We start from the raw sequence: 72089 nt of genomic DNA on the forward strand, positions 1-72089 counted from the left end.
TAGGGCTTATTCAGGTTTTCTACTTCTTCAGTCATATTTGGCAAATTGTATCTTTGCCCATTCATCTAAGTTGTTGCATTTATTGACATAAAATTATTCATAATATTCATTTATTATCCTTATGATGTCTGTAGCATCTGTAGTGTGTCACTGATATTCAGTATTTATGTCTTCTTTTTTTCTTAATGAATCTTTCTAGAGGTTTATAAATTTTGTTGAAAATTTCCAACTAGCTTTTGGTTTCAATGATTTTCTGTATTATTTTTGTTTTAGATGTCATTCATTTCTCTTTTATCTTTTTTATTTTCTCTCTTCTACTTATTTTAGGTTTGTTCTTGTTTTCCTGCATTTTAAGGTAGAATCTCAGATTATTGATTTTAGACCTTTATTCTTTTCTAATATTAACACTTTGCGCCTTACATTTCCTTTGAGATACTATTTTAACTGCATCTCATAAATTTTGATATGTGTTTTCATTTTCATTCAGTTCAAAATATTTTTTTTAATTCCCTTATGATTTCTTCTTTGGCCCATGTGTTGTTCAGAAGTGTGCTATTTGATTCCTAAATATTTAGAGAGTTCCCAAATAGCTGTTATTGATTTCTAATTTAATTTCACTATGGTCAGAGGACAAACCCTATGAATTAAATTTGTTAGAACTTGTTTTATGACTAACATATGGTCTCCCTTGGTTAATGTTCCAGGTGAACTTTTTAAAAATGTATATTCTGCTGTTGCTGGGTAGAGTATTCTGTGAATGCCAGTTAGGTACAGTTGATTAATGGTATCATTTAAATCTTCAATATCCTTGCTGATTTTGCCTTCTTTCTTTATTGATTATAAATAAGAAGTGTTGAATACTCCAACTATAACTGAGGATTTTTAAATGTCCTTTCAGTTCCATCAGGTTGGGTTTGTATTTTTTAATTTCACGTATACTTTTATCTAATTTTCACAAAATACCCATGATATATGTAGATTATTTTTATTTACAAGAGAGTAAACTTTCACTCGCAGATTAAATGATTTTCCCAATTCCACACAAATGATTCACTTCAGAGAATTTAAGTGACCTCTGACTCATTCTGTCAGGTTTTGCTTCATGTATTTTGAAGCTCTGTTACATTTAGGCTTGTCATATCTCCCCAATAAATTAAATACTTTATCATTATGAAAGTTTCCTCCTTATTCCCAGTAATATTCCTTTTTATATTGCATACTTTACTTGATATTAATATAATCACTCCAACTTTGTTATAATTTATGTTTGCAATAGTATATCTTTTCCATCCTTTTAGTTTTAACTATCTTGTCCATATATTTGAAGTGGTTTGCTCATACAGTATGTGATAGAATCTTACTATTTATCTAGTCTGTCAATCTCTGACTTGTAATTGGACTCTTTAGATCATTTACATTTAATATAATTATCAGGATGGTTGAGTTTAAATCTACCACTTACTATTGGGTTTTGCTTTATCTCATCTTTTCTTGTTACTTTTTTCTTCTTTTCCTGCTTCTTTTGAGTTAATTAGTACTGCTTAATATTCCATTTTGTCTCCACTGTTGGTGAGATATATTTTCATTTACTATTTTATTTTAGTGATTGCTCTATACTTTACAATATGCATTTTAACTCATAATTTATATTCAAATAGTATTATACCATTTCATGTATAACATAAAATCCTTGACGCTATGGACTTCCCACTGCTCCCATTCTGTCTTTCAAGCTATTGTCATACATTTTGTTTCTACACATTTGATAAGTCTCAAAAATACATTGCTATTATTTTTGCTTTATACAGTCAATTAACTTTTAAAGAAATTTTAAAATAAGGAAACAAATCTTTTCCATTTGTCCACATATTTACCATTTCTGGTATTTCAGATTTATATCTGCTGTCATTTTGCTTTTGCCTGAATAATTTCATTTAACATTTCTTTTAGTATGTATATACTATGGCAACAAACTTCTTCCAGTTTTGTTTGTCTGATAATGTTTTTATTTCATCTTTGTTTTTGAAAGCTATTTCCACTGGATATTGAATTCCAAGTTGACTTTTCTCTTTGAGCACTCTGAAGGTGTTATTTCATTGTCTTCTGGCTTCCTAAATTTCTGAGGTGGAGCCTGTAGTCATTTTAATGTTTATTTCTCTGTACTTAATGTGTGTTTTTCTCTGACTGCCTAAAGATTCTCTTTTCAACTCTGGTTTTCAGTAGTTTGATTATTGTGTGACTTGATTTTTTTTTTCATGAGTTTTTAAGCTTCTCAGATTTATGAAATACAGTATTCACTGAATTTTGAAGTGTTTCAGCCATTATTTCTTCAAATGTTTTTCTGCCCCTTCTTCTTTCCTTTCCTCTTTATGGTAGATCATTTGATATTATCTCACTGATCACCGAGCCTCTTTTCATCTATTTTTTTTCAACCTTTTTTCTCTCTGTGGATCATCTTGGATCAATTTAATTGCCATGTTTACAGGTTCACTAATCCTTTCTTCTGCAGTGCCTAATCTGATGTTAATCTTATCCAATGAAATCTTCAGTTCATATATTGCAGGTGGTTCTTTTTCTTTCATTTTTCTTCTGATTATTTTTATGTTTTCCTTTAAATGCTTACACATAATGATAAAATCTATCTTAACAGCATATCTGCTAATTCCATTATTTTGTCATTTCACTGTTTCTCTTAACTGATTCTTCTCCTTGTTGTATTTTTTTCTTGCTTTTAATCATGGCCAGTAATTTTTTTTATTTGATGCCGACATTGATATTGTTACATTATTAGTGTCTGTCTTGTGTTGTCTTTCTTTAAAGAGCATTGGGCTTTGTTTTTGGCAGGCAGTGAAATTAATTGTTCCGTCGGTTTGATTCCCCTTCAAGACCTGTCTTTAAGCTTTACTAGAGAGAGGCAAGAGCTGTGCTATCCAATATGGTAGTCACTAACTATATGTGGCTATTAAAATATGACTAATCTAAATTAAGATGTGCTATAGGTATAAAATATACAATAGATTTTGAAAACTGAGTATCAGGAAAAGAATGCAAACTTCCTCATTAATAAGTTTTATATTGATTACATGTTGCACTGATAATAGTTTGGATATATAGGATTAAGTAAAATATATTAATTTTACCTACTTCTTTTTCCTTTTTACTGTGGTTACTAGGCATTTTAAATTACATATGTGGCTTGCATTATATTTCTATTGGACAGTGCTGATCTAGAACAGAGGTCAGCAAACTACAGCTCACAGGCTGGCCACTTGTTTTTTCTTAATAAAGTTTTATTGGAACACAGCCACATCCATTCAGTTAATATTGTCTATGGCTGCTTGCACACTACAATGGCAGAACTGAGTATCTGTGATGAAGACCATATGACCTACAAGCCAAAAAGAATCGCTATCTGTAAATTAAGAAAAGCTTTCAACCCCTGGTCCAGAGTATCTCACTCAAAGGAGAGTTCAGACCTATTACTAACATATGATTACTTTAGGATCTCCACTGAATGTTCCAAGGATGAGCAAGGACTCTTCCCTTTGGCCAACCAAACTTTCTCCCAGTCCATGTGTTCTCTGAGATTTATTCACCTTACAACTCACCAGTCTTTTCTGTCCAGCCTTGTGGAGTGTCATGCTATACACTTGTGTCCTGGTACTCAGCAAAGACTCAAGAGATTCCTATACATATTTCTGGGGCAGTTTTTCTGCATAGCTCCCTCTTCCCAGAACTCTGTCTCACTACCTCTAACCATCTCAGCCTCCTCAAACCCTGACCTCCATCTTATCAACTCAGCAAGTCTGCCAAAATCTGTTTGGATCCCCCCTTCCTGAGTCCACAGTCTAGAAATTGCTTCCAGGAAGAAAGCCAGGGGAATTACTGAGCTCACTTGTTTGTATGTCTTCATTCAGTAATCATTGCCCTATGAAGACTATTGTCCGATGTCTGAAAGTCATTGTTTCATATTTTATTCAGCTTTCTGATTATTTATGGTAGGCATTTAAGTTTTGTCCTTGTTGCCCCATCATGCCTAGAAAGAGAAATCTCCTCTACTTATCTTTTGATAGGTAGAACTTTCTAGATAGTGCAGTCTGGGTCTTCAGATTTTCCAAAGGAGGTTTTCTGAGTTGTGTGGAGATAGAGAGGTAAGTGTATGTTTGCCTAAATAGTTGATGACACACTATATTATTGCTGACCTGGGTTTTTTATGTCCAGGTTATGACAGAAAGGACAGAGATGACTTTATAGGAGAAGCTGAAAGCAGGCTAATCTTGGACTGTGAATTTCTGAATTCATTTGTGCATTTATGTCAGAGGTACATCAAACATACCAGCAGGCCCATAAAGGATGTGCTCTGACTCTTTTAAAAGTATATGAAAAGCTTAAGAAATGATTACCATTAGCTCCAGATGCAATATTAAGTTACACAGATAGACCCATCCATCTCCAGAAAATTGTCATTAAAAGAAAGAAATGATCCAAAATATAGACAGGTGATAGATATAGGTAGATAGGCAGAAAGAGAAAGAGAGAGAGAGAGAAAGATTCCGGAAAAGTTTTTTTATATTAATGATATTCTGTGTTAAGGGATGGAAACACCAAGTAGTTGACAAAACAACAAACAAAACAAAACTTCATTCATTTTCAGCACCTGCTTACAAAATTTTCAGAAGAATGTGAGGAAAGAATCCATTCATTGAAAACAGGATGAGAAATGATAGTTTAGCCCAAGGGAAGGGAAGTGACCGGGCGAGGAAAGCCATAACATTAAATATGTGAGTCAAAAATAGATTCAAGAATCAGATAAAGACGAAGGAGTTTAGAGCAATGAAAGGAGAAAAAGGAGAAGAGAGTGAAGATGAAAAAGAAAAGGATTCAGCGCATGATAGTGCCAGGCTCATAGCTGATGCTAAATGAATGGATGGATGGATGAGTGGATGGATGGATATAATAGAAAATATATGTGGTGGCTGAGGGTAAGAATTTGACCTTGCTGTGGACAAAAGAAGGAATCTAGTGACAATAGAGGGAATTGTAGTGATGGATTTTGTAGGATGGCAATTTGTAACTACTTTAAGTGCAAGTAAGTTTTCTTCTAGCTAACTCATGCTCAAAACTTCAGATCAAAGGTCACTTCTTTAAAGAGGTCTTCTCTGATCACTAACCTAAATGAACTCACCTGTTGTGTTGTTTTTTTCCTCTCATGGCACCCTATGTTTTTGCTTTATAATACTGATCAAGTTTGTAAATAAGTGTTTTTTGGTATTTGTTTAACATTTGTTCTTCCACTGAACTGTAGGCTCCAGGAGGGAAAGGATTATATGTTATGCCTTTATTGCTAACCATTGTGTCCTCAGGACCCAGTGTAAAGCTTGGCACATAGCAAGCTCTCAATAAATATTTACTGATTAAATGCACAAATAAGTGTGTGAATCCACGAGTCAGTGAGGTTGGAACATGTGTAAATGCACAACTGTGAGGCCAATGCAGTCTCTGGAGGACTGAAGCCTATTCATCCAAGGAGTGGGTGTAGTGCAATATAAAATGCCCCAGAATTAGAGTCAGAAAAGTCTGAATTTAACACCTGCCTCTGCTATTTACTTGCTGTGTTAACTAGGGCAAGATAATTTATCCAAACTTCTGTGTTCTGATCTCTTAATGAGGATAATATACTTCACATGGTTGTTAGGAAGATTGAATGAAGAAAATGTTCGAACTTTTCAAATGTTTTCTCCTGAGACGCTGCCCCAACCGGGGCTGTCGGAAAGAGAAGGGCAGTTTCACATCTCTGTTGAACTAAAGGCACCATTCAAAACAAAAGCTACTTCTTTAAAATAGGTTTTATCTTGAAAGTTCATGTAAATTGCATTTTATACTATACTATAATATATACTTATATTGTTTCAATATTTAAATTATGTTTTCAATTGTTCCCTGGTTACCTTAAGCAAAAAAAAAAAAAAAAAAAAAAAATTTAGGTACTTTTTTTCCATAAAATAATTGAATAAAATTGATGCTCAATAAAAAAGCATCATAATATCCTTTGGTTTTCCATATTTTTATGAAAGGTATGGATTTCTGTGAAATGGCCTGCCACATGATAGTAGGTCTTCCATAATAATGTGCTGAATCTGAATCTGTCCACCAGATGAGCATAATGATTGAAACAGGCAAAACAGGTAATATGAGAAGGATTCCTTCCATAGGAGAAGTGCCAAGGCACTTCCTAGTCTGGAGAAGAATCAAAAGATACAAGTCAGAAGCAATCTGGAACTTTATTTGAATCTAACTAATCCAAAGGAAGTGATCATTGCTATAAAAAAATGTAGGATTTATTTAATAGATAGTTGTATGTTTATTATAAATAATTGTGGTTATTTATAATAAAGTGTTATTATATATAATAGTGTTAATTACAAAATAATGTATTGGATTATTTATAGAGGGAAAAAGGTAATTATCAAAGATTACTTTTATCTTTGGTTTTTTTTCTTTAGAACCTAATGTATTAAAAAAAAAAAAAAAAAAAACACCAAACCTTCCCTCTCTACATTAGCATTCAGAAATTGCTTCTGAGTCTGAATTAGCCACCAACATACACCCTACACATGCAGCCGTGGCTCAATTTTCGTTTCCAAGGCTTTGACCAATGACAACATCAAACACCATGCCACTAAAGCAAACCCCCCTATGAACTAATGTGGTCTGTAAAGTTTGGACAACGATACTCACCTCATGGGCTGGTTACAGCGCTAAATGCAGCGTTGCACACGAGCAGCTGTGGTGCAGTGCCTGGTACACAGCAACCAGGACCACCCAAGTCCTAGACTTCATTCGCGGCTCTGTCATCAACACCCACTCGTTATGGGCTGAATTGTGTCCTTTACACAATGCATTATGTTGAAGTCCTAACCCCCAGTACCTCAGAATGTGACCATATTTGCAGACAGGGTCTTTACCAAATGAGTTAAAATGAAGGTGGGCCCGAATCCAATATGACTGGTGTCACTATAAGAAGTGGAAATTTGGGGGCACCTGGGTGGCTCAGTCGGTTAAGTGTCGACTTCGGCTCAGATCATGATCTCATGGTTCATGAGTTCAAGCCCCACGTCAGGCTCCACACGGACAGTACAGAGCCTGCTTGAGATTCTCTCTCTCCCTCTCTCTCTCTCTGCCCATCGCCCACTTGCACGCACATGCTCTCTCTCTCAAAATAATAAATAAAATTTAAAAAAAAGGAAGAAGAGGAAATTTGGATACAGACTAGCATAGAAGGAAGATGATGTGCAGACACAGGGAGAGACGGCCACCCACAGGCCAAGGAGAGAGGCCTGGAACAGATCCTTTCCTCGCGGCCCTAACAAGGAACCAGTTTGGCTGACCCCTTGATCGTAGATTTCTAGTGTCTATATCTGTGAGAAAACAAATTTCTGTTGTTTAAAACAGTCCGTGGCAGTCCTAGTAAGCTAATATACCACTAGAATAAAAGCTCCATGAGGACAGACATCCTTCTCGGGTTCTATGTTGTACCCCGAGTACCCTTAATAAATAGTTGTTGAAACATTACATAAATGTTCAGTCCTGTACTTGGCACAAGATATACAGCAAATATTGTTAAGACTGAATACATTACTTTAGTTTCCAAATATCAAATCAGGATATCATTTAAGAAAAAAAATAGTTATGTAAATGTATTTATGTAAGTGTTGTAAAACTTTAAATAGTAAATCACACTTCACAAACACCTTAATTGAAAAGGGCAAAATGTCATGATATTCAGGCCGGTCTTGGAAAATCCAGCTTCGGTAGAATAAATCGTCAACGGTTTGATGTCTCTACTCGTTGGCCTAAATTTAAGCACTGTTTCATTCAGCTCTTGCTTGTCTTTCCAACCTGCTCCCCAAGTCCACAGGACCCCCTTGCTGGAACCACAGTGGCCTGTGCTTCACTTCTGGTTACACCATCCTTCTAGGCTGGGCTGGTCTCACACGAAGCCCCTTCCCTGACTCTCTGAAGTCAAAGTGATACCACTCTCACTTTTTTTTAATTATTATTATTTTTTAATGTTTATTTATCTTTGAGAGAGAGCCAGAGCGTGAGTGGGGGAGGGGCAGAGAGCAAGGGAGACAGAATCCGAAGCAGGCTCCAGGCACAAAGCTGCCCGCACAGAGCCCAACACAGGCCTCGAACCCACAAACCGTTAGATCATGACCTGAGCCGAGGTCGGACGCTTAACCGACTGAGCCACCCAGGCGCCCCTGGACTACTTTTTAAAAAATATATCACTTAACTTCCTCATACCAATAGCTTTTTTTGTATAAAGAACTGCATCTGGTTTCCATTTCGAACTAAAGTTTCTGAGGACAGGAACCTTGAAAAATACTTAAGTCTACCCCCATCTAAGTAGGGGTCTAGCAAAATATTGGAAATACATTTTTAATCGAGTCACTGGAAGGAGGCATATCAGCATTCGCACCCAACCACAGCCTTGACGCTATGAGGAGCCAGAGAAGGCACTGGCAAATCCAAATCTCTTCTGACAACTTGGGTACAAATCCTACCACGAGTGGGAAATAGAGAAGAGTCATGACATAGTTAGCAGTGGTGCTGGACACCCTAAAAGTAAGTATAGCGTCTCCATTGAAATCAATCTAAAAAACATCCAATTTTTTCATAATGCCTTTTAAATTTATGCTGGGACTCTCCTTTCCAAGGATTCTTACTATTCTTTCCCTTGGGTGTTTTTTGTTCGAATAGTCACTTACCTCTGATAAATCAGCAGCAGGGTGTGGAAATTCGTTAGATCTCTGCCTCTGTGGGCTTTGGCAAACAGCTAGAGTGTGTTTGTGTAATCACAGGTAAAAGAAATGCTGTCCAGAATTAATTAATTGTTGTTGTTGTTGTTGTTGTTGTTGTTGTTGTTTAATGTCCGTGATTTTTCTGATTCCCTTGATACAAAACATGCACCAGTATAAGGAAGTCTTTTCTCTTGATTTAAAGCAAAGCCTTTAGGAAAAATGAGTGTGATATTCCTCAAGTTGCTTCCTGATCACTTGGTGTCACCTTCATAGGACTTTTAAATGTCCTGTTATGTTTCTTTTCTTTTTTCTTTCTTTTTCTCTTTCTTTCTTTCTTTCTTTCCTTCTTTTCATTTAATTGGATTCAGGCAATAATGGTAAATACAGATAACTGGAAGAGGGTCCTAACCTCACAGATAAGCATGGATGTCACGGTCTTAGACTACTTTCGTAACCATTCTTCATTTAATCCCCTGTCTAACTTTCTCTCCATTTTTATGCGATATAAAGAGGACATTTTGAATGGAAATTTTAATTACAATATTTTAAATATACTAATATTTACAATATTTTAAATATAATATTTAATTATAATATTTCCCTGAAAAATTAGGCTGTAATAACAAATACTGTCTTAGCAAAGCTTATATTTCAGGAATGTAACTCAGAGACACTAAAGCAAGTAATATGTAATAAGGTATAAAATATAAAAATGCAAATCAATACTATATAAATCAGAGTATAGGCATTCTTACATAGACAAATAAGTTCTAATGAGAAAAAAAAGTCATTTATATTGTCAAGGCAATTAGTTGTTGGAATAATATAGAATTGTCTGTTAAGTATAGTGTTGTAACAGGAGCTGTGAAAAGCTAAAGCCCTTAACAACTACTGGCGTTCAAGCCAACTAGAAATAGAAATTGCACAGGGAATCTGAAGGGGGGTGGGATAATTCTAGAGTCTAAAAACAATTTTTGAAACATTTTTGGAATATCTCTTTCTTAGATTCAAAAGAAAAATTTATTTATTTATTTATTTATTTTTAACGTTTATTTATTTTTGAGACAGAGAGAGACAGAGCATGAATGGGGAAGGGTCAGAGAGAGAGGGAGACACAGAATCTGAAACAGGCTCCAGGCTCTGAGCGGTCAGCACAGAAACCGACGCGGGGCTTGAACTCACAGACTTCGAGATCATGACCTGAGCCGAAGTCGGACACTTAACCGACTGAGCCACCCAGGCGCCCCTCAAAAGAAAAATTTAAATTATACTCCTTTAAAAAAAAAACTAATAATACAAGAAAAGTTTTCTTTAGAATAAGCTAAACAAAGTTGGCTTCCCTTCCCTAGTTTTTAAAGACCATGGAATAGGTTATCTAGACTTGAAATAACATCATCAGCAGTGCTATTAGGGAGGGCATCAGACATAGCAGTCACTGTGTCTGAATCAGACAATGCATCTTCTTTAGGTCCGTCTGTACCAAATGGCTTAGATTCAATTACCTGGGCTTTTTTTTTTTTTTTTTTTTTTTTAAGGATCTAAGTGTACTTTTGCTTGGAATACAGAAGTAAAGGGAAATGCATTAAGAAACGTGACAACTGTTGTCATCCAAATGGCACTACTCATTTGCTAGCACTTATATCTAATCAAAACCGCAAAGTCCCGAGGACTGGACTTTTGGCCAAGTACTTTCAAAGGCAACAGAACAGGGAACACCTTGAGATATTTGAGGGGAGGGCAGGCAAGCACATTGAGATTCTGCCAAATCATCTCTCCTGAGACATGGTAATGAATCCTCATCAACACCTTTCCTGCCGGCACTCCTGGGTGGCTCAGATGGTTGAGCATCCAAATCTTGATTCTGGCTCCTAAGGTTGTGGGATCGAGCCCTGCATTGGGCTCCATACTGAGTGTGGAGCTGCTTAGGATTCTCTCTCTTTCTCCCTCTGCCCCTGTTACTCTCCCTCCAAAATAAAAATTAAAAAAAAAATTTTTTTTGTAAAGACCTTTCCTGTCTCCTCCTGAATCTTCTTGGGATCTTCTTTAAGATGTCCTCATCTTCTGGGGCACCTGGGTGGCTCAGTTGGTTGAGCGTCTGACTCTCGATTTCAGCTCAGGTCATGACATCACTGTTTGTAGGTTTGAGCTCTGTGTCAGGCATGGAATTCTCTCTCCCCCCTTTTCTCCCTCTACCCCACTTGTGTGCACTCTCTCTCTCTCTCTCTCTCTCTCAAAATAAATAAAATAATAAAAAAAAAAGATGACCTCATCTTCTTAGCATTAAGAAAGAAAACTATAGTCGAGAAATTTTCCAAATAAGCAAACATGGAAAGGAGAGAAATTTGTGTGAATCTGGGGTGAATCTTAACTTTTCAGACATCTATAAAGTATTAGGAGAAAGGAGTTTAGGAATATACCATCACCAATTTCTGATTCTTTTGAGTCTCTGTTTTTCTTATGTGCAATACAGAAAAGGAAATGAGTTATATAGATTACTGTGGAGCAAAAGTTGAATTCAATCAATTTGAAAGTGTTTTCCTCCATTTTTTAGAAAGTGAATTTTCTCTTCTGTATAGATACTACTACTGGGCAGAACTATATATTCAGTGGTACTGATGACTTTTTTATGGGGCTATTCTAAACATTTTTTTACTGTTTCTCCAAACCACAAGACAGGTGCTGGATTCCAGAGTGTTTAATAGCTAATAGAGCCATTTGCAACAATACTAAGCAAAATTGAAATGTAAGTCTAAATAGTTCACACAAAATTATTGACAGGCCAAAATGTTCTTTAAAATTTAATAAGCTGAAGATTTTACTGATATGAGTATAAATACAGTATATATTGAGATTTTTCTTCCTATCATAACAGAATAATTTTTAAATAGGCAAAGATCACCAAAAAAAAAGTCCTGTACATAAATTCAAAGTTGCCCATATTTTTTCTTTCAAATTTTCTGGAAATACAGTGTCTTCAAGACAAGGTAGGGGGAGACCCACCTTGAATGTACATGACACGTATTTTAAAGGTATTCACGATAGAAGAAAGCACAAATCAATGGATAAAAATGCAATATATGGCATACATCCTTTGGTATAAGAACACTTATAAAAATAGAAATTTAAAATTAACTAACTGAGGGAAGAGAAACATGCCTATGAGCTGCGAGGGGGTGGGGATGGGGCGGGGGACAGAGTCAGGGAGACAAACAGGATGCTGGGAGGTGAGAAATAAGGGTGGGGAGTAGTGGGCAATCTCAAGAGGAACTAACAAGGTCTGTTGCTTATAGTTACCCAGAAAACTTTAAGAACAATAACAGACAAACAATTGTAGCTTAGAAAGAAATCTGAGAGGAGCTAGAACCCCAGTAGCTGAAACGACACAGTGCCCCCTGTGATAACGGTGCTTCGGGAAGCTGAAGGTAGCCTCCCACATAGTCACATCCAGTACAACTGCTGACGCTTCTGTTTCCCGCTGAATCAACAGATCCTGGCAAAGACCATGGGGAGAGGGTGAGTGGACCTTGTGCTCCAGGAAGTATGTTTCTATCTCTTGAGAAATAGGAACTTGGGCTCTACTCAGTCCAGTGTGCTGGGTTTTCTATTTTTGTTTTTGTGTTTAACTTTTACTCTTTGGAGTGTTTTTTTTTTTTTTTAAGTAAATACATACTATTTTGAGTAAGAATTCCAGTTCCAAGAGCCTGCACAGGTCCAGCTCTTCAACCAACAGCTAAAAAGTTAGAGTCAATAAAAAGGAGCTGTTGACCCTCTCCCACTACCCTCACCCCCTAAGAGCCCCTCCCTTCTCACCCCACCCTCCTGCAAAATTCACAAGCACAGAACCACACCTCTGGATCCAGGGCACTTACAAGGGCTCTTCCTGCTAAATTGTGCTTGAGGGCCTACATTTAATCATACACAACTTGCCCATTTCTTTCTCAGCTAATTTGAAAAGCACGCTTCTTTCTTATCACAGGAGAAGTATATGCTCATTAAAGAAAAAAAAAAAAAGCATTGAAAGGCAAAGAAAAAAATATCACCCTACTCCCTATCATTTTGACAGGACCATTATTATGATTTCAATATTGTCTTCGGATTGCAAATCTTTTTGAATTACGAGGGTGATAAAGAACTCCCTACTGTTTGTATGATCCTACCGTATGCTGACTTCTCCCCACAATGTATCAGCAAACTTCTAAAGCATCGGTAAATGTGGACTGGCTTGCCAGCTTGAAAGGCTAAGGAACAAAAGGCTTAAGTCTTCCTCCCTGGGCAAGTACTAACGAAATCCGTGGAACTGTGCCTTGACACCGAGGGAAGTGCTTCAGACTTTGGGGTTTGGGGTATAGACGTGCAACACACTTGGAGTGAGCAGAAAAAGAAAGGTGGCGAGGTCACTTCTCTAGAACGTAACTCACACACCCTCTCTGGTAGCTTGGCTACTCCCACACCCACTCAAACCTACAGTAAATGTTCAACCCGTACTTACTGAACTAACTTAAATCCAGGACTTAAATGCCAAGAATTTTTCCCTGAGAGGAGAGTGCTGGAAACATAAAGAGCCAGGCTCATTCCAAAAACAGCTGAAAAATGGCAAGTAGTTTATTTTACTTTGTGGATCCCCCATTCATTACTCACTCTGCCTCCCAACAAGGAGAAATCTAGGTGGTCCCCAGATTAGAAATAAGTTACATTTGGGGCACCGGGTGGCTCAGTCGGTTAAACATCTGACTCTTGATTTTGGCTCAGGTCATGATCTCATGGTTCATGAGATCAAGCCCCATGTTGGGCTCTGTGCTGACAACACAGAGTCTGCTTGGGATTCTCTCTCTTCCTCGCTCTCTGCCCCTCCCCCAACTCATATGTGCACACACTCCCTCTCTCTCTCTCAAATAATAATTAAATAAACTTAAAAAAAGAAATAAATTACATTCTACATCTTTATATGTGTAGGTCATTGATTTGGAAATTGCAATTCATTTCCTTTGAAATAATATAATAAATAATATTTAAAATCCCTGACAAGCCTTTCCAAAGGGAGATTTGAACCCTCAATGAAGCAGAAATAGTACATTTGCAATAAAAAGTAGAAAATAAAGCTACTGACATATTTTACTAGTACAATAACCAATAAATAGCCCAATATGAATGATTATTTTTAATTCAAATAATCACGATTGAAGGAAAGCAAATTTAACTATAGAATAAGCAGGCTATATCTAACCATTCTCTCTTGATTGCTGTAATTCAACCAGTTTCTTAAAGTCCTTTTCTCAAGGAATGAAGATGTGGCCTGAGGGCCTAGGTCTTACTCTTGACCCTGAGTCTGGCCATCATTCTGAGTAATTTCAGGCTTCATGAACCTGCTCAATACCGCAGTCATTCTTTCCCTTGATCAAACCACCCCTTCTCATCTCTCCTCCCAAGGATACACCCTGAGCCATGTCATCTCTGGTACTGTGCCACTTTGAAATGTTAAAGCCAGGCGCACCTGGGTGGCTCAGTCGGTTAAGCATCCAACTTCAGCTCAGGTCATGATCTCGCAGTTCACAACATCGAGCCCAGTGTCAGGTTCTGTGCTGACAGCTCAGAGCCTGGAGCCTTCTTTGAATTCTGTGTCTTCCTCTCTCTCTGCCCCTCTCCCGCTCATTCTCTCTCTCTCTCTCTCTCTCTCTCTCTCTCTCTCTCTCTCTTTCTCTCTCTCTCAAATAAAACAATTAAAAAAATTAAATATTAAGGCCACATGTCCCCACTTTCTGCTCATCTCCTAATCTTTCAGGTCATTCACTATGTTAATCCCAATATGCCCTATCTTCAACCTATTTGAAATGTCCAGTTCACTTATCCTTTGGCTATCTCTCTAGTGTTCTCTTCTGTTTTAGCTCAACTTAGATCCCAAGATCCAACATTTCAACTATTTTTGTGTCACTGTCTTTCAATTGCATTGTCCTGTCAAACATAATGCAGGACAATTCCAACTGCCCACCTGTAGTAGAAATGCTGAGAACTCCTGGAAGGATCAGGAGTTGGGGGAGGGAGGAGATCATACATCCAGTTTCATATTTATTATAACTCTTAGTCACTTAACTCTACCCCAATGCTTCCTTCCTGGCAAACCAAAATTGAATGAATGGATGGATCGATGGATCAATGGATAGATAATATTGATGGAACTTGTAGAGAAGCCAAAGAGAATCTCTGGACCCTTTATAAAGTTTTTGAGATGGGTGACCCTTAGTCTAGCATTTCTAATTTTCTTTCAAAACATACGGTTTTGAAATCCTGAGAAAGAACAAAGTTAGAGGCATCACAATTCCTGATTTCAAACTATAGTACAAAGTTATAGTAATCAAAATACTATGGTTCTGGAATAAAAGGGATACACAGAGCAACAGCCCAGAAAGAAACCCACACGTATACAGTCAACTAATATTTGACAAAGGAGCCACGAATACTCAGTGGGGAAAGGATAGTCTCTATAATAAAAACAATGTTGGGAAAGCTGGATGTTCACATGCAAAAGAATGAAATTGGACCCCTATCTCAGCACCACTCATAAAAATTAACTTGAAATGGATCAAAACCTTAAATGTAAGGGCCGCCTGGGTGGCTCAGTTAGTTAAGTGTCTGACTTTGGCTCAGGTCGTGATCTAGAGTTTGTAAGTTGGGGCCCCAATGCTCCCTGCTGTAGGTGAAGAGCCCACTTGGGATCTTCTGTCTCCCTCTCTCTCTGCCCCTGCCCCACACTCTCTCCCTCTCTCTCTGAAAAATAAATAAGCATTTAACAGAAAAAACAAAACCTCAAATGTAAGACTAGAAACTGTTAAGCTACTAGAAGCAAACGTTGGAGAAAAGCTCCTTGACCTTAGTCGTGGCAACAATTTTTTTGGATATGACACCAAAAGCACAAGCAACAAAAGCAAAAATCAACAAATGGGACTGCATCAAACTAGAAAGCTTCTTCACAGCAAAAGAAACAATCAGCAAAATGAAAAGGCAATCTACAAAATGGCAGAAAATATTTGCAAACCATCTACTCATGAGGGGTTAATATCCAAAATGTATTAGAAACGCAGATAACTCAATAACAAAACAAACAAACAAAAAAACATCCAATTTTTAAAAAGTGGGCACAGGCACCTGGGGGCTCAGTCGGTTAAGCATCTGACTCTTGGTTCCTCCTCAGGTCATGATCTCCTGGTCTGTGAGATGGAGCCCCACATTGGGCTCCATGCTGACAGCTGAGCCTGCTTTGGATTCTCTCTCTCTCTTTTTCTCTCTCTCCCTCTCCCTCCCTCCCTCCCTCAAAATAAATAAACTTAAAAAATGGGCAAAGGACTTGACTCGAATAAACATTGTTCTAAAGAAGACATCCAAATGGCCAAGAGGTATGTGAAAAGGTGCTCAACATCACTAATCATCAGAGAAATGCAAATCAAAACCTTAACAAGATATCACCTTACCCCTGTCAGAATGGCTATTATAAAAAAGACAAGAGACAAGAAGTATTGGTGAGGGTGTGAAGAAAAGGGAACCCTCCACACTGTCGGTGGGAATGTAAATTGATATAACCACTACGGAAAACAGTATGGTGGTTCCTCAAAAAGTTTACAACAGAACTACCATATGATCCAGCAATCCCACTTCTAGATGTATATCCAAAGGAAATGAAATCGTTATCTCAAAGAGATATCTGTCCTCCCCTGTTCATTGCAGCATTATTTACAATAGCCAAGATATTAAAACAACCAAAGTGTCCAGTGATGGATGAATGGGTAAAGAAAATGTGACTACATTTTCCAGCTCACATTTTCCAGCCATTAAAAAAGAAGGAAATACTTGGGGCGCCTAGGTGGCTCAGTCAGTTAAGCGTCCAACTGTGGCTCTGGTCACCATCTCGCGGTTTGTGGGTTCGGCCCCGAGTTGGGCTCTATGCTGACAGCTCCTGGAGCCTGGAGCCTGCTTTGGATTCTGTGTCTCCCTCTCTCTCTGCCTCTCCCCTGCTCACACTCTGTGTTTGTGTCTCTCTCTCTCAAAAATAAACTTTTAAGAAAAAAAAAAAAAGGAAATCTTACCTCTAGCAACAACATGCATGGACCTTGAGGACATCATGCTAAGTGAAATAAGTCAGACAGAGAAAGACAAATATTGTATGATCTCACTTACACGTGGAATCTAAAAAAGTCAAACTCATAGAAACAGGCAGTAGAATGGTGGTTTCCAGGGATTGGGGGGAAATGCAGAGATATTGGTCAAAGGGTACAAACTTCCAGCTACAAGATGAATACAGTCTGGGGATCTAATGTACAGCATGGTGAGTATAGTTAACAATTTTGTATTGTATACTTGAGAGTTGTTAAGAGAGTTTTATATGTTGTCACCACACACACACACACACACACACACACACACACACTACTAATTATGTGAGGGGATGGAAATATCCACTGATCTTATTGTGGCAATCATTTGCAACATATACATGTATCTAACCATCATGTTGCACACCTTAAACTTACATATGTTATAGGCCAATAATATCTCAATAAAGCTAGCAGTGGAGGGGGGGAGAGAAAAAAAAACTATATGGTTTTGTTATCCTTTAAGGCAGATGTAGCTATGTTGCTCATAATTTCTTAAGCACACGACACTTTTCTGCCTTCATAACTTTGTCAAATGAAAAGGAAAAACTTTCCTGGGGGAAAGAATGGAAAAGCTCAGAAAGAGAGTGGGAGAAGGAGATAGAATCTCAAGAATATGTCTTTGTGGAGCAGAAAGGGACCTCCTAAAACGGAACTGAGGTTTGTAGTGGCTTGTGTCCACTACGCTCTGAACCCATTCCTAAATACTGGTGCTTGTCTAGTTGTCAGCCCCGAATCAACAAATACTTTTGGAACACCTCTATTTATCAGACACTGTTGTAGGAGCTTGGGAAATAGAAGTGAAGGATACAATGTCCCTGCTCTCATGGAGCCTAGGTTCTAATGGGGGAAAAAAGGTACCAAAAAATAAAAAATAAAAACGAACAAGAACCACTAGAGAGAGATTGGGGAAGGGAGGGATATTTTAGATTGTGTGGTCAAGGAAGTCATCTCTGAAGATGTAATATTTGAGCTGAAAACTAATGATGAAAAAAGAGTTATCCGTATGGAAATCTGAAACCTTGATTTCCTCTCATGATTACAAGATAGCTGCCATAGCTTCAAGAATCATATCCTCACATAATTCCCAAAGCAGGTGTGGGGGTTTATCCTTGCAAGAGTTTCCTTTAATCAGAATGAAAAATAAGCCCCAGCACACCTCCCTTCAGGTCTTACTGGCCACAACTAGGTCATATATCTACTCTCCAGCCAGTCACTGGCAAAAGAGATTGGGGCTTCAGTGACTGGTTGGGAGCAAGAAGGCTGGGGCCAGGGAGGGGTGTCCTTCCCTCAGAATGTGCCGCCTCAAACCTAAACCAGACCAGCCTCCTGTCCTCAAAGAACAAGAGTGGGGCAGCTACCACAGGACCAAGCTTGAGATACTTCATTTATGCGGGATGTTTTGAACGCCTGAGCATGTGCAGGCACTGTGCTAATGTTAAGGATGAAAAGAAGACCTAGGCACTACTTTTACCATCTCGCTCTACTGCTCACATTCAGGGAGGGGGAACTCCCTCCTCCCTCCTTTTCACTATCTCAAAGGTACAGTTCATGGCCACTACTACCCTGAAGCCCGCCACTTTTCTCTCATCTCTTTAGCTCTGAATGGCTTCATCTTCCCAAGTCACAGCTGACATTTATTCACTTTACAAATATTCATTGAACAGGTGGGCCACATGGATACGATTTTACCAAAAAGACAATGTCCATGACCTCACAGAATTTCTATGTCAGTGCCACCGAAAGAGAGTTAAATTATAAGAAAGAGTTACAAGAGGTGAAGCATGGGTGCTATCAGAGCACCAAGAAGGAAGAAGCACCTCCACTCATCCAAAGGTGGGGTGAGGGAAGGTGGTAAGAGACGACATATTTTGTTGAAAATGTCATTAAGTCAATAATTAAAGGATGGATAGAATGTAGAAAAATGAGCGGAGGTCAGGAGTTGGGGGAGAGAGAAAGGAAGGAAGCCCACCTAGAAAAATTAGCATGTGCAAAGGGCCAGAGATGGGGAGAGTGAGTTGGAGGGTAAAAAAGGAGGAAAAGTTCAGTGTTGCTGGAGGGAAGAGTTGGGGTGGGGAATAACTAGGAAGAGATGAGTCTATAAAGATAGATGGAGTCCAGGTCAGCACGAGTAGTAAACCCTTGGACTTTATCCGGAGGGAATGTAACGAAGAGATGGACACGTTTAGGTTTGCATTTTAGAAAAAGCATTCTTATTGCTTTGCTCCAAACCCTTCCCCACACTTCAGCCCCACTACAAACGGGATGACCAACAAGACACAGTGGCAATAGGCTGGACCAGAGTGGTGGTCAAGGAGTGGGGAGTGACTGAGGAGGTCCAGGGTTGAGTGAATGACAGGGCTCTAACCCACAAAGGGAAGGGAGGAGTCAAGGATGACTTCGGGCAATATCTGGACAGGTGGCAGTCTCCTTCACTGGATCCTTCATTTTTGTACAAGTTGTGTTTCAGCTGTCTCCCCCAGGGCACTGAACACAGTATGTTCATTAATTGAACTTTTTTATGACTTTTCTCCTCCCTCCCCCACCTTCATATTGAAGCCACTCCCTACTTATCTTGGATCACACTTTTCTCAGACCTATTTCAGTCCTCTCCTTTGGGTCCACACCCACACGAACCACGTAAAGAACACGGTTTATGTGCTTCAGGTTTTCACCACTTTGTCCTTTGAGCAAAGCCTGTATTCTTTGAGCCCCTGCGATGAGCCAGACGCTGAAATACAAAGCGATTTCATGGGTCATCACTAATACGGTTTTCCAGCCAATACAAATCTAAGCCATCCAATCAAACATTTAATGATGTCAATGATCAATGAATTGCAATTAGTAATTGACGTGAACCCAACTTATTTTCTTACATTTGTCCTTTATTTATTAAAAAAAAAAAACCCTCCTCATTCCCTTACATGTAAAGATTAATCTTGAGGCACCTGGGTGGCTCAGTCGGTTAAGTATGGGACTCTTGATTTCCTTCCGTTCTCAGGTCACGACCTCATGGTTGGTGAGATGGAGCCCAACCTCAGGGTCTCCAAGGTGACAGCAGGGGAGCCTGCTTAGGATTCTCTCCCTACCTCTTTCTCTGCGCCTCCCCCAGTCGGGCGTGGGCGCTTGCTCTCTCAAAAAGTATTTTAAAAAATAAACATAAAATAAAATAAATAAATAATTAAACTTATGGGACAGCAGGATGGCACACGAACCAGGGTCAGTTCTGGGTGTTCTCCACGTGGTCTCTTAGGTGCATTTTTTTTATAACATGCAATTTCACTACTTGAGGTTACCCGGTACTAATTTTATAATACTGCGTAGCTGCATGATGGGGCTCGGTAAATACTGTATCTCTAAGTTTTAAGTAGTACCATGCCTGGATGAAGCATCAAAGTGAGAATGGTGAACTTAAAGGGCCTTTAAAACATCTTGAAGCAATAACAAGCCATACACTGAAGCAGGGCGTTTTTAAACATTACACGGGACTAAAACAATTGAACCAATTTGTCCTTTGTTCTTTTTATTGCATTCTTTATTACATTAATACTGTTTAAAAGAAATTCAAAACGCATTAAACTCGGGGACTAAGCTGCACCAAGTTCTCCCAGGGGCCTGGCTAGGACAGAAAGCAGCGTTTCCGCCGCCGCGCACCAAGCTCGCTCGCACTGGGTCCCAGGGAAGCTACGTGAAATAAAAGGTCGCCGGGCCGAGCCCTCGGCTGGCCCCGAGTTCTCCCTCCGGGCGGGAGGATCCGGACCGGAGTTTGCCAAGTTTTCAGGCAGGCCTGGCTGAGCAAATACCGCTGCTACCGGTTGCCTTTTCGCTCCAGTGGCAGGCCCGGCCCGTGGGAAGTTTGCCTCAGGGGTCTCCGGGCCTTCAAAGAAGTCCTAGGGGGCGGGGGATGCCACCCGGGCCGCCCCTCCCCGGGGCGGGCGACGAGGGGACCAGGCAACCCGGGTACAAAGAAAGAGCGCTCTAACAGTGTGTCGAATGACCTTGGAAACTCGGGACCATGTTAGGATTTAAGTCATCCCCACTGCCCTCCCCTTCCCCGCCGCTCTTCGGCCCCGAATCCGCCCAGAACCCCCCCACCCCCACCCCCGCGCTCCTTCACCACCGGTGCCTTTTTCTGCTTTTTCTTTAAGAGAGTTGCACGCACTCGACCCAGGAGGGGCCGCGCTGGCCGTGGGGCCCAGCCCTTCCCGCCGCGCCCGGGGCCGCCCTTCCCGCCGGAGCCGGCTGATTGATGGCCCGGCCACCCGGGTTCCCCGCCTCGGCTGGCCCGCGCGCCCGGCTGTGTGTTTTGGAAGCGGCGCAGCGGGCTGCAGCCCGGTGACGCCCGGAGCGGGCAGCGCCGCCCTTCCTTCCCCCCGGGCTGGGGCGGCGGCGAGGCGGCGGGTCCCTGGCGGGCGGGGAACCGAGGGCGCAGGGCGCAGGGAGGGGGCGCGGGCGGGGACTCCGGGGCGGGGGCGGGGGCGCGGGGCCGGGCCGGGCGGGGGGCGGGGAGCGGGGGGACAGAGGGCGGAGGCTCCGGGGCGGGGGCCGCGCCGCTCACGCCCAGCCCCTCGGCCGCGCCGCGCCTCGCCGGACAGGTTGGGCCGGCGGGGCGGCGCCCGGCTCGGGGGAATAATGAGTGTCTGTCAGGCCGTCCCCGGGTGACTGGGCGGGGCGGGGCGGAGGCGGCGCGGGAGGCGGGGGTGGCGGGGGAAGGGCGCAGGGCGGGGTGCGTGTTTGCGCGAGTGACTCGGCCGACCCCTCCGGCGGCTGCCTCCACCCAAGTGGGTGGGGACCCGCCCAGCCCGGGCGGCCGCGGCGGCTCCCTCTCCCCTCCCTGACCCTCCCACCCCGGGTCCCAGCCTCTACTTACCCCGCCAGCCCCGGGAGGCTCGCAGAGCGAGCGGCGCCGGCGTCATGTGACTGCCCGGAGTTGGTGCCAGGAGCCAGAGGGGAGCCAGGAGCGGAGCCGCGCGGAGCCGGGGCCCGAGCCGGAGCGCAGCGCGAGCGCCTGCCGCACGCGCGCCCGTCCCCGTCCCCGTCCCCGTGCCCTGCGGCCGCCACCGCCACAGCCGCCCGGGCTGGCACGCTGACATTACTGCATTCGCGGGGCTCAAGGCAGATCGGATTCGGGCCTTTATTTCTCGTCTGCAGCGCTCAGCACCGCGCCTCGAAAAGTAAGTCCCCTCTCCCTCACCTTTCCTCGCCCCGACTCCTGCTGTCGCCCGTTTGGGTTCGTCCGGTCTCGTTTTTTCCCTGGGGGGGGGGGGCCCGCAGTGAATGGGCTGGGGGGTGCAGCGCGGGGGTGGGGGCGCCTGTGGGCTTGGGAAAGTGCAACAGCTCCTCGAAGCCGGGGGTGGGGACGGAGGGAGAGGCGAGGGGAGGGGAGGGGGGACCCCGGGTTCAGCGGTTTAAAGTGTGGGATTCGAGGGAGCCACCGTGCGGATCCCGCGGTGTGGGGGACCGAGACCCGCGGCGCCCGCCGCGGCCCCGGCGAGGGCGCGGGCGGGGGCTCACCTGTGTGGTCCCCCGGCTGCCGCCCGCCCGCCCGCTCGCGATTCCCTCCAAAGCCTCAGAAATCTCAGTGCTCTCCGCGTGTGGCAACGTTGTTTGGAGAAAGGTAGCGCGGAGGCCGCGCACTCCTGCTCCTCCCCCTCCGGGTCCCCCACCCCCCGCTCCCATGCCCTCCCCACCCCGCCCCCCGCCGCCCCCCTCTTCGGACGGGGCGCGCGACCGCTCGCCCGCCGGAGCAAAACTTGGAGCAGCCTCCCGGGGCCTCTGGGAAGAAACTTGGGGCCATTGGGACTGAAGGCAGCATCCCATTCTCGATCCTGGAGCCCAAGAGCTGCCAGGGCGTCTGGATCCTCGGGGGCAGGAGAAAAGCGCTGGCCGGGTTTGGAGAGTCCTCCTCGGGGGCACAGAGAGAACCTGCCGCAGTGCCTGGAGCAAGGATTGCAGCGAGGCTGGAGGCGGAGAGCGCCTTAGGCAACTGCCTGCAGCGTTAGGGACTCAAGCCGTGTGGGGACGGAGACTGATCCCTGGACCTGGACCCTTGGGATTTACTTAACATTTCAGAGTGGCTTTCTTGGAGATGGCAGATAATACTTGGAATTGCCATAGCTTCTTTGGCAGATATCAGGGAGAATCTTCTGCTTTAAATCTTACAGCAAAACACAGTAATAATAGATGGAGAACATGTAAACTGGACTTATTTTTAATAAGTCAGGTTAAACGGAAATTGGAAATTGCACACCTTCTTGGATTTCACTAAAATAAACATTTTATACTGGATTTTTTACTAGCTCAGAATGTATTTTTTCACTAGCATCACCTAAGATACTCTAAATATATTGATTAAATTCTCACGAGAGTCTGGTATTTGGGGAGAAGTGTATTAATGGTATTCTGATTTCATTTACATTTAGTATCTAATTATTAGGCAAAATCTAGTAGGGGAACAGGGCAGTTGTTCATTATAGGTTTTTCCACTGGACACTTTTGTACCTTTTTTTTTTTTTTTTTTTTTTTTTTTAGTGTTTTCTGTATGAATTTGAGCAGCATTTTTATAAGAAATCCATCTGGATGATAATCCACCTAACCGGAGGGAAGACTTGCTTTTAGAGAACAAAACAATCTGATCACATTAACATCTCCAAAATTTGGCAAATTACTGTTTTTTTAAAGAGAGAGTGGACAAATGAGTTTCTCCTGGCTTGAATCATGGAGTATGTTAGTTGACTTGAGCCTGTTAACAGAAATCTGAAATGAGATGTTTGATTAAACTCCCTAGAGAAACTGATATCTCAATTTCTACAGTCAGTGGGGTCTGCAGCAGAAGTATTAGAAGAAAACAGCCTAATGTACTATTGTAGGTTCAGTAAAGATAGACTTTAAGGAACAGTTGGCTTTCATGAAGGAGAATGCAAGTGTAAAAATCTTAGTGTGAATAACAAAGCAAAGTAGCTGCTAAGACCACAAAATCTTGTCAGATATAAAACATGCTATTGTTTTTTCACTGCAAAGTTTCTAAATTAAAACCCAATCTTCTGGTTGCTATGGGCACGGTGATGCCTTTTTTTTTTCTTTCTTTCTTTTTTTTACCTGTAGTTTTGTCTACACACAGATTCTTAAGTCTCTGATAATGGAAACCTGAGTTGAACAGCCCTGGCTAAGTAACAGAATAGACATAATAATGGGGACAAGACTATGAATGGATTTTGCTACCTTAAATATACCTAAAGGAAAGTAGACATTTTAGGATATCTTATAAAAATCGATACTCTGTTGTATAGATTGTGTAACACTTTGGGGTTAAATGAAATGTCAGGAGCAGAATCATATTCTCAAAAGGTGAATTTCTTTCAGTGTGTGTACATGGAGAACAGATGTGCAGCTGTGTGCAGATAGGTTTCTAACTATGCAGTTGAAAAAGATGGTAAAATTTTGGGGTGATTTTAGATATCCCACTGTGTCTAGGAATTTCGTTCCGTAGCTAAGGGACACTTAAAACTGGTTCAATTTTCAGTTATGTGGGATAACCCAGTTGTCATCTGAATTCTTAATAGTGCTCTCTTCATTTTCCTCATGATGCTGAGACTGAACAGTAATCATTACCCCAACCCAGAATTTGATCATGGCTAGGGACCAGCCATTGGGATGGGGGAGAAAGAGACAAAAGAAATTGGAAGGGAGGCTGGTGTTAATTAGGAAGGTCTCTGCTGCCTGAATATGATAAAATCACATGTTCACTTATGATGTTTACTATATGTGGAAGCTCCTATTTGTAAATAGGGCAGGTCCCCTGTATAAAGCTGGTGTTATTATTCACACCCATAGAACAAACACCTCCACCCCCCTGTTGTTGTCTTAAAAAACTCCAGCTGCTCATGAATATAGGGTCAGGGAGGGCCGGCTAAATGTTTCTCTGTGCTTGCTCTCCAGTACAGCCAGCAGAGCTGTTTCCTGTTCTTTGTTTCAAGGCTGGGGTTTGCGTCATACATTCCAAGTGGCATATGTGTGCTCTTTCCTGTTTCAGGCTGTTTTCTGGTAGATCAGTAGCCCAGACCAGGCCGTGGTCCCTGCCCCTAAACTCCCGATCCCCACCCAGGGAGTTACCATGTCTCTACACACTTATGATTGCTTAAGATCCCTGTGTTATGTCATAATGAGGAGTCAGTTAACCTTTTTACATATACCCTTTGCTCCAGTGTGTTTCTATGAGTGAATAAATACTTGTACCTTTTTACATTTATCATGGCCAGATTGCAATTTGGAGACGTTTGTGTACAGATCCGCCAGAAATCTGAAGGAGGTTGCATTTGTTTTTCATTTCTTGTTTTGAGGTGGGAGGCTGTTTGTTTGGAGATGGGCATTTTGCCCTGAAGCTGTCAATTTTGGAGGGGGAATTACCACCTAAGAGTTTAGACGACCTAGCTGTTCTCTGAAGGATGTGGCCCACCCTTGTTCGCAAGGGAACACTGGAGCTCTAGGCAGAGGAGGCTTCACTGGATGGAGAGTCCAAGCTGTTTTGGCAGACTAGGCTTTTAGAAAAAGTGTTGAAACAAAACATAAGATATATTGAGAAAGTCCCAGGATCATTTCTTTTAAAGACAAAGCTATAAGCGCTAGGATAATTTTCCTAAGGACAAAGATGTATTCTACATCTGATCTCCGGCCTGTTTGAAGAATAAAAAGCCCAGAGAAAGGGAGAACTGGAAATGAGAAATTCATTTTAATGATAGTTTGGAAAAGTTTAATCTTATATTTTGAAAACAGAAGGAAAACACTCTTGTTTTTACTGTTTTACAACGCCAACTTTCTCATAATCCCACTTTTTTTTTTTTTTTTTTGTATATTCTGTCAGTTGCGGGAGAACACATTTCTGGGTTAACTCTTCAAAACCTACTAAATTTTTCTGTGGGTTCTTCAGAAACTAAGTTTTAAAGAAGTAGTTGGATAAGAAAACTAACCTGCAGGTTTCTTTTTAAACTTACTTTTGGGTTTTCTTATAACATCTAAAGGAATTATCTACAATGTTCTCTGATGGAATTAATTCAGAATTGCTAAGGCAGCAAATCAGACCCTATCCTCCCCAAAACTGATGTTAATAGTACTTTGGTTTTTAACTTCACATGCCACTGCATTCTTTCTTTATGTATGAAGGGAAATATATAATATGATGTTAGGAAAGCTACTAGAATCAAATAGAAGGCTATTGATGACCTTCCTTGAAAAAAGATGGGAGTTCTGGAAGCTTTCAATAACATTTTTCTTTCTCTTTTGGGAGAAGCGAACTTGAAATATTAAGTTGACTTGTAGCATAAGAGGCCTTTAAACCAAAATTTGTAAGTAACCCAAATTGAAGCAACTTTTTAAATTTTAGTTCCAAAGCTGTTAACAATGCAACTAGATTTAAGCTGACAATTTTTATTTGGCTTATTCCAGCTTCATTCTTGCCTCCCCATTTTGGGGAAAAAAGGGAGGAGTTTGGCTAATAGACATGATTAGGGTCTAATGTATTTTATCAGGAAAAGAAGAAAAAAACTTTGCAAGCTTTTAAGTACTAAGCTGAACAATTTGGGAAAATTATACCAGTTGATAGTTACTGTAATTACAAAAGGAAAAAATGGGAATAATCATTTTATTTCTTGACCATGCAAATCATTATTCCTAATTTAATTCAATTTTATTTCCATCTCCCCTTTAGATGCTTGCCTTCTTAATATTTCCAAGTCAATATTTTTGCTGTAAAGAACAGCTTTCTTAGGTCGTACTTCTTACTCTGTTTTTTCACACCAGTTGTGTTTAAGAAAAAATAAATATAAGCATCCTTTTCCTTGAAATACTAGGAATTACATTATTCTGGAAATTGGGTTTCTTTCTGAAGTGCTTCATATTTACTGGTTCTAGGTTTCAAAAAAAAAATCCCTAGAGGCATAAAACCATTGATATCTGATTTGCTAATGTGTAATGTTCTGGTCAAAATTCATCTTAGAGTGAATTGCAGGAGGATTGTGGTGCTTTTTAGCATTCTCATTTTCAAGCCTGATCTGTCCCTTTCTTAGACCCCAGTTCTCATCTGAAGCGGTAATGCCAGAGCTCGAGACAGGAAACCAGACAGCAGTCTGCCCTGATAAGGGAGAGCATTGTCTAAAGGAGGTAGCTTTGCCCCCCGCCCCCCCCCAACTCTCCTTCCTTGAAATTTGGTAGTAATGAAAAAGAGACACTATGCTATAGACACAGTTCTGCACCCTAACTGGGACTGTTTTCTCCCAAAGCAAAAGTATCCTTTTAATTGGATCTATGCTTTTTCTGGAATCTTACCTACCAGTTCAATGGAACATTAAAAATATATATATATTAGGATCCGTATATTTTGTATCCCTTGGTCAGGGTGTTCAATAGTAAAGTTCATTTTCTAGCAAAACAGGTTCCTGGAGCTTTTTGAAACTCCTTCTATTGTGCTGGCAGGCTGAATACATTATCATTTCCTCCATCTAATTATTAAGGGGAGCTGGAGACCGAATGTGGCAAGTTAAGTGGCCCTTCAGCCCATGCATTCCGAACAAACCTGGGTCTAACTCTTACCCTGAATTTTAGGAAGGGGGTGCTTTCCAAGGTAGCCCCCTGACCCAGAGGACTCTCAAGAGAGCCCAGCTTAGCCTGGGACATGCTTAAGGGGGTTACCAATCTCTGGAAGGCCTGGGGATCTCCAGGGATGGCCTGGGGCTAGTCTCAATCCAGATCAGTGGAGTTTGGCCAAATCTAGACATAAGAGATCAAGTGGACACTGAGGGCAGTGCATTCTACCCTGGAGAGCGACCTGTGAACGAACTGTGGGTTTTTTCTCCTTTGGCCTGTACACCTTCTGTCTACTAACCTCTGTGCTTCGGTCTAATCACTGAAATACACTCCTTCAGCTCTTCTTGTGCTTTATATCCTGCTACCTTCCAAAGCTTTGCACCCTAAAACTACTTTCCTTACCAACTTCAAGTTCCTATTCTGCTCCTTTCTCCAAACAAGGAAGATTTTCCTCTCCCGAGCCTCCCAAACTTTTCACACTAACTTTGCGTTTTAGGGTTTAGAAGATGATCTTCATGCTAGCTAGCTTCACTGGCCCCTGGCAAGTTTCACTAGTATGGCACCTGGTATACAATCATTGCAAGGCCCTTGCCCTTCTTTTTATCCTCACGTGTAAGAAGGGTAGTTTGACATCCATTCATTTATTCATCTCATAAGTATTTATTGAGCACGTACTCATTAGGGCTAATCTCAAATTATGTGCAGTCATTATTATTAGTTATGCCACAGGATGGAGTATGTCCCGAGTGATCTAACCTGAAAAGGCATTTTGAAATCTTAATTACCCTCTGGAACCTCCCCACGGCACTGCCTAACCTGGGCCAGCAGGCACTGCACACATCCCATACCCTCTGTTACCCGGGGAGTGACCCCAGTGTGAGATGACTGCTTAAAAAAACCCTTCCCATGGCCCAGACTCTAAAGCAGAGCAGAAAGTGCCCTGAGTCTGCAGGCAGGCAGATGCGTTCCTGGTCTTGGCTACAGCTCCAACCAGCTCTGCAAATTTGGGCGAGTCATTTCACCCCTGTTCCTCCAATTTCCTCATTCCTAAAATGGGGGTGAGGGCCTGACCCTTCCGCCTTTGTACAGCTATTATGATGGTTTCCGTATTTACTTGGGTAAAGCTGCCAGTTTTTTTCCGAGCAGTTTTATGGACCAATTGCAGGTGCACTGGCTAGGAAGAATAATAGCCTAGTTTGGGGCCTTCAGAATGTGTCTTTTGATCTTATGTCCAAGCGTGCACACTAAGACACTGGGTCAGCAGCAGGGGCCGGTTGAGAGGAGTTGAGTCGCCACTACTAGAACTACTGGGTCCCTGCATTCCACATCCCCTGTGGACAGATGTGTTCGAAGGAATCGCTAGCCCATGATCGCTGTTTGTGGTGTAATGTTGTACTCTGCCTGGGGAGGGAGCAGAGTAGAGTGCCAAGTTCACCACTTTTGAAGTCAGACTGTTTAGGGTTCAAATCCTGGCTGTACAACTTAGCAGCTGTATGACCACGGGCAGATTGCTTTACCTCTCTGTTCTGTTGTTCTCAGAAGTAATGGGAAAATAGTACCCACCCACCTGATAGGCACTCAGTGACACAGTCCATGTAAAGAACAGCACCTGGAGATTCAGTCATGAAGATGGTGATCATCCTGTGATGGCAGGAAACCTGTGACATCACCTAGCCCCTTGCTTTCCTTGGTCAATAGAAGTATCCTTAAAAAACCTACAAACTCTCTCTCCCTCCCCCTCCCTCCTCACGCAATATTGCCTCTTCCCTCCCTCTTTTTTTTTTTCCTCTTTCTTTTTTTTCCCCCCTCTTCTATTCTAGGTTTTAAAACAGAGGATGAGAGACCGTGACACTCGATTTGTTTAGAAGATCTCCCTGGGTAGGTAATACAAAATAACTGGAGGATGATACTAATAAGGTCTCTAGAGGACCCCTAACAGTCAAGTCAAGGGTAGGAGCTGTAACATTTTCTAAGAAAGTTTGGTTTAACAAGTTTCCTTTCAGGTTAGGCCCTCTAACCCCTGTTACTTACGTAGGGGGAAATTTCAAGTGTTCTCAAGGGCAAAAGGAAAAGCAAAGGCCGTGGAGGTCCTACTACGGGCTGAGTGCTCTTAGAGCCATTCCTCAGGCCTGCCAGAAAACTAGTGAGCCAGCCTCACCTCCTCTGAGGACTTGGGACGGGGGGGCGCCCATTTGCCACTAAGGAAGTGTAAGGCACTCCTGTCCTTCAGGTGCTCCCAATCCAGGTGGTGGTCTGAGACAAACCGTTTAAAAGACCCGCCCATCTAGGTAAGAAGGGGTGGCCTCAGATCAGCCGGGGCGCAGTCAGCCTGCTGCACTGCGTGGGGAGGGCCTTGAGCTGGTCTTTGAAGAATTAGGAGGATTTAGATAAGCCGGAAGGGGACGGGGCATTCCACACTGGTTGCCCAGCATCAGGGCCAAAAATGAACAAAGGCACGGGGGTGGGGGGAACGGGGTAGCCAGCGCGAGGGGCGCTTTGAGCAGGGGGGGGGGGGGGCAGCCGGTTAGAAAGGGGGTGCGGAGCATGGGTGCCTGGACCCACTCTGCACACCCTGGGGGTCCCTTTGGAGGAAGGTTTGTGAGCTTGGGTGACAAGAGGGCTTTGAGAACTGTCAGTTGCAAGTAGCAAGATCAGGATGAATTGGAGGGACCAAGGGACGCGGTGGGGAGACCAGTGGAGGGAAAATCCAGTAACACAGTCTTGAGGCACTGAGGGCCTGGCTCCCAGTAGCAGTAGTAGGGAATGGAAAGACAAGTTGGTGAGGAAGAAGACTTGAAAGATGACCTCTAGGTTTCCATGGTGAATGACCAGAAAATAACGCAAATGGGTTGGGGGGGTGGGGTGGGTGGGGGGCTGCAAGCAGCCTTTCTGAGGCAGGAGCAAGGAGAAGGAGGATTTGGGTTGGGGACATGTTGAATTAATTCTCTCACATAGCAGTGGTTCGAAATGCCTTCCTCTCTTCTCTTTTGTTTACTTTTGAAGCGTGAGGGCAGTATTAGCTCACGGTTTCACATCCAGAGGCTTGGTGGCTCTGAGAGGTAAAATTGTTAATGGAGGCTCCTCAGGAGCTGAGGGAATGAATTACCACCACCCTGACAATTCTTTCTGGTTATTTTTAAGGTTCCAGCCATCCCTGCTCAGGCCGGAATTTCCAGGAACTGGTGCTGACCGGAGCCAGTTGGCCCCTCCCAGCCTCCCACTGCCTCCCGGGTGGGGCCCCATGGGTGGAGGCCCCTTGGGGTAGAGTGGGGTGGGTGTCCAGCGATAGGGCACCAGTGGAGAGGCAGTGTGGCCTCACGCAGCCCGTCTGGGTTTGATTATATAACGCTTCTCAGAAGAGAATTGTGAGGGCTGAGCCTAGCCTCTTAAGATACGTACACTGAAGGATTGATTATTACACATCATGGGCATTTTTCAGTAAACTAAAACACAGAATTGTCTGAGAGCATAAAGAAGGAAAACAGCTGTGTAAACTTAGTAGGCAGAATGATTTGCATTTGCGAGAAAATTTCTTTAAGAAAGGTGTGGAATGCTACTAACCAGGTAGCCTTGAACTTGAGAGTTTACCTGAAGGATACGGGTTTGGGTTTCCCAGCTCCCACCCCTGCTTCCCCGGGCCTCGGTCTAGAAATGTGTAGGGATTTTGCTTGGTTGTTACCTTTGCACCTGTCCCTATTTACATGCAAAATCAATTGCTTCACTCGGTCTTTCCGAAGTACAGGGTGTGGACATACTCTTATCTGAAGCCATGTCCTGTTTGGACAAGTCGAACTCGCCTTGGCAACGCTCCATAGGGTGGAGCAAATGGGTGGAGGCAGGAAAGTAAAATTGGGTGGCTTGTTAGCAGAGAGAGGAGAGAGGGCGGATTGTTTGCTCACTGGATCATTATATTTAATCTAAAACTAAATAATTAACTTCTTTCCCATTTACAAAACATTTTGATGCAGAATAGCTAAATCTAATTTGTGAGGGGCAAAGATTTAGAAACACTCCATGGAATTTTTTCCTTTCAAACCAACAATAGAAGACAAAGGTAGGTGAAACTCAACCAGGAATATGAAAATGGGGGTGGGGGTGGGGGGCAGTTCCAGGAAGGTGCCAGCATCTGGCTGTTCTGGAAGGAGCCTCCAACTTAAAAATGCTTTCTCACATCTGTTGCCTGGCCCCCTGTACTCCTGGCCAGGGCCACTGCCATTAAATATTTGACTCTTCCGGAACTATGGAAGAGTTTGGGTACAGAAGTGAAGAAAGAAGTGTTTCTTTTGAGAGGAACTTCAGCTGCAAGGATGCCTGCCTGCCCTTTTTCTTCTCCTGATCAAGAATTACACACACACACACACACACACAATTTTTGGGTTTTTTTTCCTTTTATCCCCTGCAGTTCCTTTGGGGAGTAAAGGGTGAGGGAAGGCGGTGCACTTCCTCTTTTACATCCAAACTCGGGAGAGTTAAGGTGCTTGCAGATGGTGTCTCGCTTTGGTCTCACTGTTTTTCTCCCTACACCTTGCTGAGGTCAGCTGGGAAACAAAGATTACTACAAACAAGCCGTGTAGGAAAATGCAGGGACCCTTTGAGGATCTGAGGAAGAGATATGGAAAGTGCCCAAGAAGGGAGAATGTCAGAAGCAAATCTTGCTATATCACAAGAAACTTCGCTTCAGACACACACACACATTCTCTCTATGTCTCTGTCATGCTTCTCAGGAAGGGGCAATCACTTATAAGATTGTTTTTATAATAAAACTTGCTCTAGCTTCTAGACAAGCTACTTTCAAAGGAAGTTTGGTGACATCATAGCTACCTCTTACATTAAGGGCTGTGTTTGTTTCTAAGCTCTGTCCCTCATTTGTACCCTCGTAAAGCAACTGTCGGGTAGGGGGGTGGTGGTGGACTGGATAGGACTGTGAGATGGAACTATATTGCTTCTGAAACTATGTAAATGGATTCACCAAAGCTTTTAAATACATAAATCACACATTCTTTCATTTTGGCAAAAAATCTGGCCCTTATTTTGACTTCTGAAAAGTCCAAAGTGTAAGTAGAGAGAGTGAAGGGAAATCTTTCTGTTCCTTTTGGGAGAAAATTCAGTTGTATCAGCCCTTCCCAGCAAAATAAAACAGGGAAGATGACATTGTTCCAGTTATGGAAAATGATTTTGGCAAGTTAAATACAACTAAGATGGAAATGTATTAATGATTGGAAAATAGTTGTTAGAAAAAAACAGAACCACATTTGGGGCTCCTCATCTCTGGGATACCTACATAAAATGGTTACCAGAATTCCTGGGCCTGCTTAAAACCCACTAGGTTTAAAGACCCTGAGGTTGGCAAACTCATTTTACTTACTTCGTCCTTGGCTTCTAATACCTGTTGTAGTGCGCCACCTACTGGTTCTACTTAAGACTGCGGTCAGTGTTGGTGAACTAGATTTCCTACAGCATTTGCGTTTTACTTAGCCTTCTTTTCTAAGGAGGGCTGTATCCCCGGTACATGAGGTGCCCATGTGTAACAAAAGCCACCAGGTTCTAATTCTTTCAGTGCATAAACTACTTCTCAGTTCTACGGAAGGCACCTTGGAGACATTGCAGTCATTCTTCCGATTCTAGACCAAAATCCAAAGACAAGGTCAATGCCAGTAGCAAAAGTGGTCTCTTCAGAGATAGGCACAGTAGTTACAAAGTGTAAGTTTTCCTGAAAATCAATAAACAGAAGCCCGATTTGTGTTAATGTGTTTGATTCTCTTCCTAAATTTGGTTTCTTTCTAGCTTAGCTTCCCTCTCGTTTCTATTAAAAGTTTTAATTATAGAAGTAATACATTTAAAAATTGGCACAGAGATGTGTGTGAAGTTGTCCCATCCCACCGCCCCTCCCAGGAAGGGCTGTCTTGTGAACAGTTCAGAGTGTTCCGTTTTGTGTGTCCCTCACCTTCTCTTGTTCCATATCCTGTAGCTACCACTGAAAGTATAGTCAGTCATTTTAGAAACAACCAAATTGGGAGCAGAGTGTTAGTTAGACATGTAGATGGAACGATGAGTGAGTTTCCTTCTGTTTGCAGTGACACTCGAATTCTGCACAGATTTTTATTGTCCAGCGATGCCTTGGTCAGCTAGGAGTTTCAAAATGAGATATTCTAATTCTACCACTCATTTTTCATTTACTAGCTGAAATACTTCTATAATGAGAAATAGCCCTTGGCCGGCGATTGAGTTACTCTTGAGGTACGGTTCTGAACAAATAAGCATACCTTTACAATTATTTTTTAATAAGATAAACCAGTTTCATTAGGGCACATGCTTCCTGCGAGACTTTTTTCTCATGATTACAAGTCTCATGAAGCATTAATTTCCTTAAGTTTAGATAAAAGGTAAAAATTGAAAATGCCAGTGATTTGTACAATGTCTTGAAATGATAAGAGATATAGTAGGCTAATGTGTCATTCACTTCTAAATGGATTTAGTCGTCACTGCTGTGGGCAGTAGGAAAAGTCATTAAAGGCTTTATGAGCTAAATGGTGGCGTTAGAATTTGACCCAGAGTCCATCTCCTGATGCCATTGTGTGCTCTTAGCTGGTAGTCAAGAGGGTAAGGTGCCCTGAGGCGTGCACGTGCTGGGAAGCTATTGCAGTAGTACAGCTGGGAAGTGACAAGGTCTCATGTGACCTCAGGCAGGATGTAGGCAGCTAGTCACTTTTGAACTACATTCAGTGTGAGTTTTTTTAAGGGTGGAGGGGACGGATCTCTAAGGCTAGGTCTCTTAGCAAAGAGGCAAATACTTGGCATTGCTCCAGAAGTTGGAACCAACAGATTTAGTATCATGTATACAGCATGTGTATCCAAAACCTGTGTATGTATTTGTTGGTAGAAACTATTCACAGCACAAAGAGTTATGTTTTGCTTTAAATTTCATTTGATCTTCCTAAAACATTACAGGTAAAGGAGGGGTCATCTACATTTTAACATGGGAGAAGCGTTGTCCTATGGCAGGTCTAAGTCCTATGGCAGGTCTCAGGCACATCTCCTGCTTGAATCTGGAGAACAGGGCTTTTTCACTGTGCACCTGAGAAGAAGAGTGCTTTTATTTAGAAGGATTCTCATCGAGATACCCTCTAGTAGAGTGGATGAATCCCTAAGAGTAAATTAAATTTAAAAGGCTTGGGGGAGGGGTGGCCAGCCAAGGGTCAGGGCCGCTGAATTACCTGACCTCATTGATGTAAGCAGGAGATCTCACATCCTTTGTTTCCACTGCGAGGCACTGGACAGCAATTCTTAGAACCCTATCCATCTCTGCAGCTGCGAGGCTGGGAACTGGTTAATAATAGATCCTAAGACACAAAAGGGGTTTTCATCCTTCATTATGAAATCATCCATTTTTCACTGGCTGTTGGGGTTTGTTTTTGCTGGCACACATAAGAGGGTATTAGCACCATTGATTTGAGCAGCCTGGTATCAAATTGTGTTCACAGATTATAATACATACTGTGATGCAGGAAAATAAAATTCGAAGTCAGAGCCTTATGTTGAGTTAACGATGAGACTCACGTGTTGTCATGAGACCCAGAACAGTGTTTCTTCAACAGAGCAAGGGAGCACTAAGAATGCACAGTATTACTTTTATAATTGTACGTGAAGGTTTCTTAGTATAACGCAGCGTACATGGATATGACGCACTATAGGACCGCTGTCGTGGAAGTTGGGGTGGGAATGGGGAGTTTTAACACGGAAATACAGGAAGTAACCTAGAACTAGAGACTTCTGCAGCTTTTTCAGGTAGAATGCAGTCCGGAACTTAATTCACTTTTCGACCTGAACCAAAGTGGTCCAATAAAGATCTTGCCTTTAACCAAAGCTCTGAACCCTTAAACCAAATTTGAATAGTAGGTGCCTGAAGCAGGTTGTTGAAGATCTGGGTAGTAGCCAGGCAGTGATTCCAAAAGCTATGGAATGCAGTTGTATGTTGAGCAGACTGAGTATCTTGTCTTGTGGGGAAGGGGTTGGCTTGATGTCGATTAGTGCCGAAGTGAACCAGTCCAGAACACAGGAGGGAAGGGATAATAGGAGCATAACAGTAGAAGAGAAGAGTAAGGCCAGACAAGATTAAGATGGACATTTCCTTTACATCAGGCTAAAGATTGGCTTATTTCCTAATGAGGAATTGGAGTGAATACAGAATAACAGTCTTCATGTGTGAAACGTGCTTAGAAAACAAGGGGCAGGGGGGCTGGGGGGGGCGGCTCGAGACCTGAATATAGGCATTTCACTCGAGGAGACATGCAGGTGCTACATAAAGATGGAGAAGATTCAACTTGAATAATCACATCAATTTCGAATATAAATAGTTTGCCGTTTTGAAACAAACTAGCAGTTTTTATTTTTTTAAGTGGTAATACACATTGCAGGTGGGCATGTTGGGAAATGGGTTCTATTTGTGGGAATAGTAGAGCAGTTTTCCTGGATGATGCATCAAATGGTTTGGAAAATATACGTGCTTCTCATCCAAGAATTCCCCTACGTAAAATTTACCCCATTTAAGAATGTGCAGGACATGAATATGAAGACACTGCCATCCATAATGGCAAAAATTTAGAAGCAACCTAACTGCCCAACAGAAAGGGATAATATAAATAACCTGATCTGTTCACACAGTGGCACATGGAATTTGATGGTACGGAACCATCAAATGTTTTTACTGAAAAACATTTGCCCAGTCAGTTGTCAAGTGAAATTATGAGCATGCATATTACAATCCTTTTAAAAAGAGAGTTTGGAAGGATAAAAACAAAGATATCAATGATGATTGGTTCTAGGTTTTCTTTTGGTTGTCTTGTTTTTTTCTTGAGTTTTCTGTAATGAACATAAGGAAAAATGTTTCACGTTCATATGTCATGTGAACTTCTGTTGAGTTGTACAGCAGTCTTAAGCAAGCTTTGTTGCTCAGAAGGGGCTGTACGTATTGTTCCAGAAATGTCAGGGTTTATGTATTTGAGTTAGAAATGCCAGTTGGCTCTCATCTACTTAGGACCATGGAATCTGGTTTTAATTATGTAAAATGGCATCTTTCATAGGTAAGGAAAATAAATTCCAGCCATTCCGGGGCTAGGGGAGAGGAAGGAGCAGAGAAGGGGCTTGAGGAATATTATGTTTTATTTTTACTGGTTTATATTAAGGTAACCTTGGGATTTATTTGGACACCTTGTTTTGTTTTCTAGGCCAAACACCAGAGCACCCTAGAAAGCTTAACTAAAAGAATGCTCATGTTTGACCCAGTCCCTGTCAAGCAAGAGGCCATGGACCCTGTCTCCGTGGTAAGTTTTCCAAAATTGAACACCTCTTCTTATTTATTCCAAGTGGCAAGAACATTATTGTGTGTTGTGTTATTCCTTAAAGTTACTCATCACTTGACAGGCATTTGGTGAACAAACTTTTCTCAAAGCCTCAGGGAGTAAGTGGAGCAAATACCCCCCAGCAACCGTGCGTCCTTGCATAAATGAGATCCACATCTCAAGACCTGTGCCCAACGCTCCTCGGGGTGTGATCGCACCGAACTTGGGTCATAGGCGAATCTGGTCATGGCAGAAGTAGACTTACAGAAACTCCTCAGTTACCAGCTTTTCAGTTTGGGCTCTTGGGATTATTGGTTTCAGCCAAAAAAAGTTCAGCCAGACTGATTTTTAAAAATTAATGGGGATCTGGGGACATTAAAAAAGAAGAAAAATCCTGTACTCAATGTTTATCATGGTTAGGAAGCAATTTTCGAATGTACTTTTATAAGAAATCTGCATCAAGAACATGATTATTTTGAAGTTTTTTTTTTTTTTTTTTTTATTGAAGATCACCCCAATTATATAGAAAGAAGAGTTTCTTTAAAATGTTTGTGAATGTCCTTTTTTTAATACAGGAAGAAAAAAAATATTCCAGTTTGTCTCATTTGGTGTTCAGCATGTCCTTCACAGAGCTGATTTAAAAAGATGAAACCTAAAAAAAAAAAAGTCCCCATTCCTGCATGTAAATGCATTCAGAATAAAAAGATTTGCTTAAAAACCTATGACAGCAGCTATGCTGAGCTGTGACTGTATGAGATGGCTGAGGAGAAGCTAGCGAAGGAGAGAACTTGGCGGGGAGAACGGGATTCCTTTCCACTTGGGAGAGTCTGGCTGGGAGGGAATCTTGTTCCGTGCGTCTTTCAACACCTTTGTGCTAAGCTAGCCCTCTGTGGGCCCGGCCCATCGAGATGCTTCTCCCCGCAGGTGGCTAGGAGTTTGGCCAGGTGTTTCCGTAGGTACAGCCCTGGTGCTGTGAACATGGGGCACGGGCAAGGACAGAAAGGGGTCCAAGGACTTGAGTCAGGGGGTGGCGTCCACCTACGGTGATCTGGTTGAGTGAATATGAAGTAACAAGACAGTGCTCCCACTGTGCCTTGCTCTTTTCTTCCATGGCTTGGAAAATAGTCACAAGGGGAAAAACTTGGCCTGCGTTGTGTATCTGAAGGTTGGTAATGACACGCTTGCAAAATTAGATCATCCTTATGCATCGGCTGCCGAGGCTCCTGCCAAAAATGTTTATACAAGACACAGGGGTCACTCGGAGGCCCTTGGAACTGAGTTGCCATGGATATTACTAAGCCAGTGAAGTGTTTACCACTGTGTACAATGAAAAGTTAGGTCCAAGTGGCTTTAAGGAAATAACATTTACATTCCAGCATGATAACTGGATAACCAAGTGTCTGAATGTGATAATAACCGAGCAGTAAGAACTTCATTAATCAAAAAAGTAAATTGACTTCTGATGTTATTTCGTGCTGTCCCCGTATTCATCAACCCCTTACACCAAACTATTGCATGATCACATTGGAGGAAAATTGAGGTGTAAAATTTCCCTATTAATTATATCCTTGAAATATGAATAGGTTTTTAGTACTGGAGAAGATGATTAATTTTATAAATGATGCAGAACCATCTTTGATGCATTTAATATTCAGTATACTTCCCATGCTTTTAATCAGGCATGAAAATAGGGCTCAAGAGCCAATTTAAAGCTCAAATGAAGATCCACATTGCTAAGTTGGTGTGATATAATTAAGTGTAAGGAAATGCACTTGACTGAAAAAAAAGGAAATAAAATGAATTTGAAGTAACAGTTACAATGCTGTAACTTATATAAATATATGAAGTTAAAATATGTAGAAGGAAATTTGCAATTAATGGTCTCTAGTTTTCAACTTTCAGCTAGCACTTAGAGAATTTAATGAGATCATTTCACCAAACGTTAGTGTCAGTCCTTACAATGAAATTTCTTTTTCCTGCTTCAGCAAAACCTCAGTTAGTGGAAACATTTGGGGAGTGGGATGTTGTTATTATTTTAGTTAACAAAGTTAAATAAAAAGCTTTTGTTTCCACTCTGGAATCTTCAAATTTTATCTCTCCTGCCTCTAGGTGGAGTGTGCTAAACCTAATTTATTATTCCTTTATTCCTTTTTTTTTTTTTTAATTCCACCTTTGACCTGAAGGCTGATTACCTATTTGGCATTTTGCTACAGTTTAGAGAAAGTAAGGAAGTGTCATTTCTCTCTTAGTGGAATAGAAGCCTTCAATGCCGTCCTCTGCTAATAAACCTTGTGCTTGGAGGCAAACGCTAAGTTTTTGGATTGCCCTATTAAAATTTGCAAGAATGGGGAACAGAGTAGAAACCCACCCTGTGCTGTATTCTGCTACTTACTGTCGATGCAATGTTGGCAAACCACCAGCAACTCCTGGAGCCTCTTTTCTTTTTAATTTGTAAAATTGGAGATGATCACGTATAGAATACGAGGTAGCATGTGAATATAGAATGCACATGTAAAAGAAATTGCTTTCTTGAAAGCATTTGAGTACACTTTCAAAGAAGGTTGAAAATTAATTTAGCTCAGCAAGTGAGAAAGAAGACAAAGTTTTAAAAAGTATTTTCATATTTTATCCCTATAGGAAGATTAGTTTTGAAGAAAGAAAGTGTTTTGTTTTTGTTTGTTTGTTTTTTGTTTTTTTTCTTGTAATGAAAATTGTCCCTCTAACAGACTCCTTCCAGGTTGAGAAGTACTTAAAATCAGTAGTGCCTCTGTTCTGTTCCAACAGAAACACATGACTTTTCTGAGCCTGGTAGAAAGAGAGCTTTCTACTTTTGTTTGCATAGAAGGGTATGACATTTGCTGTTTCCAGAGTGTCTGTTTATACACGCACCACGCCTTCTTGCACTGGGAACCCCACCCTTGGTATGAAGATTCCTTTGACTTGCCATTGCCCTGTCACGGATGTTCACTCTTTTTTTTCATATTAATGAGCAGTGAAATAGAGACTCCATCCATGTTTCGTGCAGTCACCCCATCCACCACTTAAACTGTCTTGGGATGGAAAACTCACCAAAACCATTCCCCATAAAACAAGAAATGACTGAAATTCTCACTTAAGTACAGTGATAGCTTTGAAAAATCATCCAAACCCTGTGCCTTTATCCCCGTCACAATTAATATCATTATTTTGGAGAATCAAAAGAACTGATACTTTCCTTAGTCTTGACAGTAGTAAAAACTTGCTCAGAGGGTGCATTAATTCACTTCATTCATTCATCAAGTGTTTGGTGAGCACCCATGCCAGACCCTCATCTCTCATTCTAATGAGAGGAAGCGATCCTCAAATGAATTACATGTGGTGTGCGGCTTGAACACGTGAATGTCAGTTACAACTCAGAAAGTACAACCCACGGCCACCCCTAGTGAGGGCCAGAAGGTCCTAGAGACCCTTGCCAGAGTCTGGTCTGCAGGCTGCTCTGCTGCAGCATATCAGGCATCCTTGGGTGAGCAGGTCTGCACCGGGGCATTGGGTGTCCATCAGTGGCCAGAGGAGCCTTTTCTACTTCATCAGCACTTGCCTCCTGTTTGGATTTGGTGCTAGTGCGGCACTTATTTGCACTGCTTTGTTAGAAGCCTGGAAAGTTCTGGAACAGAGCAGAAGCAACTATTACCAGGGTGTACTCAGTTAAGGCACACACCCGCAGCAAGCCCTGGATGGGTCCTTAGGCTGTGGAGAACCGGATTGCTGCAGGCTGATTGTAGCTGCTTGTGTGCTCCACCCAAATAAGTAAAGCACACACGTCCTATAGAAGGTTCTGATGCACATTGCTAAGGAATTTTCTAGTGAGATGGTTTGAGAAACCACATTTCTTAACCCTTTTACAAGGCGGTCAGACTGGAGAGAGTTAATTGTGTACTCTGTTGTGTATCCAAATGTGTACCCCCATCCTTTTGGCCCCATAGCCTTGCAAACACCGCCCATCACATCGGAATGGGGGACGGAGTGGGGGGGGCATTCACTGGAGAGCATACTCAGCAGAAATGTGCATAATGTTTCTAAAACTGGGCTTTATGTATGGCTTTCTCTCTTTTTTTTTATGGCTTGAGAAACCTGAGAATATTATTAAATTTGCAAATCTCCCAGGTTCTAAATTCCTACTTTCCTTAAACTCACCTCACAGTTAGAAAAAACCCAGCAATGACAGCAATAAAAGTGTGTCCTCATTTTGCTTTCTATTTAACTGCCAATAACTTGGCATTAAAATCTAGGTCATAGGGAGGTCTTTGAAGAATAGGGCTGAAAATATGGGAGCAGCTACATTTTGGTGAGTAGAAACAATTGGGAAAATGCTTTCCACTTCCTAAATTTTTGTTTCTAGCACCAGAACTTTTGCCCTTTTGAGATTTATAGAAGGCATGTTAACCTTGAGAAACAGAAGAAATCGTTTCCCCCTGTATTTAATTATGTCTTCAAACCCTTATTGTACATACTAGAATTTGTTTTCTTTTCTTTTCTTTTTTTTTCTGTTAGTGAATCTGTGCCTCTTAACGTTCTTTATTTTAATATTTAAATGTAAATGTATTTAATATTATTATGGCTGCATGTTTGGGTCTCTCACCTTTGGTGGACTTATGTGTGCCTGGTTCTAAAGAACCCTTTTGATCCTTTCCCCTTTTGATTCTTGATACCTAACTCAAAGCTGTCTTTAAAGACAACCACTTAGGGGTGCCTGGGTGGCTTGGTCGGTTAAGCATCTGACTTCGGCTCAGGTCATGATCTCGCAGTCCGTGAGTTCGAGCCCCGCGTTGGGCTCTGTGCTGACAGCTCAGAGCCTGGAGCCTGTTTCAGATTCTGTGTCTCCCTCTCTCTGTGACCCTCCCCCGTTCATGCTCTGTCTCTCTGTCTCAAAAATAAATAAACGTTTAAAGACAACCACTTACATATTTTGCATTTCCTGATTGTATATCCTTCCACATCCTTGTTTTTAAGCAGTATTATCAGTGAAAATTCTTTCCCCTTTTAAATTGTATTTGAATGATTTACCAAATTTTCATACTAGAAATTAGTGGTTTTATTCTGTATCTCTTTATCATTTACAGCCGTGCCGTTCAAAAGGGGTCTATGCACCTAGGGCCACTCCCCAGAAATTCAGAATCTACATTTTAACAAGATCGTCTGGTGACTTCGTGCACAGTAAAGTTTGAGAAGCCCTGATTGGGAAGTTCAGATGCATTATAGTGCAACTCCTTGTCTAGAAAGAGAAGGGACTTCGAGCACCACAGTGTGTGTTAAGCTCCTTATCTCATTGAATCCAATTTTAACTTTAACCTCACGACCTCCTAGGATACGGGTGTTCAATGTCACCTTGACAAGTTTTGCCGTATCCTCGTGGCACCTGCACTTTTAATATTTAGTAATTTTTCTTGCCCTCTTTTTTGTAGAATTGCTTTTTTAACGTAATAAGTTTTTTCTGAAAAGGAAGTTTATATCGCTACTGTAAAAAAAAGTTTTTTTTTCTTGCGCATTTAAATAAACACGTAACCATTTTAAAGCACTGTGTATTTTTTGTGTATTCTCGAAGTATCTTCGGTACCCCCAGAGAGACGTGCACCATACTGCAAGAATCACTGCTCTACGAGATTATAGAGATTGCGTTGGCAGGGATAAAGAAGGGACAGAAGAACAAAACACATAATCTTAACGATGAGAAACTGACTTCAAAAGCAGATAAAGATAAATACTATCAGGTTCCATGCTGCCCAGGAGAAGGGAGTTTTAGAAGCAGCTCTGGGGATTCTGATGCATAGCCAGGTGGAGATTTCACTTGTGGAGTCCCAGAAAGGAAAGGATGTGATCTCGGTAGTAATCCCAGTTAAAAAAAAAAAAAAAAAAAAAACACCACTGCTGACCCACAATTATTTATAACTCACAATAGTGGCCACTGGGGGACTGGGGTAGCCCAGAAATTTATCATGCATTTAAGCTCCATTGGTGGGTTTTCTTGGTTGCATCATGAGCTGGTACTGCCTCAGAATCTGGAATGCATAGGCTTTTAGAGCTGGAAGAGAGGCATAGCATGTTGCTGATCACTTTCACTATACAATATTCAAATACAAGTAGTTTTCTGCAGATGGACTTGACATGTTATCACTAAAAATTTCAGCTTCCCTAAAATACCCACGAGTAAAGGAAATAGCTTATATTGAGTTTAAAAAGCATCCGACAACAAAGACTTTTTTTCAAGTTTAGTTAAGGAATAGAAGTAATTCTAGTAGGGGTGCCTGGGTGGTTCGGCCGCTTAAGTGTCTGACTCTTGATCTCAGCTCAGGCAGTGATCTCATGGTTCATGAGACTGAGCTCTGTGTCAGGCTCTGCACTGATGGTGGGGAGCCTGCTTGGGATTCTCTCTCTCTCTGTCCCTCCCCAGCTGGTGCTCTCTCTCTCTCTCTCAAAATATCAATAGATAAACTTTAAAAAACATTTTTTTTTTAAAGTAACTCTAGTGAATTCCCTGGCCAAGGACCACACCCATAGTATGCAATGGTTAAGATTGATTTGTATTTAAAGTTGGTAATATTCCATTATTCTGAATCCATAAGAGAGAAAGGTATTTAAAGATAAATTAGGTCAGTTGTAAGACAAACCTTAGTTTTTTGGAGGAAACAGACCATTGATCATCCTCTTTTGATGAGGTGGTAGCAAGGTATAGAAGTGCAGACACTGGGCCTTGGTTTGTGTGCAAGTCAAAGTCACTTCAAGCATCACGGGACCTTGTTTGTGTCATATTAGCTGTTTCTTATAGTTCTGTGTCACGCACAAATTTGGAAATCAAGTCACCTTCAGCTTCATTCAAACTGTTGGAATAAGACCATTGAATGCGTTGGGGCCATGGATATGATTACGCTGTGGTGGGTGACCTTCAAAATATAGGTGGGGAGGATGACTGCCTGAGACTGCAGTGTCTCCTGGGATGTAGGGCTATTACTGCTAAAACCAGACCACAGACCATCCCGGGAAAACCAGGACTGTGGTCACTCTAGTCATGGTCGGTCACCAGCTAAAGCCCCCCGCCCCCAAAGGTACTACTGTGCAGCTGTTTCTCCATATTATACACAAGTGTGTCGTGAGACTGTAAATGCCCTGCTGAGGTGAAGGATGGAGAGCATTTCCTGCCGACCCAGAAGCCCCATCAGCAAAGCAACGAGGTTCATTGGCTTGGCTGGTTGTTGTTGAACCCCAGCACGGAACTTCTCCCGATAAAGGCCCACGAGTCTTCTGTTTATAACCTGTTTCAGAATTTTGCCGGGTGTCAATCTCAACCTTAACATTTGACATGGGAAACATCTTAGAATTAAATGTGAGGTTTTTCACGGTTATCCCATTAACCTTAAAGTTTACTAGACCAGCCCCCTCCTAGCGTTTTCAAGGGTCGGTATCTAAATGTAAACCGCTTTTGGAGGTCCATGTAACTGAGAGCACCTTCTTGCACATTTTTGTCTTAGTTCATGTTTCAGGCGAATGCACCTGTGTCACTGCTTGTATGTTTCTGTTTCTCCTTCCCAATAGTCATACCCATCTAATTACATGGAGTCAATGAAGCCCAACAAGTACGGAGTCATCTACTCCACGCCGTTACCTGATAAGTTCTTCCAGACCCCGGAGGCCCTGTCTCACGGGATGCAGATGGAGCCAGTGGACCTGACCGTGAACAAGCGGAGTTCGCCGCCCTCTGCAGGGAATTCTCCTTCCTCACTGAAGTTCCAGCCCTCGCACCGGAGAGCCTCGCCTGGCCTGAGCATGCCTTCTTCCAGCCCACCGATGAAGAAGTACTCGCCGCCTCCCCCGGGCGTGCAGCCCTTCGGCGTGCCGCTGTCCATGCCCCCGGTGATGGCCGCCGCCCTGTCCCGGCACGGCATCCGCAGCCCCGGGATCCTGCCCGTCATCCAGCCCGTCGTGGTGCAGCCGGTCCCCTTCATGTACACCAGCCACCTCCAGCAGCCGCTCATGGTCTCTTTGTCGGAGGAGATGGAAAACTCAAATAGCAGCATGCAAGGTAACCGCCACTGGGGACAGCTCTGCGGCTCCCGCCTAGCATCGGGGTCTGCGCCCACCGGCTGGCTCCGTGGGGCCACAGAGGAGGCAGCGACAGCGCCCCTGTACTCTTCAAGGAGCCATTCCCCTTAGAGCCTGCCCGCCTGAGGCATTTCCTTTTGTTGGGGGAGGGGGGGCAAGTGTTGATACTGGAAGAGCTCCCAAGAATCAGGCTGTTTAATGAATGCCATGAAATGGTTACTTTTACCGCGTAATTGTCAACTTTGAGATACTAAAGATCCCGACTTTATATTTTGCTTCATTGAATGCCAACCAAAAAAGACATTAATTTAATAAATGCCTTTGATCATGGTGATAACTAAAGGTTACTAAAAGCCGCCTCGTTTACTGGCTGTTTGGAGGCAGAAGACTATGGGGTTAAAAGGTGATAACGCAAATTCCTAAGGAAGAACCATTTGGGGGCTGATGTGCTCAAAGTCCAGCTTCCTATATGCATGCCACTTGCTGCCAGAGTGGTTGTCAGGGGAAACACACCCCGCAGATTTGTTTCTGCCATAATTTTGCTAAAGGCAAACAGATACTCCACACATCAGCGTTGTAGGTAGAAGCTGTGCACTAAACTTTTAAAAGCTGAAATTGGTAAATTGTACATGGAGTGACTTTTCTATTTTTATTTTTTAGTACCTGTAATTGAATCCTATGAGAAGCCTATATTACAGAAAAAAATTAAAATAGAACCTGGGATTGAACCACAGAGGACAGATTATTATCCTGAAGAAATGTCACCCCCTTTAATGAACTCAGTGTCCCCCCCGCAAGCACTGTTGCAAGAGTAAGTATGTTCAGGTCTACCCGACATTGGCGTAGCAGCGTGCATCTTGGGACCTGGAATGGAAGTGCAGGCTTCCAACTCAGGGTGTGGTGTGGATTGCCAGGGACACCTCACAGTAGGGGGCAGCCACTGGGAAAACGGGAAAATCTCCAAAGACAATGTAATGTGTCCCACTATATGGACTGTCTTATAACATTTACGTCAAGTTTGCAGTAAATTGGTCACTCGTGATTTTGCCACCTTGTCATGTAAATCATTTTTATTCTTTTTTTTTTTAAATCCTTCCAGACTGTACATAGGTTTCCCATAATCTTAATCCCCATATGGATTGAATTTGGTATTCCAGATAGTCTACTTAAGGTTGGATCATGAAAACTTTACAGGACATACATCGTCCTTCCAATTGTCACTTCTAATACTGTTTCTACGAAGGGGCATCACAAGCCCAAAGGAGTCACTCCAAAAAAGGCCTGGGAATAGTGGTGGCAACAGGAAGTTGCCCATGTAGCTCAGAGAAGTTAAGCATTGGAGTAACCCACCCACTATCTCTGGTGTTTGAAAATCACATCTGCCCTTGGAATGTTCAGTCTGCTTCAGAACTGCCGTCCAGTAGGAAGGTTTCTGTATCAGTCTACATCCAAGCACTGAACTGTAGTTTGTGTTAGGTCTAACTCACTCTAATGTGGTGGCGTCATACACAAGTTAAATAGCATCATTGATGGGATTTGCAACAATAGATATCCTTGCCTTCTACCAGTGATTACACTGGAGGCTGTGTTTGTAGTAGCTAAGAAGGTGGCCTTCGGATTGGACATCTTGGATCCCAGCTCTGCTCTCCACCATATGTATGACCTTGGGCTTGTCACTTAATCTTGCCTTGTTTCCTCTTTATTTGCATTATTGATTATAATTATTTTTCTTGTAATTGTCTTGTGTTATGGCTCTTTCAAGGTTGGATTTAATGACCAGCTTCCTAGTACAAAGGCAACAGTTATTGTTTCCTCCGGGACCCTTCCATCTTCTTTCTCCCATATCACTTTTTTCCAACTTGAAACAATGTTCTGCCCACCTTTCTACGTCATCTTTTCCCCTCTCCCTTACACAGTTAATTCTGCAACAGAATGTGAATTCTCTGGCTTTCGAACAGCTATTTTCTGGAACTTAAAACATATTCTAGTTCTATCCACAGTCAACCCAAGTAGGTGCCTTTGTAGTAGGTCACGTTAATTGCCCATTGTACCAAATCGTAGTTATTTGGGGGGAGGAGGTAGTTGGCCTTTACTTCCTGGTAGGCAAAGAAGAGAATGGAATCCTATGACCAGCCACATCAGCAGGGAGAGAGTGTTTCTGATGGACTTGTATATTATTACCTTTCACAATTGCATAATGCCTCCGCCCCCCACGAAACTTTCCCAGATGTTTTCAAAGGAGTTATTTCATTTCCCCCATAACAAGCATGTGGGAGTCAGAGCAAATGGAGAACTGATGAGCCAAGACATGAGATAACTCGCCTTATAATCATACTGTGAACAGCAGGGGGGCCTGGGTTTGACCTCCTGTCACCAGATGACTGTTCTTCCTGCCACGTTGTCCATATCTAACCAGTGCATCCCACTCCTGCTCTCAGGTGAAAGGGAACACAGAAGGACTAGCCAAAATAGACACATCTTCTAGACTGAGTTACCTCCTTTTTTTTTTTTTTTATGATGCCAGGTGTCTCTGGCAAGTTAACTGGCAACATGACTTGCACGTGTCATTGTTCCTGCACAGGTGATGAAAAAGATGCTGTAAAACTAAATAAAGCCACGTGCCCAAGAGAGAGGAATCCATTGACTGAAGAAGGGTTATTCCAAAGTCGAGGTTATTATGAATTACATTGTAAAACATTACAGAAGAAAAATACTTGAAGGCTATATTCTGCTACTGAAAGAAAATATTTTTTCTCATTTTAAGTTAAGATTCTTTTGACGATCTCAAGCTCAGTGGCTTTTAATGATTAATGAGTAATATGCTTATGTTAATGCTGACCCAAGAATGCATTTTGCTCCTCAAGAAATTCAACAGATTAGCCACAACTGGGACGTGTAGTCTTTAAGCAGTTCTCTCACAGATGTGATTAAGTAATGTCTTGGAGTGTGCCCAGTAGCAGCCCACATAGGAAACCAGCTAGCCAGGAAAGAATCGATTGAAACCAAGTGCCTAGTCCCATTGCAATGAGGCAGGCCCAATAATATTTGCCTTCTGAAACCCTTCCTTGCCAAAGGTGGAATACACAGTTTAGTTTGGAAACCCATTTGCTTGGACATAGAGTTACAGCTTTAAAATTATTTTTAAAGGCACTCAAATGGCTATCAGCTTCCTTTTTTTTTTTTTTTTTTTTTTTTTTTTTGTATCTTTACATATGTGAAGTGTATTTAGAGTGAAGAGCTTGAGGGTCAGATTTCCCCCATGTAATTGTGTGTGACTTCTAGCAAACTTAAGAGGGGGTCGGCTTAACTCAAAACAATGACCAGGTATCTGATACGTAATAGCTGTTCTTATTTCTTGGTTGTAATGATCCCAAACAGCGTCTTTAAAAGTGGGGAGTACAGAAAGAGTGTGTTCTATAGACCCTGCCCTCCAGCCCCTGCCTGCACCAGTATCTGGCTCTTTAGAAATGGGGCGTGAATGATGCCACCTTTCAAGGTAGATGTCAGCTTGAGCAGAGATTTCACTTTTTGGTGTTGGGACATCCCAAAAGAACTCTTCATGAGATTCAACAGCCGTAGGGGCAAAGTTTGCAATTGGGTTTCTGAACCTCAAAATAGTAACAGTAATTAACCATAATATTTAGTAGATTTACATCTGGAACAGATGTTATCCTGCAGTGTGTTGTATACATTACCCACAACTTTCTAGGATCACATTATTATCATCGTCCCCATTCTACAGAGAGGCACAGGGAGAATACCTTGCCCGGGGTCACAGGGACTCGCAGTGACAGAGCTGGGATTTGATGTTGGAGCACACAGCCTTGTAATGTACCTTTGTATGCAAAATGAGCTGGAAAAGGCAGACAAAACCAGTGCACAGAAACTGTTAGACACATTCCCAACCCATAAAATCTAATAATTGGGAGAGACTTCCAAAGTCACCTGGGATACTCCCTCAGTATCCCAGAGGCATAGGAGATACAAATTAACCAACCATTCAGCTTTTTCCCCCAGCATTTTATTTCCTGAAGTTTTCTTAATGAAGACGAAACATTTCAATCAACGGCATTAAGGTTGAAAGTTAGAAATAAAATAAACTGACAACTCTTCTTTTTATTGAAGGATTTTAAATTAATAATTTAGCTTTATAAACGCAACGTGTCCATAGACCTGTCACTTCTCTATTTTCTCTGTTTGTACATCTATATAATTGAAGTCCTTGTCCCCCTGCCCTCCCCCACTAGTTCATGTTCACTTTTCCATGTATCTGAACTTGGCTATTTTATCCTTCTGTATTGCTCCCACTAAACATCAAGGTAGGAAGGTAAAGTGATACTCAAAACTGACAGTTTTCTTTGCTACTAATAGATGTGAGGAATAAGTAAAATCACTTAAAATCAATGCCCCTTTTATTCTTTTTCCACTTACTTCTTAGCATGCCTGGAAAAGTTACTGATAAGGAACATGTATTCAGATTTTTACCAAGATAAAAGCAAGTTTCATTTCAGGAGCTCCCTTTTGATTTTTATGGCAAAATTTTATCATCCTTTTTGAATCTCACAAGCTTGAGCATTTACGCTCATCAGATTCCCTCTCTCCTCGTCCACGCTTGTACAGAAAATTCATGGGTTATTTGGAACATTTTAAGAACTATGGATTCAAATTTATAAGACGAGTCTTTCATTACTGTTGGAGGCCAGTTCCATCAACTTGTAATGTATCAAGTAATTAGTCGTTAGGAAGGCAAATGAATAGATTAGAATTTTTTAATTACTGACATTAATCAGCAGAGGAAGCCTGAGAAAGCTTTACAGACTTTCCCCAGCTCTTCCCCATCTGCCTCTTCTCTCCACCAGATTCCTTGAGAAAAAGAGAAAGTTTAGAGCAATGGTGTTGGACATGATTTGATTTCAAACCCACCCTGGAAAGGTGAGCCGACGCAGGAGTGGGTCTGGGTGAGCGGCCGCAGGAAGGCAGGGAGACGCCAGGTCCCGTGAGAGCCCAGGGCTGCACTTGGGAGCCATTGTCAGGACTGAGACACTTCCTTGCCTGACTGCTAGCGCTGCACCCAAATTCTCCCTCAAGCAGGAATAACAGTACCAGTAAAGGTTTGAGGTGGCGAAAACAGCAGTGCTGTTATTATCATTATTATTTTCTTTTTCTGTTTTTTTTTTTTTTTTTTTTTTTTTTTGAAGGGCCAGAATTTGAAACTCAAATGTGAATTGGTCATCTTTGAGAGAAGCGAAATGCCAATTAGGTAAAGGATAAAATGTAGATACAGTAGGCGTTGCCTGAGATTTGGGAATTCGACCTTTTTCATTTTTCCCTAAAGGACAGTGATGAAAATCAGGACAGCCTGCTAAAAGACATTCGCAGTGCTGAGCATCGCTTAGTGCCACAAGCTACTATAAATAGGCAACTTTTTACTGAGGGAAAGAGACTCTCCTAGCTCCTCCATCTCCCTCTAGCATAGCACCTAACCCTTCTTACTGTCATTACTTATCTACATGTCTGTCTCCCCCTAGAGTGTGAGCTCCTCGAGGGCAGGAACCCTGTTTTTATTCATCTTTGTGTCCGGGTGCCAAGCACAGTGCCTGGCTCATGGTAGGTGCTCACTCAATGTTTGTTGAATGAATATAGCAGTGCTTCTTGGGTTGATCTGCTAATTTCCTTTTATTTATTTCGTTGGGTTTTTTTGTTTGTTTGTTTTTGCCTAGTGTCGTTAATGCCTTTGGTAGACGGAAGAAAAGGAAGAGCCTTTCACTCAATGTTTTACGTTTAACATTGGCTTTCATAGGAATCACCCTTCAGTCATAGTGCAACCGGGGAAGAGACCTTTACCTGTGGAATCTCCGGACACCCAGAGGAAGCGGAGGATACACAGGTGTGACTATGACGGATGCAACAAGGTGTATACTAAAAGCTCCCACTTGAAAGCGCACAGAAGAACACACACAGGTATCGGGAATATAAGACTCACTCCATCTTGCTTCTTAAGAAATATTAAAATGGAACGTCAAGAACAAACGTTCTAGCTCTCAGAGGTTATTATACTGAAATTGTTCCAGGCGTCTTGAAAGTTAGCAGAGTCGTCTACAGATGTCTCTGCTCATCGTGAAAAATGAGCCTTGTGATGAAGGGTTTATTTTTGTAATAAGTTACAGTAGATTAAAGGTTAATTCTGTAACAGTGGAGTTCTGTACTCTGCGTTTAAGGGACAGAGAGAGGGATGGAAAGGCTGCTGGAGCAGAGAGAAAAGGACTCTTAACCATGGGCCTGTCTCACCAAGGATGTGGCCTTCATATGGGCCATCATTTAATCAGTGTTGCCCATCATCGGATTCACAATGGCAAAACCCAGTTTTTTATGCAGAACAAACAAAGGTAGCAGTTTACAGAAATGGAATTCAAATGGAAGACTTGTTGAAAGAAAGAAAAGTAAAGATATTTGGGTGATTTGTGTCTTCCTAAAACTGAGGGAACTTCTGTGCTGTTGCCTGCGTATTTGTTCTAGGGTCTTTTTTATTCTGTCCAGTATTGACTATCGACCATGCAGCCGGATCTTACAAAAACTCATCATATGGGTGAAGAAAACATAAAACTGTTGCGTTTGCTCTTGAACATTTTGTAAGCAAAACATCTTAAGGAACCCATACACAAACGATTTACACCGCCTGATTAATTGCAGTCAGTATTGGTCCTTAATGTTTATAATAGGCCTCATCTGACCTAACCTCAAACCCTTCAGTGTGAAATTCTAGTATAACAGCAGTGGTCCCCTGTGTACGTTTCCTTAACTCAGCATGTAGTTTGTTTGTTTGTTTTTGAGCCTTCTGTGAGTCATTTGTATTGGGAATATTTACAAAAAGGGAGAATTTGGGATTTGGAAGAGAAAAGGGAAGGAAAGTGGTGGCGGTGTGGAAGTAAAGTTTTCAGTGACTCCCCGGGAGAGAGAAAGCAGAGGGGAAGTCGGCTTGTGTACCACTGAGTTCTTGGGCTTTGTCGTGGTATAATTACAGAGGGAACTGAGGGCGATAGCCTTGTGTTCAGAGAAACATCCAATCAGCAATGCCAAGAAAACTAGTAAAAGCATCCCCAGGGCATTAATGGGACCCTACAGGTAGACATTACAAATTTCCAACCTAAGATTAAAAAGACATTGGATATTTGAGTAAGAATTTAGATGCAGGAAACATACCTCAGCGTTTATATTCAGTGAAGCAAAGCAGACAATACAGTTCTGAATATCTCATTGAAATACCAAGGGATGTCAATCCTTAAAATGCCTAGAGAACAAGTGATAGTAAATGGGAATTAATTTGTGATGCCCATTTGCCCATTAACATGTAAGATTGCCACGAACAATACTTTTCATTTATAAGAGCCTTCATACTGGCTCTCCCTAAGATTTCGCCCAAGGGTCTCCTATTCCTCAGCTGCCTGTTACCATTATCCCACAGGACAGGGCTGGAGAAACCGGGCTTCTGACAGGGCAGGAAGGAATTACTGTGTTTTTAGTATGTCTGAATTAGAGCATTATACTTAGGCATAATTGCAGTCGATGAAACAAAAGAGAAGATGTTGAAATCGCTGCCAGATTTTTTGGTTGATAGAGGCTTCTCATTTTTAGGAAACTGTTGAAATAGTAAGAAAAATCCCACAAATGCTAGCACCGCATATAACTAAGCACCTCAGTAGCTTTAAGACTTGGAGATAAACAAATACAGATCACCAGCTGTTTCCTAAGGTACTCATCCCTACCTTTGAGGGCAAAACCAAAATTATTTGCTAGCTCCTCAGAATGGATTTCAATGGCTTTATGCTTTAAGAACTCTTAAAATCCCATCCTTCTCCGCTGCCCACTTTTTTTTTTTTTTAGATGAATTTACCTTGGAGATACTATTTGCCAAGAATTTTAGCTCAAAAATCTTAGCTTCACTATTTTTACTAATTAATAGCCTTTTGCCCTCAGAAAAAATAAGCTGTTTTCATTTTTCCTTTTTGCAGGAGAAAAACCCTACAAATGTACTTGGGAAGGATGCACATGGAAGTTTGCTCGGTCTGATGAACTAACAAGACATTTCCGAAAACACACTGGAATCAAACCTTTCCAGTGCCCAGACTGTGACCGAAGCTTCTCCCGTTCTGACCACCTTGCCCTACATAGGAAACGCCACATGCTAGTTTGAATGCCTCCGTCCCCTGCCTCATCGTGGCTCCCTGTTCTCCCGGCTCTCTCTCTCTGTCCTCCTTCCCATTATCTAACTCATTTTTTACATGTACATTTTAATTTTGATTCAGCTGGCCTGAATCTCTGAATTTATATCATTCAAGCTTCCATATGGTCAGTAGTAGATATTCTCTAATCCTCCTCTCCTTACCACGGGTCAGACCTAAAGAATGTGAACACTTTTTTTTTTTTTTTTTTTTTTTTTTTTTCCGGGGATGCTAAGCAAACCCTTCTTACAGATACGTTTAATGTAATGAGAACAAGGGAACATGTAAACTTAAAATAACCAATTGTCGGTTCCTCCGTGTATTTCTCAAAAGAATGTCAAAGTAAATGTATTAGAAATACAGTATCCAGCCTGCTAGTCCTTGCCAGGGACGTTCATACCTCTGTGCCCTGTGATCGTATTTTGTGCTCGCCAGCAAGAAGGGTGGACCCTTTCCTTAGATTAACTAGAAGTGCAGCAAGATTTCAGGTAGGACGGTCAACTGGTCCATTGTCCTTCACAAATCCTGCTTGTCAACTTGGATTTATCACTTCATCTAAATTAAGTCCCTTATACTCCTTTGTGCCTGCAGCTAGTAAGGAGGCCTCTCCACCCCTGGAGGTGAGCCAGAGTTGCTGATTTAGGTCGGTGATGTCTGCCAGTTAAAGGCTGGATGCTATACTTGGATGGCACAGAGCCTGAACGAAGGGGCATTCGTCAGGGGAGAAGCAGTGGGGGCAAAGGAGGAAGCCGGCCATTCCTCCTGGGCTGGGGCTTTTCGTTCAGTGAGGTTTCATCGTGTGGTTAGCTGTGCAGTGCTCTCCCAGAGCGGCCGTCTCTGTGTTTGGCTGTGCAGAAGCAGAGCCAGATACTGATGGGGTTGTCTGTGCACCTGTCTCCATTCCTCTGATGTCCTTAACGTGGATCATCAAGCATTTGATAGTAGGGACACAAAAATATTTGCCCAGTAATGGTAAGAAAAATCTTTCAGATAAGAGTATGGATGATGGCCTTTCTTTTACCCAACCTACTCACAGGGTTTTTTGCAAACAGGGAAAACATTGAGCAGTAACTGTATTCCCATATCAAATGAATCATACAGCTTTTATACAGAAGCTCTTCTGTGTGAACTGTAAGGTGCCAAGGTGGCCGTCATTTGTGTTTGTGATACATATCATAAATAAGGATCTGCTAACGCTGTAGTAGATTCATTCAATTTAAGACCCGAGTGACACTATTTGTAAATATAACTAGTTGTGAAGCACACATACCTTCATTCGGGGGACAGATTTCTGAAAAATAAAGAAAACCACAGTTCAGGGATTCGCGTATTAATAGCTCAAAAATTCCCAAGCATTTACTGTTAAGGAGCTGGAAATCAATCATTGTCAAGTATCCCATCAGAAGAAGCTGAAAATGACTCGTGTTTATGTTAAAGATAAATAGCGCCATTATTTGGGGGAAGTTTTTTGTTTTTGTTTTTGTTTTCAAAAGCTGGCTTTTGAGCACCATAGTCTAAATGCCAATAAAAATAATTCATGCATAGAAATGTCATTGGTCCTCAATTTGAAGAAAGTGGGCGACGGTGGTCAAATGTGGGTGCATACAACGAAATGCGCCTTCACCCCTCGATAAAGGATGGAAGAGAAGAGAGAATGGAATCCTGAAGATTCAGCCCAGGCGCGACTCAGGATCCAACACAACCTTAACTGGGAGGAATACATTGTTCAACTGTTTTTAAAACATCAGTGAATGAGTGATTCTGGAGGCCTGCAAATCACGTGGGGAGCTTACTTTGACGGCGCTATGTTAATAAAAGTTAGTTGTAGGGACTGTGCACCTAAGAGATCCCACTCATCAGCCCTCTGAACCAGCTGAAAGGAAATGTGGAGAGACACAAAGTAATTTGTTACCTTCTTGGCACTTGGTTGTGATTCTCTCTTTTTTTTTTTTTTTTGTAAGCACTGCAGAATTTGTTTAGAATATTAAAACATCCTAATTGGGCTTTTTTTTTTTGTTCGTGTTGCTGCAACTATGACATGAATTGAAAGATAAAAATGGCTCTTGGGAAAGTAGGTATTGTCTGTACTGTAAATGCTTTGTCACATTCATGCCAAAGTGTTTGTTTCTAGAAGTGATTCTTGTACAACACACTGAAGAATCAAGTTGGAATGCAAGGAACTTTTTTGTTTGATGGAGATAACCAGATTATGTGTTCCAACCCATATAGAAGGTAGGGGAAAAAAAGGCAAGAAAGGGTAGAGTCGATCATCTTTGAATAATTAGCTTTGAGTGTGAGAGTCCAGTTAATAGAAAGCTTCGTAGGTTCTCATGAAATTTGATGTGTTTGTTATGGCATATTTAAATTTTGTTCAAAAGAGCAAGCAAGACCCTGCAAAGACTATTACGTGACTATTCAGCTTGCTTAGATTGTGGTAACAGTTCATTAACAGATCCATTTTAACTCTGAAAGAAAAGGCAACCCAGAGAAGCCATTCTCTGTTCCCATGCTGGTCTGCATACTTTAGTTACCAATTGGCTCTTAACCAAATTTTTCTTTTTTTATATATATATTTGTATTTACTATGATAGTTGAGAAATTTAGTCTCTTAGACATTTTTAGCTGTTATTGTGGAAGACCTCAAATACAGGATAAGATGCCCTTCAACATGTGGTCTTAATGATGTGCCATGTTACTATCAAAGGTGGTTTTAATTGCAATATTTTAAATTGATGCGAATGATCTGTAAACATGAAGTTAGTGTTGTATAAATTCTGTTAGAGTTTCTTTTGATTATTGTCCAAGTGTCGTCTTGGGGAAGTCAGAGAGTTTAAGGCTGAATCCATCATATTTTAGAGTTCTAAAATGTGAATCTACACCATAAATGGGCATTAACATTCTAAGTCACCTGGTATGGAGAATGTGTTAGCATAGCTGTGTTCAACTAAGGAAATGTTAAATACGTGGAAGTTTCAAGAGCCTTGGAACAGATTTGTAGGGAACTGTAGATGTAAATGTATATTTTATTAAACACCCATCTGCACTATCAGTGTTGCACTAATGTGGAAGTTGAAAGACTTTATTGCTGATACTGTATATCTGCACGTCATTCCTGATTAGATTGTTTTAAAGACAATCTCAAAGATCTAAGATTTTAAAATAATTTGGTTTGAAAATATACAGTCATCTTGAAGGAATTGCTGTTATACATGAAGTTGCTCAAAGTTGTCTTTATTCTCTTCTTGGTCAAGGTTAACAGTTTCTAAATGATCGCAAATTCACTTAAATAATACATTTACAAAGCCATTTTACATGCATTAAACGAGGGCTACAATAATATTACGTTTTACAAATACTAGCACTTTTTTTTTTTTTTTTTTTTGCTGTTATGTACTTAGTGTTAGAGGGTCAAAGTAATCTTTCTGCTTAGCATCTCTTAAACCATACCTGCAACTATAGCAGGATTATTACATTTACAGTACTTTAATACTTGTATAAACTATGCAGAAATTTTTAATAAAGTGTAATATATTTTATAAGCTAATAAGACTGAATGGGTAAAGGTTTTTAGCATGCGTTAGTATACTTGCAAATACTGAAACATTTTGGTAATCTTTCTTACTAAAGATGTGAATGTTTAATGTACCTTCTCTGTTTCTACTCTGTAGTCCGATGGGAATTCAGTAATGACATTTTGTCATGTCAAACTGTGAACATAAATTTGTACTGTACAGTCCTCATATACTATATACAGTATGCAATATATGTATTATATACTTGTTAATAAAACCATCAGAATATTAAGTGAGATCATGTGATTACTATACATACAGTGACCCCTAAGAGCAAAACTTAGCAATGTGACATGTAAGAGACATCACTTAGAAAGTTCAAAGTGAATCGTTCTTTGATAGGCAATTGTTGATGCAGGGAAAGAAAAATCAATCTAATGGGAAGATGAACTGAATGAGTGAACTTAGCTCTGAAGGTTTGTCCCTGGTTTTCTGGTAGGAAAGTCTTCTGCAACAGGGAATCTTCAAACCATAAACTGGTAGACAACCCACCACGAATCCACAAACTTGCTGCATTCTTGGAATATTTTTTTGTCTATGACACCCACCTTCGTCCAACAAGGGTTTTCAGTGCCTTGTATTAAAAGATACAATGTATAATACTTTACATTTTTAAGTACGAGATCAGGATTCACAGCTTGGGGGGCAAGACAGTAACAGCATTAAGTAATTCTGGGTAAACATGATTATTTTTCAAGCCTTCAGTAAGCCATGTGCATGGACACTGCTATGTCCTCAGCATCCCAGGAACAACAGTTTCTGATGGGGATTTAGAGTTCTCGTTTAAAGGAAAATGGAATAACCTCTTTACTCTACCCCTCCCCTTAAATGTAATTGAAACTAAGATACTGGCTTATTGATCTCTCAGCAGCTACCTTGAGCCTGGACTTTATCTTAGCATAACATGAGATGATGTCTGGCTGGCATTTACTACACGACACCACAGCTTGGAGAGGGGAAGGAGGTTGGGGAGAAGGCTGAACCCAAACTTTGGGGCACTCTATCAGGTTTCTCCAGGAAACTTCAGTGCTTTTACACTGAGATAGTTGACTGCAAACTCACAAAGTGTAACATATGACCATTACATCCCAATGGAACACTGGCTTGTATTAGTCCAGGTGATTGACTATAATCCTCCCACCATATTTCATGTATGAATGACATGGCATTTGCTGAGTTCAAAAGCAGACCCGTCCTTCTAAGGAGATACCATGTGAAAGTTGGATTCTGCCTGGGTGAGTGATCAGAATGGTGACAAATGCAAAGAAACCAAATTCTTTGAGGAATGCGTGAGCAAAGCATGTTCACACACACATACTTATTGCCCAACATTTTAAATGCTGTCAGGTTGAAGAGATTAGGAGACTTATTGGGGGCAAGTATCAATTCTAGGGTTCCTACGAGGAAAGAAGTGACTGTTCAGGGAAGGACAAATTGAGGTGATAGTAAAAACACCTACATAGAGATGTAAAAGTTAAACTGTTAGAGACAAGAGTGACCTGTGTGTATGCACAAAACAATGGATTGTCCTTCAAGGGTCCATTCATTTTAGGATGTATAAACAGCCTGTTACCTGGTCCTATACATGACCCAATCATAATCATAGTCATTGGTAATGGTTCTGTATACATAGTAACTCCTAAATTAGAGTGGTGGATGCTATAAATTAGAATTCTTTTTAAATTTACTACTTTGGCAAGTGGCAGTTCTCATTAAATCTAGACAGGTTTATTGCTGTGAGTGCTGGTTTTGCATTCCCTATTGGTATCCTGAGTGGTCCGGGTTAAAGATAGAAGACAGAAGCTGGATCTTCAGGTTCCTAGACCATATCTCTCACACTTCTTAAGACTCAGTGACTCAATCAGGGTTCCCCAGAGAAAGAGAACATGAAGAGATGTATTGAGGAAATAGCTCACATGATTATGAAGGCTAGGAAGTCCCAAGCCAGAGACATGGAAAAACCAATAGTGTGATTAATTCTAATCCAAAGTTTCCAAAACCAGGAGAGCCAATGGTGTAAATCCCAGTCCAAGGGCAGAAGAAGACCAATGTCCCAGCTTGAGCACACAGGGAAGAAGCAAAAGGGCAAATTCCTTCTTTCTCCACCTTTTTGTTCCATTCAGGCCCTCAGTGGATTGAATGATACCTATCCACATGGGGAAGACAGTCTACTTGACTGAGTCCATAGGTTCAAAAATGTTAATCTGGGTGGCTAGTCAAGCATCCAACTCTCGATTTCAGCTCAGGTCATGATCTCATGGTTCTTGGGATCAAGACCCACGTTGGGATCTATGCTGACAGCGCAGAGCATGCCTGGGATTCTCTCTCTCTCTCTCTCTCTCAAAATAAATAAACATTTTTTTTTAATGTTAATCTCATCCAGAAACACCCTCACTGACACACCCAGAAATTATATTTAATCTGGGCACTCTGTAGCCCAGTCAAGTTGACATAAAATTAACCATTATGCTCAGGAATTCCAGCAGGCTAAGAACTCAGCCTCTAGAGAACTTAGAGGGAGGCCTTTGAGGACCTTCAAGGCTTGCCAATCTGCTCCATATCTCCTCCTGCAAAGTCCAACTGCTTCCCTGCCAGCTACATGCCTCTATGGCTTTGCTCATGTAATCCCTCCAAACAGCCAAACCAGCTTCTCCCACATCATCCTCAAGCCTCTCCTTCATGCTGTACAACTTGACCCTGCCTTCCCTGAAATCACTCATTACACTCTGATTGTCTAAGACTCCCTTCCCCACCAGAATGAAAACCCCATGGGCTGGGGTGGGATTTGTTCACCTCATGCCCTCCACAGCACACACAGAGACAACATCAGAAGTGCTTGACAGATTAGGTGAATCTGAGTTCTGGTCCAAGCTCTGGCACTAACATCTTTTCTCACCCCTTCACATCCAGTTAGCCACCTCTGAAACCTCTCCTGAATGTCCATTGCTGGTCCCTTGCCCTAGTCCAGGCCTCTGGGACTATCAGTGGAGTCCCTCACTCACCATCTCACTCCGACCATCCTCTCCACACCAGCCACCAGGACTATCCTTACAAAACAAAAATCTGATCATGTGATTCTGGTTTCTTAATTCAGCCCTACTCCCCTTAAAGCCTCACCTATAATTATTAAACTTTTCTTTTCCTTGTTCTTTTTTCCCGAAGCACCTTCAAACACTCTCCGGATTCTGACTTGATAGGTGCACAAGCCATTTAGGAAGATACTCACCAAACTCTTACTTACCTTTCCAAATGACACTCAAAAGTTACCTTCCCTTTGGGCTTTCCTTGGGTGAATCCTCCCCACCTCTGAAGATATTCTCTCCCTAGTTCCTTTTGTGTCCCCATAATCTTTGTGTTTTCCTCAATTATTAGCATTCAATACTTTGCATTGTCAGTTTGCCTGTCTGCCACCTTCCCTCACTAGATCTCAGATCATCCAAAGATGAGTCTAGTTAAGGTGTGCAATGTTCAGTCTCAGGGCAGGACACAAAATGGTACTTAGGGAAGGTGTTTTGAAGGAGGAAGTGGGTAATAGTAACTAACATTAACTGAGCATTTATTGTATGCTCAGCACTGTTCTGAGCACTTTGTGAGTATTAATTATTTATCTGCCTCTTAACACTGTAAGGCATGTAACTATAATCATTCTCTGTAAAGATGGAGTTTGAGGCACAGACAGATCAAGTAACTTGCCCAAGGTCACCAAGATAGGCAATGGAAGAGCCAGGTTCAAGTTCAGGCTGTTTAATCATGACAGACTGCTCTCTTAACCAATACACAGGTTCTGGTCTGGGTGACCTCCAGGCCATTTTGGCACCTTCTCTTAAACTGTCACCCACACATGCTTGTGTTTGCTTATATGGAGCCATCTTCTTGGATGCTCCCCTACCATCCCAGGCCCCTGAACTGGAAAAACACTACTAATTCCGTAATTGCACAGCCAGAACTATCCAAGTTGTAAAGGTGGAGGACATTCTGCTGATTTCCAAAAATGGGGCTTGATAACATTTTTTTTTAAGTCGCCAAGTATATTTGAGGTATAATTTACAGAAAGTAAAATTATTATTTTTAGTGTACATTCCGATGAGTTTTGACAAACACATACAGTCATGCAGTCACCACAATTGAGACGTTGAACATAAATACAGAGAACAAACTGGTAGTTGCCAGAGGGGAAGAGGAAGAGGGGGATGGACAAAATGGGTGAAGGGGAGTGGGAGATACAGGCTTCCAGTTATGGAATGAATCAATCACGGGGATGAAAGGTGCAGCATAGGGAATATAGTCAATGGTATCATAATAGTGTTGTATGGCGATAAAGGGTAGTTACACTTGCAGTGAGCATGGCATAACACATAGAGTTATCAAATCGTTATGTTGTCCGCCTGAAACTAATGTAACTCTGCATGCCGACTATACTTAAATTGTTATTATTTTTTTTAACATAGAACAATTCCACCCTCCCTAATAGTCTCTCATGCCCCTTTGCTGTCAGTCCTCACCTCCAGGTCTATTTTGTATCCCTGTGCTTTTGCCTTCTCCAGAATGGATTGTAGCCTCTTGGGTTTGGCTTCTATAGCTTGGCAGTATGTGAGATTCATCCATGTGGTTACATGCATCAGTAGTTGGTTCCTTTTAATTATTTAATATGGAGGTATCACAATATGCTTATACATTCTCCAGTTGAAGGATATTTGGATTATTTCCAGTTTGAGGCAATTATAAATAAAGTTGCTACAAATATTTACATAAAGATTTTTGAGTTAATGTAAATTGTCACTTCTCTTGGACAAATGATTAAGAGGAGGACTGCTAAGTTGTGTGGTAGGTAATGTTGAGCTCTACAACAAGCCAGTCAGCTCTTTTCCAGAGTCACTGTACCATGTTGCATTTCAACCAGCAAGGCATACTCTACAATCTCACCAGCACTTGGTAAGGTCAAGGGTTTTGTTTTGTTTTATCCATCCTAATGGGTAGAACGGTATCTCTTTGTGCTTTTAAGTTTTATTTCCCTCATGGCTTATGATAAACATATTTTCATGTGCTTATTTGACATCGATATATCTTCATTGATGGAGACTCTAAGTCTTTTGCTCATTTGGGGGTTGGCGGTTGTTTGTTTTCTTATAACTGAATTGTAAGAAGTCTCTACGTCAGTGCTATTTTGCTAATATTTTCTTCTAGTCTGTGATTTGTCTTTTCATTCTCTCCACAGTACCTTTGAAAAGCAGATGTTTTAAATTTTGATGAAGTTCAATTTATCAGTTTTTTTTTTCTTTATGGATCACACTTTTTGCATTCTATCTAAGAAAATTTTGCCTAACCCAAGGTCTCAAAAATGTTCTCCTATTTTTTCTTGTAGAGGTTTTGTAGTTTGGGGTTTTACATTTGACTCATTGGGGGTTAATTTTTGTATATAATGTATAAGTCAAGGTCCATTTGTAAAAATATGAATGTCCAATTGTTCTGGCACCACTTTTGAAAAGACCAGTCTTTCTCTCTTAAATCATCTTTGCACCTTTGTCAAAAAAATCATCTAACCATATACATATGGATCAATTTCTGGACTTTGGGTTTCCCTATTCTGTGTGTCCATCCTTTCACGAACACCACATGATTTTAATTACAGTAGCTGAAACTGAGACTTCCTGTATAAATCCCTGGATATGAGCAAACACAAAATACTTTTGGAAGGACATACTCGTAACCCATGACCCAGAGAAAGCCCTACGTTGATTTACAAAACCAAACTAACAAAACACACGAGGAAATATGCACTAGATGCAAGAGTCAGTTGTCCCTGCAAAATGGCACAACACAAGAAATTCATGTGGTGAAACTGTCCACAACAAACTCTAAAATAAGTACCTTGAAAGATGTAATAGAATTAATTGAAGCTGTAAGAAAAGGGTCTCTGGTTCTAGTCAAGGTATGAATACATGCATTCCACTCTATTTCTCCAGCTAATTACAACAGAAAACTCTAAAATAAGGCATAGAAAGCAACTCTCAGTAGACTCTGAAGGGTGAAGAGAAGATGGTGGACTAGCTACAGAATTTAGGACTTGAGGGAAAGCACCGCAGCAAATTCCTTGGGGTTGTTTTCTGTTTGTTTTCCTGCCATAGAGCCTGGTCTGGAAACTAGAACAGCCCACAACCTGGAACCACTACCAGGTAGAGACAGAAAGAGAGAGAAAAAAAAAAGAAGACCCAAGGAAAACCCACTCCCTTTCAACAAAGAACCAAGAAGAGGACAGATCTACAGGATGGAGCCTTTATGACCATAACTGTCCAAGTGCAGGCAAGTACCATAAGAGACGCAATGCTCTTCCATTGCCCACCATGCTGCAGAGTCTATAGGATGGAGTCCAATCCCCATCTTTTACTTTGCACGAAGTGGATGTCAGCATAGAAGTGGCTCCCTTTGCAGTGGTGCAGTGGCAGTGGAGACCATGTGGATGAGCCCTGTTGACAATGCCCACCCCACCCTATGCAGCAAAGAGGCAGCATCCTCTCCCTTTTCCAACTAGAGAGTTGGGAGAGGATTATGGAGAGAAGGGAGCAGGAAAAAGAGAGCTTTGAATCTAAGTATGAAGTCCCAGGCTCATCACTGAGTGAGCCCAGCATTACATTGACCATAATCAACAAAGCAGAAACTTTGAGAATTGACTATCATGTGGAATACCACCCAGGCTACCGACTGGCCCCTCAGCAGTGTGCGGTGGGGCAGAACAGAGTGGCACCGCAAAGGTTCAAAAGTTAAGTGAACATATAAACCACAGCCCACAAAAGTGGACCAGGATGTGTGTCCTAAATCTAAATGTGTTGACTGCCTGCTAAAATAAAAGATTTAAAGAGGAACCAGAGTGTCATAACATAATACACAGAATTTCTAAGATACAATCCAAAATTACTTGGTATAGCAAGAATCAGGAAGATCTCATCTTGCATGAGAATTAAAAAAAAAAAAATCAACAGATACTTATGCCCAAAAAATGTTGGAATTATCTGACAAAGATTCTAAAGGAACGATCATAAAAAATCTCCAAAAACAAATATGAATACTCTTGAAACAAATGAAAACTAGAAATTCTCAGCCAAGAAATAGAGGATATCTTTTTTTAAAAAAGCATCAAATACAAATTTAAAAATGAAAAATACAATATCCAAAATAAAAATACTCACTGGATGAGCTCAATAGCAGAGATCACAGAAGGGTCAGTTGACTTCAAGATAGATCGATAATAGATTATCTGAACAACATAGAGAAAATAGATTGAAAAAAATGAACACAACCTTGGAGGACCTGAAGGAGAATAACAAAAGATCTAACATTCATATCACTGGAGTGCCAAAGGAGAGAAGAAAATGCAGGGCTGAAGAAATATTTGAAAAAAATAATGTCTGAACCCCACCCCCCGCCGCCCCAGTTTGTTGAAAGACAAAAAACACAAACAGTAACCACCACAGCAAAACCCCATCAGATTCAAGTGGCTGACTCAATTCCCAAAAAATGTCTTGAGATAAACCCAAAGAAATGTGCGTCCTCCACCCCCCACTCCTGGACCCATCATCATTAAACCACCGAAAAATGAAAGACAAAGAAAAACAGTGTAAGGTTTAACATGCATGAAGCGTGATATTAAATTTTTACATTGGCAACTGGGTGGATATTAAATACTAGAATTGTAATGGTTTTGTTTTATTAAAAATTTAATAAAATTTCATGAGCTTTTCCAAAAATGAAATAAAATAAAATTTCTCGGCTCCTCCCTCTGCCCAAATCCTGTTTCCCTCACTCTCATGCAAGTCTCATTCTATATCATAGGCATCATTCCCCATTAAGTCATCTGCATGCAGATCTCTGGGAGTATATTTCCACGGATCCTGACCTGGCCATGTGCCATTTAGCCTAGTGACAGAAAGAAATGTTGGCCTTCTGATGGTGGTGTAGTGAGACCAGCAAATAGTGATAGACAGATTGCTGATAGATATTGTTAAATGTACTCCCATTTTATTTATTTTTTTTTAATGTTTCTTTTTATTTTGAGAGAGAGAGAGAGAGAGAGAGCCAGGGAGGGGTCAGGGAGAGAGGGAGACACAGATTCCGAAGCAGGCTCCAGGCTCTGAGCTGTCAGCACAGAGACCAACGCGGGGCTTGAACCCATGAAACATGAGATCATGACCTGAGCCGAAATTGGATGTTCAACCGACTGAGTCACCCAGGCGCCCCAAATATACTCCCATTTCATAGCTTAATTTAAATAGCTTTGATTTTAAAATTTTTGATATTTAAATCTGTGATGTGGTTTTCATTTGTATTCTCAAATGTTTGGAGTGGACCTGCTCATCTCTCTTTATTTCTGTTATACTAGAAAGGAGCACTATTGGTTTTATGAGGTGATCTTGTATCTGGCAAACAGGCTGAACTATCTTATTAGTTCTATTACTTTGCTTGCTGATGCTATCAAGTTTTCTTTAATGGGGATAACTATAATGCCTGCAATAATAACTATTTACTCTCCCCCTTCAATCCTCATACCTCGCATGCTTTCCTCCTGTTTTATGGTGTTGGCCGAATTCCGCAATATTGTGTTAAGCATTAGTGGCTTCCTTGTCTTATTGTGATCTTTATGGAAATGTGTCCAAAATGTCTCCACTAAGCATGATTTCTGTTACAGGATTTTTTATCTGGGCAAAAAGTTTAACAAATGTTCTTCACCTGTTTACACTCTTGTGGTTTTTTTTCCTTTAGATCATTAATATGGGACGTTACAGTGATAGATTTTTTTCACGTGAAACTGGTCTTGTATTTCTCTTATAAAGCCTGCCTGTAAATGGGATATATAAATATGCATGTTTTAATAAAATGTAAAATTTGTGTAGCTTATGTTTTATTTAGGATTTTACATCTACCGCAATACAAAACGAACTTAACAGTTGCCTGATCAGTTTCACTAGCTTCCTAAACCACGTGGGAATAAATGAAGACCAACCAGATGAGAACAAGCAAGGGCTATTATTCAGAGCTTAATACAGCAAGAGAGTTAGCCACCATCACTTAGGTTTTGGCAGAGACTCAAAAGCAGGTAGAAAAGAGGGAAAGCTTTATGGTGGCTTAAAAAAATGGCCTCAGCTATGCCTTGATTAGAGGCTATTGACATGGGGAAGGCATAGGAGGGCTAAGTACAAGCAGGGTATTCTGATTGGTTAGGGCGATATATTTGTTTTTTTCCAGTTGGTCCTAAGTTGGAAGTAGGGACAAAAATCAGGGACAATAATCAGGAATTATTAATCAACTCTTGGCTATTTGGGAATAATCGTTATAGGAGCTATTGTTTGACTTCCTGGACTATTTACTAGAGATAGTACTTCCTACATGTAGTACTTCACTAGAAATGGAGACTTTCTACGAATCTGACTTGCAGATAGTACATTGGCTTCCTGGGCTCATTACTGTAATAATGGATTCGTTTCCTGGGCTGATTATTGCATATTGTGGGCCAGACTTCCATTTTTACCAATGATCTGGACATTATCTGTTTGTATATTCAGACTTTCGGTGGAGTTGGACAGTTTTCCTTCCTTTTCAATTTTCTGGAATATCTTATAAGAGATAGAAATTCTTGAAAGTTTGGTAAAATTCCTATGAATAACTGCCTGAGCCAAATCCTGGACAGTGGAGGTCTTTGTTTTTAATAACTATTAAATAATCAGGTATTTAAATAATAATTACTCTATTTAAATGTTCTCTTTCTTTCTTCCACCAATTTTTCACTTTCACATTTTTCAGAAATGTATCTGGTTCTTGAAAGTCAATATTGTTTGAAAACAGTTAGTCATAATAGTATATTCTAATTCTTTTAATTTCCATGTCTATAGCTATTTTCCTTTTTATTATATATTTTATGTATTTCTGTTTTCTTTTTCCTTTTCTTGATCAGTCTTGAGAGAAGTCTATCATCCCAATTTTTTCAAACAGCTAAATATGTTTTGTTAATTAATCTTCTGGAGTGCTTTGTGTTAGTTTTGTTAGTATCTGAATTCCATTAATTTCTTTATCTTTATTATTTCCTTCCTTCTGGTTGGGTTTGCATTGTTGCTATTTTTTAACTGCTTGAGAAAATTGTCTAACTCATTTGTTTTCAATCTCCCTGTTTCCTTGTTTTTAGAATGTATTCAAAGTTATAAATTTCTTTCCAAGTTCTGCTTTAATTGGGTTCCATAAATTTTGGCACACAGGCAGAGTAGCCCCATAGTGTAATACATTCTGCTCAGCGACCATCAGGCCTGGAAGGGGTGAGTGGAGGTTCTTAGGAAAGGAAGGAATGTTGTTTCTTTGCATAAAGGAACCTTTAACTGACTTCTCATAGCCCCTCACAGTTGAGATCACCCAAAACAGGTGCCTCTTTCTGATTCAAACAGAGATGCCATATAGGGGCGGGGGGGCATCTGAGATGGGGCTGTTGCTTGCTCAGCTCCAAGTATTTTGTTATTTGTCTTCTTTATTTTTTTCTAAATGTCACATTTTTATTCACTAATAAATTATTTATGGGGAAGAGTTGAAAAAGGCAAGAATTTTAAATTACTTATGGGAAAAGTGCAGGATCTCAAAAGTGCTTCCGAAAGAATTAATTTAAATTCACTAGAGATCAGGGGTGCCTGGGTGGCTCAGGCAGTTAAGCGTCCAACTTTGGCTCAGGTCATGATCTCATGGTTCATGGGTTCGAGCCCCACATCAGGCTCTGTGCTGACAGCTCAGAGCCTGGAGCCTGCTTTGGATTCTGTGTCTCCCTCTCTCTCTGCTCCTCCTTTGTTCACACCATGTCTCTCTGTCTCTCAAATGAATGAACATTTAAAAAAATTTTTTTAATAAATTCACTAGTGATCTTTCTGGGAAGGGCTTAATGGATAATATCATATGAATGAACTAAGCAAGAACTAAATATATGGGAATATAAATAAGTCCCTAAAAACTTAAATCCTGGTTTTTCTCTTTCTTTCTTCCCACACATTCCAAAGTCCGACTTTTTTTCTACATTCTGCCACTTAGTATTTTTAATTTTTAAAAGTGGGAGAAGTGTTACTGATGATTATACCTTCTTTTGAAAACTGTAGAAAATATGGAAGTACACCTGGGGACTAGTGGGTATAAACACAAAGAACCGGGAGATCTGTGCTTAACTGGTGCAGGCTTATGTTTTCCCTGGTGGAAAGTCTCCTTTAAAGAGAAGAAAACCAAATGCTGCTGAAGGATTCCTGGAGTCATCTTGTAATGAAGGCTGCTTTTGGTTCCCATGAGAGTTGGGCCCATGCACCTGCATGCCCTGGGAGTTCATATAATTTTTATTTTTTTTAACCCAAGAGTTACTTAGTGGTGTTTTTTTCAGTTTCCAGATATCTGTGATTCAATTTAGTAATACACTAGAGAAGGAAGGGGAAAACAGACCAATGAAACTGAACAGATAAGTCAGAAATACATCCTTGCACATATGGATACTTGCTATGTAAGAACAGCAGTACCACGCATGAATGGATGAAAAACCACTTAGGAAATGACTTGAAAAGAACTGAATAACTATTTGGAGAAAAAATAAGCTGGATATTCTACCTTATATCATATACAAAGACAGATATCTGGTATAAAGAAAAAAACTAAAAGCTAACTAAGGAAGAAATGTAGGAGACCATCACTGTGAACTCCAGGTAGGGAGAGATTTCTTCAAGACTGAACATATATAAACCTCATGGCAAGGTTTTGATGGATTTGATTGCACCAGAAAAATTTTTTTCAATGAAGTTAACAGTAGTTAACAGAATGGAAGAAGATATTTCCAACATCTTTACAAGAACGATACAGAGAACACATGTAAATCAATATTGATAGATCTCAAAAACAGGATGGTGTGAGACAAGTAGTAAACAACATTAATATCACACACCATTCATATAAATTAGGTACACATATATACACAAAACAAAACTACATGTTTTATAAGAATACATGCAGGGACTCCTAGGTAGCTCAGTTGGTTGAGCGTCCGACTTCGGCTCAGGTCATGATCTTGGAGTTCACAAGTTCAAGCCCGGCGTCGGGCTCTGTGCTGACAGCTCAGAGCCTAGGCCTGCTTTGAATTCTGTGTCTCCCTCTCTCTCTGCCCTTCCCCCACTCATGCTCTCTCTCTCTCTCTCTCTCTCTCAAAAATAAATAAACTTTAAAAAAAAGAGATTACATGCATATTGGGGTACCTGGGTGGCTCAGTTGGTTGAGCATCCGACTTCGGCTCGGGTCATGATCTCACAGTTCATGTGTTCCAGCCCCACATTGGGGTCTCTGCTGTCAATGCAGAGCCTACTTCAGATCTTCTGTCCACTTCTGTCTCTGTGCCTCCCCTGTGCTCTCTCTCTCAAAAATAAACATATATATATATATATATATATATACATACATATTTAAGGCCACAAGTTAAATTGTGTTTCAGTGGAGTTAGGAAAGGAAGGAAGGAAGGAAGGAAGGAAGGAAGGGAAAGGGAAGGAAGACTTCAGCTCAGAGCCTAAGGTCATCTTTAGTGTATGCGTGAGTAACTCAACCGTACACAGAAAAACGTAGACTAGTCTAGTACCTTGTATACTAGCTGTATAGTTGTTAGCTGCCTTCCTCCACCACTACCTTAAAAAATCATGTAAGACTGCAACCCAGCCTAGGTTTGTTGTACATATATTTTCTTTAAATAAACAGAAGCTTTCAACCTTACTAATCGGAATTTTCTTTTTACTAAAACTAAAATGTGAGAAAACGGCTGAACTGAATGTTTGAAATGAAAAGAAGCATCTGGCTAATTTCCTTTAAAGGCCTCTCTTCCCCCATAAAGGACGGAGTGAAACAATTGGTTTCATTTGAGCTTTTAATTAGACTAAATGTAATATGCCTACAAGTATTTTGCCTGCCAGGCATTGCAAAAATCTCTGCTGCTGATTTTACAAGAATTTAATACATGGGCAGACAAGTTGGCTGGGATTAAATAGAAGATTATCTTGGTAAGTGAGAATGACAAAAAATCAAGGGGAAATCCAACCTTCTTGGAAGGAGTGGCAGGACAAAGAGGGATGGGCTGGCAGAGATGGGCAGGCAGCCATGCGGGAAGTGAGTCTCAGAAATGCAGTGTAATTTAGTCGGGGGTAGATCTAGGTTTTGTGAGACCTGAAGTTTCCCTATTCAGGAAGGGAAGGGATTCTTAAAAAAAGAATATGAAAATACAAACACAGGCTGCCTGGGTGGCCCAGTTAAGCACCTGACTTTTGATATGGGCTCAGGTTATGATCTCACAGTGGGATCAAGCCCGTGTTGGGCTCTGTGTTGACAATGTGGAAAACTGCTTGGGATTCTCTCTCTCTCCCTCTGCTCCTCCGCCCCCCCTTCTCAAAATAAATAAACTTTTTAAAAAACACACAAACACAAAATCAGCTATGATTGTGAATATTTATTTCAAATGAGAAAAGAAATCTGAATCCAAATAAACTATAAAATTTTAAATCCAATAGATACATTAAACATTATAAAATCTATGAAAATATCATAGTAACTCTTAGCAAACTTCCTGACCATCTCTACAATTCTTACATTCTGCATTTTTTAGATGCATAGTCTTTCTTTTTTTTGAATCACTTTTTTTTTAATTTTATTTTTTATTTTTTAAAATTTACACCCAAATTAGTTAGCATATAGTGAAACAATGATTTCAGGAGTAGATTCCTTAATTCCCCTTACCCGTTTAGCCCATCCCCCCCCCCACAACACCTCCAGTAACCCTCAGTTTGTTCTCCATATCTATGAGTCTCTTCTGTTTTGTCCCTTTCCCTGTTTTTATATTATTTTTGTTTCCCTTCCCTTATGTTCATCTGTTTTGTCTCTTAAAGTCCTCATATGAGTGAAGTCATATGATTTTTGTCTTTCTCTGACTGACTAATTTCACTTAGCCTAATACCCTCCAGTTCCATCCACGTAGTTGCAAATGGCAAGATTTCATTCTTTTTGATTGCTGAGTAATACTCCATTGTGTATATATACCACATTTTCTTTATCCATTCATCCATCGAGGAACATTTGGGCTCTTTCCATACTTTGGCTATTGTGGATAGTGTTGCTATAAACATGGGGTGCACGTGTTCCTTGGAAACAGCACACCTGTTAGATGCATAGTCTTTAACAGCCTCTTTCTATGACAACAATTTCATATTTTTTTTTTTAGAGAGAGAATAGAAAGACAAGCAAGTCTTTAGTGTGGTTGATTACAATTGGTATTTACTTTTAATAACTGGATGCATAAAACATGTGACTTTGCACACCAATGTACTCACTTTCATAAAACTGCTACAGCTTGGTGCCTTATAAATACAGAAATTCTGAAAAAAAAATCTATTTCATGTGATTCCTTCAAAAAGGGAAGATATATAGATATAGATATAGATATAGATATAGATATACACACACAGACACACACACATATGCTTCATTTATAATTTGTTGCATTATTGAGTAGATTCCTTTAAAAAAAATTTTTTAACATTTATTTATTTTTGAGAGACAGCGCACGAGCAGGGGAGAGGCAGAGAGAGATGGAGACACAGAATCTGAAGCAGCCTCCAGGCTCTGAGCCGAACAAGCAGCTTGAACCCACGAACAGCGAGATCATGACCTGAGCCAAAGTCAGATGCTTAACTGACTGAGCCGCCCAGACGCCCCTAGATTCGTTTTTTTTATTGAAATCTAATTAACATACAGTACTATATCAGTTTCAGGTGTACAATATAATGACCCAACAATTCTATACATTACTCATTGCTCATCATGATAAGCGTACTCTTAATCCCTTTTCACTATTTCACCCACTGCCCCACCTGCCTCCTCTCCGGCAACCACCAGTTCTCTGTATTCAACAGTGTGGTTTTGTGTAGACCATATGAGTTCACTTATATGTGGAATTTAAGTAACAAAACAAGTGAACAAACAAAGAAAAAAAGAGTAGATTCTTGATAGGAAAGAACGGTTTGGATCAGGTATTGATGAGAACTGAGTCCCCTGCTTATGATTTTACGTGCCCTGATGACTGGAAGAATTTTCTATGGATTGGCTTCTGACCCTGTCCATTTCAAACCTCATTCTTCCACTGGCGTATCTGGGCCAGATGCCACAGGACACAATCTTATTGCTATACGACCTCTGACCCTGCAGCAAGTTTCCATGCAGGCTGAGTTAGCCCATTGGGTGATAAAAGTATTCCTGGATATTATTCCCATACCAGGATGAGCTGACAATAACTCAGCCTAGAAGTAGTGTGAAAACATGAATGCATCCTACTAACCCC

General features: G+C 41.1%; 1 protein-coding gene across 2 annotated transcripts; it reads left to right on the forward strand.

Moving 5' to 3' along the window:
- The first annotated feature begins 21735 nt into the window (after positions 1-21735).
- Positions 21736-53381, forward strand: KLF3 (KLF transcription factor 3). 2 transcript variants are annotated; one of them, XM_049630432.1, is made up of 6 exons: positions 21736-22119; positions 36748-36843; positions 44428-44914; positions 45595-45745; positions 50735-50895; positions 52944-53381. In XM_049630432.1, exons 2-6 carry the CDS (start codon positions 36787-36789, stop codon positions 53123-53125), a joined length of 1038 nt encoding a protein of 345 aa, XP_049486389.1. In that variant the 5' UTR covers positions 21736-22119; positions 36748-36786; the 3' UTR covers positions 53126-53381. The 2 variants fall into 2 exon arrangements, with proteins under 2 accessions (XP_049486389.1, XP_049486390.1); XM_049630433.1 differs by lacking the exon at positions 21736-22119 and adding an exon at positions 22275-29401.
- The last annotated feature ends 18708 nt before the right edge of the window (positions 53382-72089 follow it).

Source organism: Panthera uncia, chromosome B1, assembly GCF_023721935.1.
Source record: "Panthera uncia isolate 11264 chromosome B1, Puncia_PCG_1.0, whole genome shotgun sequence".
Taxonomy (NCBI): Eukaryota; Metazoa; Chordata; class Mammalia; order Carnivora; family Felidae; genus Panthera; species Panthera uncia.

What these genes read in the sequence shown, in the direction of transcription:
- KLF3 (XM_049630432.1), top strand. Translation starts at nt 36,787, where the DNA reads ATGCTCATGTTTGACCCAGTCCCTGTCAAGCAAGAGGCCATGGACCCT. An exon ending in CCATGGACCCTGTCTCCGTG is followed by an intron (nt 36,844 to 44,427) that starts GTAAGTTTTCCA and finishes CCTTCCCAATAG; the next exon opens with TCATACCCATCTAATTACAT. An exon ending in CCGCAAGCACTGTTGCAAGA is followed by an intron (nt 45,746 to 50,734) that starts GTAAGTATGTTC and finishes TGGCTTTCATAG; the next exon opens with GAATCACCCTTCAGTCATAG.